The 72,089-nt window shown below is 40.3% G+C and overlaps 2 protein-coding genes across 2 annotated transcripts; both read left to right on the forward strand.

Annotated features, from left to right (window-relative positions):
- The first annotated feature begins 37,149 nt into the window (after window positions 1-37,149).
- Window positions 37,150-37,905, forward strand: LOC141641510 (uncharacterized). The gene is made up of 2 exons (XM_074450169.1): window positions 37,150-37,275; window positions 37,330-37,905. The coding sequence occupies exons 1-2, from the start codon at window positions 37,150-37,152 to the stop codon at window positions 37,903-37,905; spliced, it is 702 nt and encodes a 233-aa protein (XP_074306270.1).
- Window positions 37,906-50,288: 12,383 nt separating this feature from the next.
- On the forward strand, window positions 50,289-52,055 carry LOC141641511 (uncharacterized). The gene is made up of 3 exons (XM_074450170.1): window positions 50,289-50,550; window positions 50,821-51,363; window positions 51,499-52,055. Exons 1-3 carry the CDS (start codon window positions 50,289-50,291, stop codon window positions 52,053-52,055), a joined length of 1,362 nt encoding a protein of 453 aa, XP_074306271.1.
- The last annotated feature ends 20,034 nt before the right edge of the window (window positions 52,056-72,089 follow it).

Consider the following 72,089-nt stretch of genomic DNA (forward strand, 5'->3'; position numbering starts at 1 on the left):
ACGCAAAACTACACCAAGAGGTGTTCTTCTATATAATTTTCACTGCATGAGGAGGTATTGAGAGGCTACTAGGCATATGGCGCATTGTCCTCTCTTATCCATATCTGGTGGGTATGTACCATTGAGTTTGTAGTTTAGAATCGCTTGAAACCATGGTTCCCCTGGGCTTTCGTCTTCATTTGTAATTTGGTGTACATAGGCTGGTTCTGACCGCCGTTCGATGCATAAAGGCATTTCTACCATGTTGTTTGGCATATTAATAAAAAATGCATGTTTTACAAGAGCGTCTGCAAATTGATTCTCTTCGCGAGGTAGGTGTAGATAAGTGACCTGATCGAAGAATTGCGCAACTTGATCTATTCTAGCTTGATATGGTGCTAGACTTTCACATCGAATTTTCCAAGATCCCGTGATTTGATTGATGATCAAGGATGAGTCTCCGTGGACTCTAAGGTTCTTGATGCCTAAACTTACTGTCGCTTGTAGACCAATGAGACAGGCTTCATATTCTACCGCATTATTTGTCACCTCGAAGTCGAGTTTGACAGAAAGTGGTGTATGCTCACCTTCAGGAGAAATAATCAATACTCCTATCCCAAATCCTCTGAGATTTGATGCTCCATCAAAATAAAGATCCTAGGAGTCTACGCTAGTTTGCAAGATGTCCTCGTCTGGAAACAACCACATGTATATTGCTTGGGTATCGTTGATAGGATTATCTACAAAGAACTCGGCAACGGCGCGCCCCTTTATAACTTTCAGAGGTACATATTTGAGATCGAACTCCGAGAGCATTAAGGTTCATCTTGCCAGTCGACTATTGAGAACGGGTTTCTCGAAGAGGTATTTGACAAGATCCATTTTGGAGTACACTTTGACAGAGTAGCTAAGCATGTAATGACGTAGCTTCTTTGTTGTCCACACAAGAGCGAGGCATGTCTTTTTGAGAGGTGTGTACTGAAGGAAATGTAGATTCATATACATACTAACATACTCTTATATGTCTAAATAATTTGTCATAAAATTAATTACGGATTTTATGCATGCAAACAAAATAACAAGGAGAAGAAATCATGTTCTTACAATGGGTATTTCGGATTTATAGGGCACAAAAGAAATCTCCTTTTCTTTTGTTCTTGAGCTTTCCTTATGGATGAACAAGATCTAAGTGTAAGATCTCTCCCTAAGCTTTATACCCAAGGCTTTCTCTTAATCTAATTAATATTATTTGATCTAGTATAATATTAATCTTATGAAAATTGAACTAAAATAGTTGGTATTTTAGCTCCTAAAACCGGGTAGAGGAGAAGAGATTTTGGAGTAAATAAACTCTCTAATTTATCATAAAATGTAGAGAGGTAATTATCTTTCTAACACTAGAAAATTATCAATGTTATTGAATGAATAATTTTTTAGAGAAGAAAACTCTCTAAATTATCAAGGAAAACCGGTGGGGAGGGGCTTTTAGGGGAGCCAATGCATGCCCACATTTGTCTTCACAAGGTGAGTAGGCTTGCATGGCTACTATTAGCTTTTCATCATTATGTTTTCTATTTAAAATATAAACACAATTTAACCCTAAATCTCCTCTAATATTTCGGCACTTATAGCTAATATGGAGTCCATATTATCTTTGTCAATTGTCAATATGTCATATGTCACATGTCACATAAATTTGTTGTGTATTTTTAACACATTAAAAATCAACGTATTAATAAAAATACGTCACATACAAAAATCGACTTAGTAATTTCATAATTACTTGTGCCAAAATATTTTACAATTTATAAATCACAAGAGATTGTATTTATAACAATTCATTCAAATTTAATTGTTACATTAAACAATTTATTTCATCCGAGTAATTATACAACTTAATTACTCAGACCGTATCTCATTTAATCACATTTCAATTTGATACGCAAATTTTACTTCCAAAATCGTCCGTCAATTTTCAAGTAATTTAATTAACTCGCAACATTATACGATTAATTAAATAATCAATTAAGAGTATTGCCCTTTAGGTATGACCTAGGGGGTCAACTGATCACCACCGTCACACGACAGTAATGTCAAACTCTAGTCAGCCAATCATTACCGATATATGTTGACCGGTTGTGATAACAATATTACTTCCCAATTGTATTCATTTTAATGAGACTTAAACATGTGATCATCATGATCAACAGTCGTGATCGCATTATTGTCGGAGGACACTTATTCCAACAATCTCCCACTTGTCCTCGACAAGTGTGCGTCACCAATTCTCTTGTCCTATTACTATCTCCCACTCAATGCAAGGTGTCTTTCAGGTCGTACTTGCAAGTGATCATATCGAGAGTGGTTTCCTCGATCTGGAGAATAACTGATTGACCGGATTTATCCACTCTGGATACCTTCCGAGCGTGGCCACGCATTTCCGATTCATTATCCTCGAGTGGCCCCGAGATATTGTTATAACCCACGACTAGGGGTGGACAATTCCTATCGCACTCATTCCCTTCGACTAGCCACGACCATCATAACCCAAAATATGCCCATTTGACCCCATTTACGAAGGTCGTAGTAACACAAATCAAAGTTAATCGAAAACTGTGCCATCTTAGGTGAACAGTCTTTAGTCAAAAGAATCGACTCATTTGAATACTATAGTAGCTCTCGCCACGACCAGGCTATATAAATTTGCGAGAACTCTATAAGCGGTCATTAGGCCCGACAAAATGTTCCTGTGATCTGCCTATGTGATCGACTAGTCATCTCACATGACTCTATGGCACTTGAACTTGCCATCAATCGCTTCACACTCTAGTCACTTCGAGACGTCACCTCATATAAGTGACTATGGGCAAATACAATGTTAATCCATGTTCACTTTAACAGGGTTCAATTGTCTCTACAACCCGTTTGGATGCAACAATGTATAAATTAAAGATAAAAGACAAATGTGATTATGAACATGAACAAAAACAACACTTTTATTTCATTTCAAAATCTAACAAAAAATTTGGTACACGTTTAAGTCCCATGGACGTAACATGTCCATCATGCTTAGCTTGCGATAAAGGCTTGGTGAGCGGATCGGCTATGTTTGTAACACCCCGATATTCAGAGGAGCCTTAACTAGGCCTTCCTTAGTATATAAGGGCGTTACCATCTCGGTTGCCCGAGGGAAGTAATTATCAAACGTCAATAAAAGAACTATTAAGTTATGTTACAAGTGATTTAAACCAAAATACAATACAATGTTACAACTCAAGGACCACTCGCTATAATCATCATAACTCGTGAAGACTCATCCCTGCCCGGAAACCAGCTATCAACATCATCAACACTGCTAAGACCGATTTGCTCACCATAAGGGATCACGGCAGACACATAACAAACAAACAACCACACAAGGTCAGTACTGAGACAAGGCAAGGCAAAGACAACTACAAACAACAATACAACCAACGCTACCAACTCCAATCACAGTCACCACAACCCAACCAACTCATCACCGATCGTCCTTTGGACCGGACCACCGCTAGTGGGGGACCGCAGCCGTTCCCACCTAAGCCCCGTTCATCGTACGAGCGATAACCCTGTCCATTAATGTGCACATCCCCTCCCGTGGCGGGTTCCACGAAGGACGAAACTAGGGCGTGAAGCCACTCCCGCAAGTGACCCCACTCAGCCGAGAACGCATCTCGAGAACCATCAACAACGATCACCACCACAGTCACAACACAAACAAATACTATACCAAACAAGCACAACACTACCACAACGACCGACACACTAGACCGTCGTAAACCGAGTAGGCGAACCTACCTTTATGCAACCGCAACCAATCCACGCTGACAGACAACATATCCAGCGACCAAGCAACGCCTATTACCAACATACAAACATCTATCACTAACAAGCAAACCCTAGCTATAGAGACAAAGGCACGGAGGATGATTGTGACATACCTATAGGGAGAGACAAGGCCAAAGACCGCTACCCGACTCAAGAGGGCTCTCCTAAAGCACAAGGATCTTCACAAAGGCTTCCATGGAGGTTTTGAGGTGAAGGGAAGGGAAAGAGGCGACTGAAGGATAGGAGGAAAGTGGCGGAAGTGATTTGCGGATTTAACAAAACGCGATATATAACCCTCGCTGGAAACTGGGCACTCGATCGAGTACCCAACCTACTCGATCGAGTAACACCCTACTCGATCGAGTAACCTAGCTACTCGATCGAGTAGCCTCTACTCTATCGAGTACCACTCTTTCAACTCAACTCTAGATGACCTCGGCACTTAACTCTAAGACCATTCCCGCTCCCAAGGTCAGTCAACGATGGTCAAAGGGTCCCTAGAAAGGGCGGGTATTACAGTCTTCCCCCCTTAAAAAGAACTTCGTCCCCGAAGTTCAACTCACCTCTCCCGCTCACGACTCAGAACCAACATAATCTCACCAATCTTCCCGGCTAAACCACTACACCTTGTAAAACACCATCCCCCCCATGTCATCATCATCACCGTTATTTTATATATATATAAAGCATCCAACCCGCAATGCGAATCGTCACTCACGATCTCCCAACATACAATAATTACTATCCACCCGTCAATCCAACACATGTCTCACATTAATTACCATATGGTACAACCAATGCCACCATGTTACTTGGCAACGTAACTCGAGTACGATTTATCACACTATAACTATTTTTATTACTATTTTTTTTTTTGTGTCCGTCTCTTGGAACATACAGCCCCCTTCACCTTAAATGACTAAAGCAATTCGTTATATCTTATCTCAGAATTTTTTTTTTTTTTTTTTTTTTTTTTTTTTTTTTTTTTTGTTTTGTTTTGTAGTTAAAGCAAAACATAATACCGACAACATTATAAACAAGCAAAGCATTATTCAAAAACAGCCTTTTTGTTTCGCGACATTACTCTTCCCCTCTAAAAGGAACTTCGTCCTCGAAGTTCACCACCCAAATATCGACACGTATTACTTATTATGGGCATCAAAACATGACAGAAGACCACATTATTATGGACATTACTCACTAATTGCACACTCGTTAGATTAAAATCATACACACGCCACCGGAATAACTAGTCACCGTTGGTAACATATATTAACATGGTATGTACAAATGTACGAGAAGCTACAACTCCGATAAATAGATCGTAATGAGGCGTATGCAAAATAAAAGTAACAAGAAATTATTACCGCCTTACTAATTGTGACAAATACGCTCATAAAACTTCAATCATGACTTGTAACATATGAAATTAACGGTTCAAAGGTGTTACTACACACTAATAACCACATTCAACAGTAAACTTCCAATTATAAAACAATTGAACATTTTTAATTTTCAAAAACCCCCTGTAACAGTGTTACTCGATCGAGTAACTAGCAGTACTCGATCGAGTGCCATGCTACTCGATCGAGTGTCCTGGCTACTCGATCGAGTAGCCCGAGATCAGAATGTCTCTTTACTTCCCTTCCTGCAGCTACTCGATAGAGTGTGGGGTACTCTGTCGAGTACCTGCAGGTCAAGTACATTTCATAACCGTCGTAAACCGACATCTAACACAAGACTGTCACATAAATTGAGTCGGGGTGATGCCCCGACTCTCAATAATCCTGCAAAAGGTTAGTGTAGCAATTCCGGCCTTATGGCCAATCATACAAATCCAACTAAACCTCAACAATAAAAGGAAACAACTACTAAAGTCTAACACCAATATCATCATCCAACATCAACTACTATCAACAAGGATAAGAAAACAAGGAGGATCACTCCTGCTGCTGCTGCTGCTCAAACATCACCTCATCATCACCACCACCACCTCCAGATGAACCTACTCCCGCATCACCTCCTGCTCCTGCTCCCGGGGCCACGTACCATGGAGTCAAGCCTCCATAGGGAAAGGACTGAGGGGCTCTCCATGTCGACTGATCCACCCCGTAGGAATGGAAAACCCCCGCGTAGTTCCCAACTCCACTCCACCAAACTGGATGCGGTCCCTCGGTCCCTATCCCCTGAGTGTACGCCATCTCGTGCATGTTCCGGAGTGTCAAGGTAGATGACACTCTCTCAGCCAGGTAACTGGATCGCGTCTCCGGGGTGTCGAGGTAAGGGTAGCATGGGAAGGACTGCTGCTGCTGCGGTGCTACTGGCTGTGGCCTAGGCTCCGAGGCCCTCTCTCTCACTCGACGGGGTCCCCTCACCACTCTAGGTCTCTCTGCCACCTGAACTCCCGCATTCTCGCCTTTCGTCGGCTCCGGCATCTCCTGGAGGATGGTGCCATCAATGAGATAGGTCTGCAGCTGGCGGGGTCCGTCATCATCCTCCTCCTCCTAGTCATCTGAGTCCATTGTCACCACTGTCGGCTCCAAGGGCTCCGTGGCTGGGAGGTGCTCAGGAGCTGGAACCTTCATCCAACTCATGCCATACACCCTCCATGCTAGGCTACCATCAGCCAAGGTCCTCAACCATTTCAGGTCGAGATAGTATTCACGATCCATGGTAGGCACAGGGGTAACTAGAGGCACGTATGCCGAAGATGCCTCAAAAGAGGTTAGCTTTTCAGCTAACCGAGTGGCAATAGCACCACAGCTCAAGTATCGAGAAGAAGAAGAAGCCATCAAGGCAAGAGCAAAGACAAACTATGGAAGGAGCATTGAAGACCACTTTCTTGGTCCGCTCCGGGTTCAGGTACGACATCAGAAGTAAGACCTCATGGTTGTTCAACTTACTGATATCCTTTCTATCATAGAGGAGGTTTGAAAGAGAACGGAGGAAGATTCTCAAGGTGATGTGCTGAACGTCATTAATCAGCATATTGCTCGAAGTGGGAGCTTGCTTCCCAGTCAAGCAAGTCATTAGGCGGCAGACGCCGCACTCAGCTGGAATGTCGGTAAAGGAGTCCTTGGGAGGCTTGGCCAACCCAAGGTGAGAGGCAAACAAATCCATGGTCAACAGAAAACTGGTATTCATCAATCTAAACTCAACAGTCTGACCCGCTGGGTCATAGTCGAAGGAACTCATGAATTCTAGGGTAAGGAAGGGGTAAGTGTGCTTCCTCAGCCGGTACAAACCCGTAAACCCCAAGGTCTCGAATATGTGACGGACATCCGTCTCTATTTCCAACTCCTCTAACACAGCGGTGTCAATACATTTTGTAGGTCTCATCTTGCGTTTTTGTAAAGCTACAAAACGCTCCCTTTGCTTGAAGTCAACAAACACAACTGTAGGGTATTCGGGGACCGCGGGTGCCACGGGCCCGCTCCCCTCCCCTGTCTCAGGTGGGTTACCCCTCCCCCGCTTACTTTGGCGAAGCCCAAGGTTCAGTCTCGGCATCTGTTTTAGGCATAAGTCCAAACAACTTGTATAAACATTCAAGCACTTGTTTCATGTAATTTAAATTCACATACCCAGCTAAGCACACAATTTTCCAACAAATTTTTGACATGTGAAGCACATAACTCATGCTATTAACCTTGAATATTAAGATAACTACTCATGTTTATCAACAGTTTCTAAAATTTTAACATACCAGGTCAAATTACTACTACTTCACAAGCCACGGTGGTGAAGGAAATTATCATGGCGGTTACGTATGTTCGACAAATTTGAGTATCCTAGCATGATTCTAAAGTTATTCCAAACCCATTTCCAATCACATATTACTAAATTAAGAGAAATAGTAAGAAATTTCATAGCATATCACCATCACTTCCATATCATGTTTAATAACCCAAATAAACTTTTCAGACGGTCTTTACAGCTGAGACAATTTTGGCATAATTTTCATCATCAATCGTTCCTGCTATCATACTGAGGTTCAACTTATACTTATAATGTGAATGGCAACATAAATTTTCAATTATAAATCACGAATTTCCATTTGGGGCACTTTTAAGACGGAGTTTTAAGGCGAATTTTTAAGGGTAAAATCATCAAAACCTATCCTCCAACATAATATAAACAATGATTAAGGCTCAATTCTACCATCTAACCATTGCAAAACAATCAAAATCAACTTCAATTTTGGTAACCCTAGAAATTTCGATTCCAACTATGTATGTTTCTAATCTAATCTACAGCAATTAGTCACCAACAAGCATGAATAGGAGGCATGAGAATCATGTTTCAACCATCAAAACAACATCTTACTCGTGTGAATCGAAATTTTCAGATTATTTCACTATTTTAACACATTCAAAGTAACAAATCACATAAATTAAGAAGAATAACATACCTTGATTGATTAGTAAAGTAAAGAAACGAATTAAACGAGAAAATCGACCCCAAGAATCACTACTAACCCAAGAGAAAGAGAGGATTTGTGAGGAAAAAGGAATTTGAGAGTGTTTTAAGATGGGTGTGTCGAAATATAGAAGAATAAGAAGAAGAATTAGAAAGATGAAGGGTTTTAAGAAAACCCGTAGGAATGCTGCACAGTAACCTACTCGATCGAGTGCCTGGGGTACTCGATCGAGTACCACCCTACTCGATCGAGTAGGTGCTAAATCGTCGAGTGACTGCAGGAATTTTCCCACATCCCGACATCATAGCTTCCTAATTAGATCGAGTGAGGTCTACTCGATCAAGTAAGCACTTGGACTCGGTCAAGTGTAGTTAAGTACTCGATCATAAGTACGAAGTAAGTCGAGAATACCTGCAAAACAACACCACGTGTCGCGTCCAACTAAGTTCGGAATTCGACACTAATTATCGCATTCAATCATGTTTTATAACCATTGTCACACAAAATACAACTCTTCAACAACTAAGAGACATATCACGTTACGTTACACAAATTACTCAACTCGGTCTACCTGTCACAGAGTTATGTATAAACTTAGCCGTGCCATTTTATTACATTTACTTGCTTTACATGCTTTCACTAAACTCGTGTTTACATCAAATTGAAACGTATAATTATCATTAATTCCCCATATTTACTTATCACACAATTATATACTTTGCAAATCACTTAATCAATTATGTCTTATATGTTATTCTAAGCAATCTATTTTGTATAATTCAAATATTTCGCAGCGGAAAAATTTCAACTAGCTAATAAAGCATATACACATTACCATATACCGTGATTCGAATTATTACCCATCCATACTAAAATTATCATTATAGTCATCGCGGTAGGATCTACAAGTTCACTTACAACTTTTGTCATCATAAATTTTATAACAAACACTTACGTGTTCGCTATTCATATTACACATTCAAATTCACACTTTCACGCATCTCCATGACGAGTAATCTCGTCACATAACCCCTAGCTATCCTATAAGCTCACTAATCATCCAACGAGCTTCAATAATCTCGTCAATAATTACCATACTCGGCCCAAACATTACTATCACACCTCTATTAATTCTAACAAAACTTAACCGGAGGTAGCTCCGGCACAATTAACATACATAGCACACATAGACACACGGACTCCACGTTTCCATCCCATGTGACTGGCTTAAGTATCATGGGGCCAAGATTTTGAAATGAGGGCGCCTACTCACCCAAAATCTAGCATCAGCCGGGGCTCCCATTACACATACACCAGGTTCATTTTATTAGACTCTCTACATTCATTGTGTTCATTTGTTTACAGGTTCCAAAATCGTCGCTCTGATACCACTTTGTAACACCCCGATATTCAGAGGAGCCTTAACTAGGCCTTCCTTAGTATATAAGGGCGTTACCATCTCGGTTGCCCGAGGGAAGTAATTATCAAACGTCAATAAAAGAACTATTAAGTTGTGTTACAAGTGATTTAAACCAAAATACAATACAATGTTACAACTCAAGGACCACTCGCTATAATCATCATAACTCGTGAAGACTCATCCCTGCCCGGAAACCAGCTATCAACATCATCAACACCTGCTAAGACCGACTGCTCACCATAAGGGATCACGGCAGACACATAACAAACAAACAACCACACAAGGTCAGTACTGAGACAAGGCAAGGCAAAGACAACTACAAACAACAATACAACCAACGCTACCAACTCCAATCACAGTCACCACAACCCAACCAACTCTGTCACCGACTGTCCACTGGACCAGCCCTGCTAGTGGGGGACCGCAGCCGTTCCCACCTAAGCCCCGCTCATCGTACGAGCGATAACCCTGTCCATTAATGTGCACATCCCCTCCCGTGGCGGGTTCCACGAAGGGCGAAACTAGGGCGTGAAGCCACTCCCGCAAGTGACCCCACTCAGCCGAGAACGCATCTCGAGAACCATCAACAACGATCACCACCACAGTCACAACACAAACAAATACTATACCAAACAAGCACAACACTACCACAACGACCGACACACTAGACCGTCAACAGAAACTGAGTAGGCGAACCTACCTTTATGCAACCGCAACCAATCCACGCTGACAGACAACATATCCAGCGACCAAGCAACGCCTATTACCAACATACAAACATCTATCACTAACAAGCAAACCCTAGCTATAGAGACAAAGGCACGGAGGATGATTGTGACATACCTATAGGGAGAGACAAGGCCAAAGATCGCTACCCGACTCAAGAGGGCTCTCCTAAAGCACAAGGATCTTCACAAAGGCTTCCATGGAGGTTTTGAGGTGAAGGGAAGGGAAAGAGGCGACTGAAGGATAGGAGGAAAGTGGCGGAAGTGATTTGCGGATTTAACAAAACGCGATATATAACCCTCGGCTGAAGGCGGGCACTCGATCGAGTACCCAACCTACTCGATCGAGTAACCCCCTACTCGATCGAGTAACCTAGCTACTCGATCGAGTAGCCTCTACTCTATCGAGTACCACTCTTTCAACTCAACTCTAGATGACCTCGGCACTTAACTCTAAGACCATTCCCGCTCCCAAGGTCAGTCAACGATGGTCAAAGGGTCCCTAGAAAGGGCGGGTATTACAATGTTGTCATCCGTCCCAACCTTACATAACGCAATTTCCTTTCTATCAATAAAATCTCTTATTACATGATACTTTCTAAGTACGTGTCTAGATCTATTACTAGACTTTGGCTCTTTAGCTTGGAAGATCGTCCCACTATTATCACAATAGAGAGTGATAGGATCATCGGCGGTAGGTACTACTTTTAGACCTTCCGTGAATTGTTTGATCCACATAGCTTCCTTGGCAGCTTCTGATGCTGCTATGTACTCGGCCTCCGTTGTAGAATCCGCGATTATAGCTTCCTTGAAGCTTCTCCAGCTTATGGCACCACCATTGAGCATAAACACGAAACCAGCTTGTGATTTCATGTCATCTCTATCTGTTTGAAAACTTGAGTCCGTGTATCCAGTAACACGCAACTCATTGTCTCCTCCAAACACAAGGATAGAGTCCTTAGTTCTTCTCAAGTACTTAAGGATGTTCTTGACAGCAATCCAGTGACTCTCACCTGGATTTCCTTGATATCTACTCGTCATGCTCAAGGCATACGAGACATCAGGGCGTGTGCATATCATGGCATACATGATTGATCCGACAACGGAAGCGTAAGGGATCTCACTCATGCGTTCAACATCATGGAGTTCGGAGGGAGATTGAGTCTTGCTCAATATTGTCCCGGTTACCATAGGTACCAAACCCCTTTTGGATTTCTCCATGCTGAACCGTCGAAGAATCTTATCAACATAAGACTCTTGACTTAGTGCCAATATCCTCTTGGATCTATCTCTATAGATCCGGATACCTAATATGCGTTGTGCCTCTCCTAAATCCTTCATTTGGAAGTGGTTACCTAACCACTTCTTAACAGAAGACAACATTGGAATATTATTTCCAATGAGTAGTATGTCATCGACATACAAGATTAGGAACACAACATTGCTCCCACTGAATTTCATGTATAAACATGGTTCCTCAACATTTCGAGTGAAACCATTTTCCTTTATAACATGATTGAATCGATGATTCCAACTTCTAGATGCTTGCTTAAGACCATAAATGGATCTCTTAAGCTTGCACACTTTGTTAGGATTTTCAGAATCAACAAAACCTTCGGGTTGTATCATGTACACCTCCTCTTCTAAATGCCCATTTAGAAAAACGGTTTTGACATCCATTTGCCATATTTCATAATCATGAAATGCGGCGATCGCTAACAAAATCCGTATGGATCTTAGCATGGCTACGGGGGCAAAAGTCTCATCATAATGTAGACCTTGGACTTGGGTAAATCCTTTTGCCACTAGCCTAGCTTTGTAGACATCATCATGTCCTTCTATGCCATTCTTGACTTTGAATATCCATTTGCATTGAAGGGGGTCTTGCCCCTTTAGGCAAATCTACCAAGTCCCAAACTTGGTTTTCAAGCATAGAATCCATTTCGGACTTCATGGCTTCAATCCATAAGGTGGAACTAGGACTAGAGATTGCGGCCTTGTAGGTGGCGGGCTCGTCACTTTTCATAAGCAACACATCGAGTGTTCCATCTTCCTCGATAAGTCCCACATATCGATCGGGATGGCGAATAACTCGTCCCGTCCTTCTTAGTGGAGGAGGTACAACCACGTTAGACGATGAAGGAACATCTTCTTGCGTCTCTACCTCGGTTTGTGGCTCTTGAACTTCGTCAAGTTCAAAATTTCTCCCACTCTGTCGATTAGAAATGAATTGACTTTCTAAGAAGACAGCCTCATTAGACACAAACACTTTGTTTTCTTGAGGTTTGTAGAAGTAGTATCCTCGACAATGCGAGGGGTAACCCACAAAAGTGCATTTTTCGGATCTTGGGGCAAGCTTATTGTCGGGCTTAGTCTTGACGTAAGCATCACATCCCCAAATCCTCATGTAGGATATATTGGGAACCTTTCCCGTCCACATCTCATATGGAGTCTTTTCGGTGGATTTAGTGGGACTATTGTTCAAAGATCTAATTGCGGTTTGAAGCGCAAATCCCCAAAACGAGTTCGGTAACTCGGTTTGGCTCATCATGGATCGAACCATATCAAGTAGGGTTCGATTCCTCCTTTCGGCAACACCATTGAGTTGTGGTGTTCCGGGTGGAGAAAGTTGTGATATAATACCACAACCTTTCAAGTGTGAATCAAATTCAAGGCTTAGGTATTCACCACCACGATCGGAACGTAGTGCTTTTACCTTTTTGTTCAATTGGTTCTCTACTTTGTTTTGAAATTCCTTGAATTTCTCAAACGCTTCACTCTTATGTTTCATTAAATAGACATACCCATGTCTACTTAAATCGTCGGTGAAGGTTATAAAGTAGTCATAATTACCACGAGCGGTGATACTCATTGGTCCACATACATCGGTGTGTATGAGTCCTAATGACTCACTAGCTCGTGTCCCTTTACCACTAAAAGGATTACGAGTCATTTTGCCAAGTAGGCAATATTCGCATGTACCAAATGATTGATAATCAAATGGTGTAATCACATTAGTAGAAATTAATCTTTTGATGCGATTCTCGTTTATGTGACCTAATCGACAATGCCAAATGAACGCTTCACTTGGGTCACTTGTTTTGAGTTTCTTTGATTGAATGTTATAAATATCATTAGTCGGATTTGAGGTCTCTAAAATGTAAATGCCATTTATGGAAGAAGCTTGGCCAATAACCAAATCATTCCTAGAAATAGAGCAACGATTGTTCTTAATGACAAAACAAAAACCGTCCATGTCTAGCATGGCGATTAAAATAATGTTTTTAGAGAGCGTAGGAACATAAAAACAATTATGCAAATACAACTCAAAACCGTTTGGCAAAGCTAGAACATAAGTTCCTTTGGATTCGGCCGCTACCCGAGCTCCATTTCCAAGTCGAAGATCCACATCTCCCTTGCTAAGCTTCTCCACATCTCTTAAACCCTGTAAATGATTACAAAGGTGAGAACCACAACCGGTATCTAGTACCCATGTCGTAGTGGAAGTATAATTTATATCAATAACATAAATTTCTTTAGGAATTGTACCTTTCGGAGTGATGATTCCTTCCCTTATATTTCGCAAATACACGGGACAATTCCTAAGCCAATGTCCCATGCCATAGCAATAATGGCATTCATCATTAACTTGCTTGAAGTTCTTGATTTTCTTTCCCTTCTTCTTAAACCTCTTGCCCTTTGTAGCAAGAACTTGATTGCTAGAGCTCCCACTAGCTTTGGCATCTTTATCTTCCAGAGACAAAGACCCTAAAGATTGCATGAGGTAGTCTTCCTGAGACGGACTCACACGAGGTCTAGTAGTAGTGGGTGGTATAGAAGAGGTGATGAAGTTAAGGTTTCAATCCGAACCTATCCCGAAATGAAGTTCTCTAGTTGTATCGAAATCGTTGTTGGTGCAAATGTCATCAAGAACATTGTGGTAAGAATCAATAGTAATTGGTGCGGTAGCATTTGATGGATTCATTGTTTGGAACTACAAATATGGAGGAAAAGGAAATATTAACATTTGTCTTTTTAAATCATACTTGCAAATTAACAAGATATGAGCATTTATATAGTGACCTCTACCCAACTATAATAAATGATTCCAAGACCCAAATTCATATCGACTTAGGCACGGTATGGCCGATGAAACCCTTATCAATATAACTCGGTGGATTAACTCTTTAATCGATTCTACTTTTAGAACTCTTGGTCGATAAAATTACTTTAATAATTATCTATAGCCCGGAACACATGCAACTACGGTCGCGAATACTTCCGTTGAGCTCAATCCAAATTTCGAATAAATGTGTCCATGATGCAAATCCACATCAACTTGGGCACGGTATGGCCGATGAAACCCTCATCAACATGAACTCGGTGGATTAACACTCATCACCCACTTCCCCTACGTAACAAGGTTTGTACCCCGGTAGGGCCGAGTGCACTCCCTCGCGAAATAGGTTTTCATGGTTTCTACTATTTGGTAAGGCTATGTCTCAATTAATTGTTTTAGCGAGAGGTCATGTCAATTTATTATCTATCACGTTTTAAGTGAACTAAAGCGGCGAACTACGATAATTCTAATTGACACGCTCGATAAAAGAAGATGCATGTTTAGTTATGGCGATTTAGCGATGCATGTGACATAAAATAAAATGCAAGCATAAAGGTAAATAAATCCTAGTATGGCCTTTCCTAAAATAGAAAAACTATTTAACTATTACATATTCGGAAACCAACTCCATTGGTCCCTTGAACTTCGGTTGTGGCACGCATCTCGAGGTAACACCGTCTTGAAGAAATCCGTCTTTAGGAACTCCGGAATGAATAAAATTACATAATAAAATACATAATTTCCTATTATACATTTGTAATTAAAATAAAATAAATCTATTAAATTACAAAACGGTGATACGAGATCACAATAAAAATTACAACCGAATCGATATTCCCATACATTTCGGGAAATACCAATTAAAATCTAAGGCCATACTAAGTAAAATTACATAATTCAAAATTACATAAATTAAAATTATGACAATCATAAACGAAAAATGCAGCATTATAATATGTATGAACATGCTCAATTTTTATGCTAAATCGCCTTTAATAGCCAATATCATATATTACTCGGTTTTTACGGATTTGCGTGATTTCAACATTTTATAATCACAAAAATGCATAAACTCATGTTTATGCATAAGTTAATTACCCTAACCTCTTAGGACTCAAAATTTAGTCTTCACTAATTATTTGACCATAATTAACCTTTATTTACAAAATTGTTCATAAATGGACCAAAAATTACAAAAATAAGCTATTAAACTTCAAATAAATCCAAAAATTCCAAATAAATTCAAAATTTGAAATTTAAATTTATGAACATTCTGGAAAAATTCCATGACACTCATAATGTTCAAAATCTTAGGTTAAACTTTCGAAATTTTTCCGGAAAAACAATGTTGCGGTTTATCGATTTTTTTAATAAAATAATCATAAAAACATGGAATAATTATTTTCATTAACTTTTCAATTTTAGATCTGAAAAATATAATAAAATACAACATTAGACGTTTTTCCTAAGTCATAGATTATGATTTATTAATTTTCACTAATAATGTCACTATTTATGCTATTTTTCTTCAAAAATCCATAAATCATGCATAAAGACTTCTTTATGGCCAATTATTTTACACACATCTTGTAAAATTGCATGTGACAACATATAAAATTTCTATGACCAGATTCGAAACTTAACTCATATTAACCTATTTTTCACTTTAAATCCGAATTAAAAATGAAAAATCCATTTTTCGAGCATAACAAGTCCAAAAATTATGAAAATTTACAGGTTATCTCAAAATAATATATGTGACAACATATCCAAAAACCAAGTGAAAATTCGAAGTATAGCTATTTTTAGACCAAAAATGACATTTTTACTCATAAAATCACATTTAAATGCCATTATTGTAAATTATGAACAATAAAAATCCGAAAAATTAACCAAAATATCCTAAAACATTTTAGGACCAGAAATATTAACATGCATGTAATAAATTCGTGATATATCATAATAACACAAATTTTACAAGTTTTATTTGTTATTCTTATAACTCGGAAAAACTTTTAACCAATTTGCATGCAAACAACCGTGGCTCTGATACCGATTGAAGGAAATGTAGATTCATATACATACTAACATACTCTTATATGTCTAAATAATTTGTCATAAAATTAATTACGGATTTTATGCATGCAAACAAAATAACAAGGAGAAGAAATCATGTTCTTACAATGGGTATTTCGGATTTATAGGGCACAAAAGAAATCTCCTTTTCATTTGTTCTTGAGTTTTCCTTATGGATGAACAAGATCTAAGTGTAAGATCTCTTCCTAAGCTTTATACCCAAGGCTTTCTCTTAATCTAATTAATATTATTTGATCTAGTATAATATTAATCTTATGAAAATTGAACCAAAATAGTTGGTATTTTAGCTCCTAAAACCGGGTAGAGGAGAAGAGATTTTGGAGTAAATAAACTCTCTAATTTATCATAAAATGTAGAGAGGTAATTATCTTTCTAACACTAGAAAATTATCAATGTTATTGAATGAATAATTTTTTAGAGAAGAAAACTCTCTAAATTATCAAGGAAAACCGGTGGGGAGGGGCTTTTAGGGGAGCCAATGCATGCCCACATTTGTCTTCACAAGGTGAGTAGGCTTGCATGGCTACTATTAGCTTTTCATCATTATGTTTTCTATTTAAAATATAAACACAATTTAACCCTAAATCTCCTCTAATATTTCGGCACTTATAGCTAATATGGAGTCCATATTATCTTTGTCAATTGTCAATATGTCACATGTCACATGTCACATAAATTTGTTGTGTATTTTTAACACATTAAAAATCAACGTATTAATAAAAATACGTCACATACAAAAATCGACTTAGTAATTTCATAATTACTTGTGCCAAAATATTTTACCATTTATAAATCACAACAGATTGTATTTATAACAATTCATTCAAATTTAATTGTTACATTAAACAATTTATTTCATCCGAGTAATTATACAACTTAATTACTCAGACCGTATCTCATTTAATCACATTTCAATTTGATACGCAAATTTTACTTCCAAAATCGTCCGTCAATTTTCAAGTAATTTAATTAACTCGCAACATTATACGATTAATTAAATAATCAATTAAGAGTATTGCCCTTTAGGTATGACCTAGGGGTCAATCGATCACCACCGTCACACGACAAGTAATGTCAAACTCTAGTCACCAATCATTACGGATATATGTTGACCGATTTGATAACAATATTACTTCCCAATTGTATTCATTTTAATGAGACTTAAACATGTGATCATCATGATCAACAGTCGTGATCGCATTATTGTCGGAGGACACTTATTCCAACATGTACTTGCACTCATATTCTATGAACTTCTTACTAAGGTAGTAGATAGCTCTTTCTTCTTTCCCAACAGTTTGTGCAAGCATATCCCCCATGGCTGTCTCAGTAACTGTGAGATATAAACCAAGAGGTTGATCTCGTTGAGGAGGCATTAGCACTGGTGGTTTGGCTAGTATCTCCTTAATCTTGTCAAATGCCTTTTGACAGTTGTCGTCCCATATGGTGGGATCTGTTTTCTTGAGTTTTTTGATAATGGGTTCGCAGATCATAGTAAGCTTCGATATGAATCGTCTTATATACTGTACCTTGCGCTGAAATCCCCTAACCTCCTTCTCTGTCTGGGGTTGTGGCATTTCGATTAAAGCCTTGATCTTGGATGGATCAATTTCTATTCCTCTTTGACTGACGATGTATCCTAGGAGTTTGCCTGATGTTACCCCGAATGCATATTTTTGAGGATTGAGCCTCATGTTGTATTTGCGCAATCTTAGGAAGAATTTGCGAAAGTTATCAATATGTCCTTTCCTGTCCTTGGACTTAACGATCATATCATCGACGTATACTTCTACTTCTTTATGCATCATGTCATGTAGCAGAGTGGTCGCGGTGCATTGATATGTAGCTCCAGCATTGATGAGCCCAAATGGCATAACAGTATAGCAATAGGTGCCCCATTGAGTGACGAAGGCTGTCTTATGCATGTCTTCTATGGTTATTTTGATCTGATTATACCCTGCATATCCGTCTATAAAGGATAACAACCCGTGATCTGCTGTATTATCTACCAGTATGTCGATGTGCGGTAGAGGGAAGTCGTCCTTGGGACTTGCCTTGTTCAAGTCTCTGAAATCAACACAAACTCGGATTTGCCTATCCTTTTAGGGTACGGGGAATATGTTAGCCATCCAGTCTGAATACTCGAAAACTTTGATGAACCCGTCTTTGAATTGCTTATCGACTTCTTCTTTTATTTTAAGAGCCCATTCGGTCCTCATTCGACGAAGCTTCTGTTTCACGGGTTTGAAACCTAGTTTGATTGAAATTCGATGTTCTGCAATATCCCTGTCGATTCCTGGCATGTCTTTGTAGGACCAAGCGAAAACGTCCTTGAACTCGTGTAGGATATCGATGAAATTGGCCCTTTCAGTTAGGTTTACGGTCGTCCTTATCCTAAGTTCTTGGGTTCTAGTTCGGTTCCTACATTGATGGGTTCGGTGTTCTCTATAACTGGTGCCCTTTCCCCCTCTTGTAATATTTCTTTAACTATATGGGGAGGTAAGTCAATTGAGTCCGGGTGATGATCATCCTCGTTATCATCATAAGTAGAATTGCATTAAGAATAACACAAAGAGTAAGCAGAATTTGATTTATTCATATTAAATTTTGAAAAGAGTTGAAACAAAGAAGCCATCTGTTCAGTAGTCAGTGGCGGTAAAGGGACAGCTGCTAGGACATTTCCCAAGCTACTGTTACTACTTGATGCTATGCTAAGAGAAACAAGGGGATTGGGAGTGACGACAGGAGGAGACACTCTAGGGACTTCTCTAGACTCAGACTCTGATTCTGACTCCGACTTTGACTCGAATTCTTTGTCTTCAGGTTCTCCCTTGAACATCTCTCCTTCTCCAGTGGTGACTTTGAAGAGCTTTCCTTGGTTATTAGTCCACTTGATTGATTTTCTCCATCCTTTCTGCTGATTTCAATTGGCTTCGGTGATCAATGCTGTGGGTTTGAATTGGTCATCTTAAAGTATCATGGTAATGATCTCATCCTGTGACGCTCTAACGAATCGGTCCTCTCCAAACAGAAGCCTAACAACTTGTTCCTCTAAACAAGGTCTTTGACGAGTTTTGACGGCAGGAACCGTTTCTGGAGGAATGAAGTAGAAATCGTGGAAGACCTCGATTCCAGCTAGTTGCATTCCCTTGTAGTGCCAAAGTTCGGGAAACCCGTGAAAGTACTCTTGACTCCCTTCTCTAAAGAAATATCCATTTAGGGTAGGGAGGTAAGATCGCATTTGGATTCCCTTGTTCTTACGGTTCTGAAACTGGATGAGCATTTCTAAAGCTTCTTCTTTCGTGGGTTTGTACCCCAATCCTAGTGGTATTCTTTGAGAGTTTCCTTCTTTGTAAGGTACAAAGGTATTCTTCTTGGCAGGATTCAATGGCATTCCCGGGAATTATCCCTGAGACTTGAGTATGTGGTTGACCACTAAATTGGAGTATGGGTTGAAGTATAGAGGTGCCAATTCGCTATCTACGAGGTTTATGCTCTGAAAGCCCCCAAGCTCATATACTGGATCTGTGACTACTTGGTTGCTCGACAGTTTCTCTATTACAGCCTTGATGGGTGACGAAGTGATTGTCACTATTTTGCCATCTAGTGGAATCTTAATCTTCTGGTGTAGGGTGGATGTTACTGCTTTGGAAGCGTGAATCCAATGCCTTCCTAGAAGTATGTTGAATGATGCTTCGATATCCACTATTTGAAAATTAACCTTTCGCTCAATTGGCCCAGTGGCTATTGTGAGGTTGATCAGCCCTACTACTTTACGTCATGTTCCATCGTATGCTCGAACACCTTGGTTGGTAGGAGTCCAATCTGATTCTTTCATGCCCAGTTGATATGCTATCTTTAGTGGTATGACATTGACTGTAGAGCCATCATCCACCAAAGTCATTGGTACATTTTTCTTTAAGCATGTGACGGTAATGTATAGAGCGAGGTTATGAGTGGCGCCGAAAGGAGGCAAATCCTCATCTGAAAAAGTAATTGGGTTACTTAATTTAACTGAATCTTGGAAGACCAAGTTGACTATGTCATCAGGTGTAGAGTTGTGCGCTACATTCAATTTAGCCAAGGCTTGCAACAAAGCTTGGCGACGAGAAAATGAACTCGCAACTAGTTGCCAGATTGAAAGATCAGCCTTTGTCTTCTGCAGTTATTTTAGCAAGTGATCTGTAGATGTATCTTCGCCATCATTTGGTGTGATGACATTGGTGTTAGTAACTGGACCATTAGCTATAGGACCGTTCTGAGAAACATTTTGATATGGACGCCCTGAATGGGTAAGGTGGATTATATTTTGATCTTTGCTAGCTTTGACTATATCCTCACTAATCTTGACTAGATAGTGTTCGGTGAGGTATTCATCTTCATCGTCATCGGCCCATATTCTGTTGACGATAGTAAGTTCTCTCAATCTGATGATCTCGGCTTCTAAACTAATTATTTGATTGACTAGACCATGGCGACTACCTCTTGCATTGTAGCATCTCGAGATAGATTTAGTGGCACGCTTTCCTTGGGTATGGTGCTTGGATCGCGGAGGGATGCTACTACTTCTTCCAGTTCTAAAACTTGCCTATGCACGCTATTTGCCCATGCAATAAAGTCGGCGTTGGTAGGAGAAATGGTGGAATAACTCCCCCTCATCTTCTAATGCATGAATCTCATCTTCGATTGGAGAAATGAGGTGAGAACAATCCAAGGTGGATTCTTCATCTGTAATCATCAGAACTCCAAGAGGATTCTGAGTATTGTTAGGCTTGCCTCCAGGAGGTATAGGTAAACGACCATCTTCGATCATATCTTGAAGGACATGTTTTAGCTTGAAACATTTCTCTGTGTCGTGTCCTTTGCCTCTATGATATTCGCAGTACGCATTCTCATCCCAGAACTTGGACTTCTTTTCTGGGTCAGGTGTAGGTCCTATGGGTTGGATCTTACCTTGTTTCATCAACCTTTTCAGAGCATTGGAGTATGTATCGCCAATGTTTGTGAACTTCCTTTGTGGATTATTCTTCTTTGATGATTCGACAAGGTTAACCTCATCAGTCTTGCTAGTAGAGCCATAAGAACGACTTGTTGAGCCTTGATATTCACGACCTACCGTTTTGGACAAGAATCCTTTACGGATGTCATCTTCAATTCTCGTCCCTAGCATAGTTAGATCTTTGAAGGTCTTTATATTTTTGTACCTCAAGTGGTTTGCATAAATGGGTCTCAAATTATCCACGAACTTTTCTACAAGGGTAGCTTCTTCTGGACGCTCAACCAGTTACGTGCTAGTCTTCCTCCACTTACTTAGGAAGTCGGTGAAGCCTTCTTTTTTATTTTGGGTAAGAACCTCTAAAGTATGCATATTGACTTGGATCTCGGCATTATCCACGTATTGCTTAGTGAACTCAATTGCGGCATCATCCCAAGTGGGAATCTTCTTGTGTTCCAAAAAGTAGAACCATTGCGTAGGAATGGTGTCGAGAGATGAATGAAAGATCCTTAAGAACATCTCAGGCTTGATGCCTTTGATAGACATATAGTCTTTGAAATCACGAATGTGGTTCAAAGGGTTTTCATGCCCCTTAAACTTTGGGATGTCAGTCATGATGAAGTTGGTTGGCAATTGAGCGTTTACGGCCTCATACTTGCGATTATTCTCCGTGTAGATGTCATCTCCCTTAAGGTACATTAGTTACTCCTCCAAGTATTGGAGTCGCCTTTCAGCTTCAGTGGGACCTATTAGAGGGTTGATTTCTTGTGAACCAACAAAGGGTGGAAGGTTATCATGCACGACCTCGCTATGAATATCGCTTTCTGCAGGAGGGAGTCTAGTTTCCACAACAACAATTCGGCCTTCAATGGCGTTGAGGTGATCATAAGCTTGGTCTTGGCTTGCTTGGAGACGTGTGAGCGCAGCTAGGATTTGATGATTACAATTTTGGGGCTGACCACTGGCATCTGTGGTACTAGTTTCAGGCATCTTGGAAACTGGATAAGAGATTGACGACGAATCAAAACACGATAGACCATTCTAGCACACTTACTCAAAGAAAAGACTCGACTTGTGAAGTGGGAGTGTGCCACTTGTGTTAAGTGAGGTTTGAAAATGACAAAGTTTTAAAATGTTTGTCCTAGGCAACTATAGTGTAATTGTAGGAGTGCTGAATCGAAGTGAGGTTTTGAAATGGGTTTGAGGCCCGAATTTTGACTAGAGATTTGGACAGAGTTTTGACTCATTTTGCGCTAATTTCATCCATTTTCGAAAAAATGTTTACATTTTAAAATGTTTTTGATTTTACAGAAATTTGTCATGGTTTTGTTTATAAAATGGCGATCACATATGATACAAGCATTCATACAGGCATTATAACGGTATGCTGAGTGCATTTAGAAGGGTTTTGGCTTAAAAGGTAGGTTGCCATACCAAGCAATCAAACCCTTGTCTATGGAGAGGTCCGTGCCAAACAAGAGTAAGGTCGGTTCCTAGTCCATTCCCTCGAGTAGTGAAAGCCCTTGATACAAACATGAGTATATACCACGGTATGGTTGACGTCAATCTCTATCCATCCTTAGGCCCAGATATAAATTTGGACCATCCAGACGGGACGATTGGTCGAATGGGTTGGGTTGGGCCTAGGAAGGCCGAATAAAACGACCTAAGAAGGTCGAGTAATGAAAACCGACAACTGTCTCGTATAAAATATTCCTTAACCTTGTTCAAGTTTCACCCTTGGCAACACATAAATGTATACTACTCAGCGGAGTCGCCAAACTGTGGACACGGGCCCACGGGGGCGCTTGGGAACAAGCGTTTGCATTTGTGGAGTCGCCACCAATTTTTATGGGAAATTGGAACCGTTCGAATACATCGTGTCATGTCAAGACAGAAAGTAGTGACATGAACACTAAGAACTCGTTACTCTTAGCATTGTATGTTTAGAATGACTCTCGTGGATGCCAATGAATACGGATGTTCACAGAGATCTGGAGTAAGGGGTGAGGGTACGTATTAGGAAGTCGTTTTACTGAACACCTAATCCTGCCCGCCTCGATAGCGGCCTCTACTAATGATTAGGGAAATCGTTCATATTTGATATGTCGTCGATTATATGCATGCAATGCAACATCCAACGTTTTTATCCTAACATGTGAGAATTAACTAAGTCGGTGAACACGTAATTTAGCACTCATTAATGTCGAGTTAGGGTTTAGATTTAATTACATGTGAAAACAAGTAAATAAATCATATGGGAATAAATACGATAAGTAAATAAATTGCGATAATTAAAATTACAATAAATTACAATTGGTTACATGATTTACGTCAAAAATATACTTAAGACGGATAATTTGAGAAAAGAAAAGGAAAATAAATAAAGCCAAAAAATAAATAGATTAGAGGTGATAATACGATTAATAATTGATTAATTACGTAAATAAGAGGTTAGGATCAAAGCAAGAACGAAGTTCAGGGACAGAAGTCACCCCAGAACAGGCGCAGCAATGCTGCGTCTCTTGGAAGAGGTGCAGTGGTCACTGGATCTGTTCCTGGGTTGAGTTCTGGCTGTGAAGTTAGAACTGCGGGTTGGTTACGTTCGTTGGTAATTTTAATGATTGATTATCGATATTTGACTCGGGTGAAAGTGATTTAGCATGTTATTAACATATGAAAGTGTCATAAAAGCAGTAAACACAAGTTAAAACGGGTTTTAAAACGGATTAAACTAATTAAATTAATTATGTCAAATTATGTTAATTACGAAGACGGAAACGAGTTGAAAGACACGACAAACTAGAAATGAGCGGTGAAAATATGTACAAAGGCGAATCTCAGAAACTTGATATGAACGAATCGAGTCCCTAAAACACGGGTTTAATTTTAATGGCGAAAACCCGCAAATATCGATTATATGGGATTTAAACCGTAAATAAAACGTGATAATTGTTAATAGCGAAATAGAACTCGTATTAGAATTATTATGTACGAAATAAAAGAAGAAAACGAGAAAAGACGAAATTAACAACGAACAGAAGAAGAAGAAGAAAAGCAGCAACTGTGGCAGCCTTAGGAAGAGGCGCATCAGATGCTGCAACTCTTCGAAGAGGCGCAACAGTTGCTGCATTTCTTCTCGACGTCTGGTCACTATTAATCCGTAAAAAGGTTTAATAAAGAGATTTTAGAAATCGGTTTAAAATATGCTTTTGACGTAAATCTTACAATGATGGATACAAAAATAAAATACAATAATAAAGATGGGATTTACACCCTCAAACTTACATGTTTGACGAAACGAGATTAACTAAGTTAACGTTTTAGTGATTGCTCGACTCGAATGTATGAAGAAAGTGCCCTCGTGAGAGGATTTAGATTAAATTGATTGATGTGTAGGGGTCAAATTGGCCGGTCATGCAACGTGACTGGTACTCAGAATGATCTGAGCTTACGTGGTCGATTGATCAAGCACGTAGACGTCAAAAGCTTGGAGCACGGTCTTAGAATGCAAAGGGAGAAGAGAAGGGCGGACACTCGCGTGAAAAATATGTGGAACGAAGCTCCCTATTTATACTAGAAAATATGAAGGGTTACGGAATGACTCAAACTGTAACACCCCCATACTCCAAGTGCCTTATAAGGACCACTTAAGGCATGAAAGTGCTACCATCTCGGTTACACGAGGCAATGATAATCAAAAGACAATAAATAAAAAACGTTTAAATAGTATAAAGTTTAAAGTGAGTACAAAACAAAACCAACTGTAAAGTAAAATACAACTGTTCTCAAACTATAAACCAACTGAATGAAATTGTCTTAACAAACACAGCGGAAGACTAAAGACTCTGATATGTGATGACTCCATCCCCAGCTAGATCCCTCGCGTATCCAAGATATACCTGTCAAACAACTGCTCACCACCCCCGAATGGATCACCACATTTTTTTTAACATTTAAATGGGGTCAGTACTAATTACACGATACAAACCAACATCAAGCAAATACCAAGCAGCTTAATCAACACATCAATCCCCAATCTCCATCATCAATCTCCACACAACTGAATACACACTAAAGTGTGTGGCCCTGCCAGAGTACCCATCGCAACAGATACCGCACACCGCCAGTGGGGGACCGCAGTCGTTCCCACCTAAGCCCCGTTCATCTCATCCGAGCGATAAACCCATGTTCCTTAATGTGCACATCCCTTCTGTGGTGGGTTCCACATAAGGCGAATCAAGGGCGTGAAGCCACTCCCGCAAGTGACTCCACTCAGCCAGGGACGCACCCCGAAGATCAAAGACAGTTAAACAGTAATCACAACACAACCTCAACAACCGTCTGAAACATTCAACAATACAATATCACAACCGTCTGAAACAATCAACAATAAAATATCACAACCGTCAGAAACAATCAACAATTACTATCTACATCACAATTACCACACGCATCATGTAACTAATACTGAGTAGGGAAACCCTACCTGGAAAAGCAATCACCACAGACGGTCTAGCAGCTAATCAAAATCGTTCTTCAATACAATCACCTCCTATCAAACACACAATCATACAATCAACATCTAATAAACACAATACTCCCAAAACCCCCAAATTACCCAATTAGGGTTTCAACTAAAATCAATGAAACAACATAAAAATTGTACAAGGATCTTACCCTCTTCACGACGAACTCAACGGTGTAAGGAACGTAACGATCCGACAACCTTAGCCCTTGGGATCTGATGGTAACGTGACAACGTAGACAACGTAACTTCTTTTCTCTTTGAAAGGTTTTTATAAAAAGTAAAAATGATGAAGAAAGTGACAGAAAGCTTAATATATCTATCACGCGTTACTAACAAAACCCGACTAAAACAACCCGTAAAAGTAACTTACTCGATCGAGTAAGTAACTTACTCGATCGAGTAAGTAACTTACTCGATCGAATGCCCCTTACTCGATCGAGTGCCATACATACTCGATCGAGTACCCAACAGACAGACTACTGTTTCGTATAAAAACATACTTACTCGACAGAGTAAGCCCCGCTCGATAGAGTACCTAAAGACTCGTAAAACCGTAGTATTACACAAACTTTGGAAACAAATCACGGAAAAATGTAAAAATACGCAAAAACGAGCCGGGGAAGAGGCGCAACAGCTGCTGTTATCCTTCGAAGAGGAGGAGCAGGTGCTGCATCCTTTCCCCAGAGGTTTCCTCCTGCGGAAGAAAGATTTCTGCGTTTCTTTTATGGAATTGCGGTAGATCTCAACTTCCTTATTCTTTAAAGTAAGATTTTCGGGATATATTTTGCCAAAAGATACAAAATTAAATTATGGAATGAAAATATCCGGAATATTCTAGGACATTCCGACTTGGCATTTTAAACGGTTTATTAGAAAATGAAGCGGTTTTTGACCCGGACTCCAAATGAACTCTAATTACTATCAAAACGACCGTATCGGCGCGTAGATGACGACCAAGGGGTAGACACAAGTATTTGAGCTATCAGTTGACGATAAACTTACGAACTGTCATAAATCATTCCGTGTACCAAACATGCAGCCCAATCATCACCGGGTGGCTGGCGGGAGGTGCAGAAATGAGGTATCTACACAACAACAACAACAATCACCAAAAATACTATGTTACCAATACTGAGTAGGGAAACCCTACCTGGAACAACAATCACCAAGATCATCACAATCAGCTAATCAAAATCGTTCTTCAATGAAATCACTTCCTATCAAACATACAATCATACAATCACAATCTAACATCAACAATATTCCCAAAACTCCCAAATTGCCCAATTAGGGTTTAAACCAAAGTTAACGGATCAACATAAAAATGGTATAAGGATCTTACCTACAATATGACGGTCTCAACAGTAAAAAGAACTCAGGATTCTGATGACACAAGCCTTGGGATTTGATAGTAATGCGACGAACGAAGACAACCTAACTTCTTTTCTCTCTTGAGAGGTTTTTAGAACAGATACAAATGATGAAGAAAGTGACGGAAAGCTTAATATATCAATCACGCGTTACTAATAAAACCCGACTAAAAATAACCCACAAAAGTAACTTACTCGATCGAGTAAGTAACTTACTCGATCGAGTCCCCAACTTACTCGATCGAGTACCCTTCAGCAGAACACTGTTTCGTAACCCAAACTTACTTACTCGACAGAGTAACCCCTACTCGATAGAGTACCCATAGACATAGAAAACCGTAGTATTACACTTACCCCTTGGTTATAGGTGAACTCGTGCATATCTCTTAGGACCAAGTAATTGTTCACTCTCTCAATTAGGTCCGCCATGGGATATTGTTGACCATAAACCGGCGGTGGTTGGTTATATCCTCCGGTGAAAGATGGCATGTGCATGGAGTGTCCGGGGGGGGGGGGGGGGAGGGGTGTCATGGTGTGGCGAAGGTTCGCGCATGAAGGAAGAGGACGGGGCATAACTGGAGTGTCTAGGGCGATCAAAGGGCGGCGAGGGCATGAGCACATAGAAGGACGATGGGACAAGTGGAGAAGTCCTTGGAGGGTCGCAAAGGAGTTGCGGGATTGTTTCCCCTTGTACCGTTTCACCATCATGAGAGTAAGTAAGATTTTCGAGAACGAGGTAGGATCGGGCCGGAGGGCGAGGTGGGGCCAGTTCAGGTAAGTGGGAGGTTTTGGGTAACCTTCTGTTTGCAGGAAGCTTTATGTATAGGTCCGTGTTCACCCTCCACGAGTATCCCTTTTTGTCTTTCCTGTCCACAACCCAAAATATGCCCCTCAAGTAGGCAAGGTCGAAGTGAGGCATTTCTGTACTCATGGGTCTATCAATAGCCCCCGGTTCATATCTCAAGAGGTTCTTGGCTAGTCTAGTCACTAGGGCGCCACAATCAAATGAGCATTTTTCAGACTTGGTCATCCTCTCAAATGCTAAGCATACCATGGTCACGGGACTAAAGTAAAATTTCCTCTCACAGTATGGATTGAGGTAAGAGCTCAGGAGTAGTACTTCTGAAGAGTTGAGTTTACTAGGTGTAACACCCCGCTTTTAAAAATAGCCATTATAAATACAAAAGGGGTGTACAAACTGTACCATTACAAATTATATAGTGGAAACTTAGAAAGTGATATGAAAAGGAACATATTTTACAGAGACGTTACTACCGTATTTTCTAAATAGAAAACACAAGGCTAATATACAAAATAGAGAAAATTTGTCTTAGTACAGGTACTAAATGTCATTCATTTTATTCCTCTCGAAAAGTTACAAACTGTCATCACCATTAAAACTCACCCTTTCTTATTCCTAGCATATAAACCTGAAAAAAAATATAAACATAACGGGATCAGCCAACCACCGGCTGAGTACGACTCCGGTTACCTCCACCGGCCTTATGCTATATTCTTTATTCATTAAGAATTAAATTTCCCCTAGTAATACACAATATTATAACTTACCAGTTGTTAGGCCTGGAAATCCGCAGAAGCCCCTGATCAATATCTTATCTCAACCTGACCATCAGGCTGTCAGGCTATCAGGGCACACGAAGATAGGCGCCAAGCCATGGAGAGGACAACGGTCAAAATATCAGGACGATATTAGACCATAAACGCGTATTATAAAAGGATTATATACGCAGTATTGAATGAGAAGATCTCGCAGTAAATGCAATAATTAAGGGAGGAATATTTAGCAATTATTACAGGCAATAATGGAGAATAATCCGCATTCAATACAGCATCAGGCAGCCGTTCAAGATCAGAGCCCATATAAGGAACACTTTGAAGATATTGGAATCATCTCATTCTGGCACAAGAAGAAGCATACATTTACATACGCAATACTTAGAGAAATATAAACATTGTCATTGTCATACAATTATTCTCCCAAAATCACATAGTGAAATCCTCTCCTGGCTTGGTGCCCGTGGTTTTTTCTTATTCAAGGGTTTTCCACGTACAAAATTCTTTGTCTCATTATTGTTATTATTATTATTATTATTATTATTATTATTATTATTATTATTATTATTATTATTATTATTATTATTATTATTATTATTATTATTATTATTATTATTATTATTATTATTATTATTATTATTATTATATTTTCAGCTTTATATTTGACCCTGACGACCTGACCAACAGACCGATTAGAGCTAGTTAACCCTACTTTAATCTACCCTGACCTGATTTCGCTTTGCGCAAAATCCACACAAAACAATTGACGCCCACCGTGGGGCATCTAGCTCTTTAAATCCTTTTTTCTTATCTTACAAAAATTCAAAAATCCTACAAAAATGGCCCAACCTACCGTAGAAGAACAATTGAATGCAGCTCTCCAGAAAATCGCTGAGTTGGAAAGCTTGAAAGAAAAAGTAGCCCAAACTGAGGCAGAACTCCTGCAATTAAGAGAATCCGAGTCAGCCCTGAAATAGAAATTAGAAAAAACTCAAGGAGCGGGCTCTATATTCCAACCAGGAACCCCATTTGAATCAATCATCAAATATATCGATTTTTCCAGTTTTAAAAGCCCAAGTGTTTCTAAATCTATTGATGTTGATGGTGATGGTGAACCAAAGAACGATAAGGAGAAACCTGATGAATCTGCAGCAGCCATCATGATGGCAGTAGTTCAGGAGATCAAGAAACTCAATGAAAAATTCGATAAGATACCCGGAGTACCTGCCAGCATGGAAGAAGCTGCCCCTGACAGCTATGCTGATTCACCTTTCATAGACGAAATAACAAAAGTTGACCTACCAAAGAAGTTCTAGTTCCATCCATGAGGGTCTATGATGGAACCACGGATCCACAAAAACACGTGGCTCTTTATAAACAAAAAATGTTGGCTGCATCTATCCCCAACGAATTTAGACAAGTCTGCATGTGTAAGGGATTTGGAACAACCCTGACTGGCCCTGCCCTGCAGTGGTACATCAACCTGCTAACTGGGAGCATCCATTCCTTTGCCAACCTGATCAACAGTTTCAACCAGCAGTTCGCAAGTAGCAGGGAGTTGGAGAAACGATCCAGTGACCTTTACCGAGTTACACAAAAGCCTGATGAAACTCTCAGGACATTCCTCGCAATATTCAACAAGGAAAAAGTATCCATACCCAGGTATGACGTTGGAACAGCAGTGGCGCCATTCAGGCAGGGGTTACTACCATATAGTGACTTATACAGCGAGCTCACTAAGTATCCCTGTCACACCTTCAAGGACGTTCAGGCCAAGAATCTTGCCTTCATCAGGCTAGAGGAAGATAAAAGCTATAAACTTGAATCACCCAATAGACCAATGGATCATAAAAGGAGCAATAGGAAGAGCAACAAAGGAAACAACTATAGGCCTACTCCAAATTCCAGGCCAGATCAGTCAGAAGTTAACCTAGCTCATGAGTATCAAGGTAAGGTTAAAGTTTATCCACCTATTTCCGAACATAACTTCAGTATTGATATTGCAGGATTGATCCAGAGACTTGACAACATGGGATCAGCTGTCAGATGGCCCAGGAAGTCAGAGAATCCAAATCCCAGAAGAGACAATTCTAAATGGTGTGAATTTCACATGGATATTCGACACACCACGGATGATTGTTTCACCCTGAGGAAAGAAGTGTCCTACTTGCTAAAATCTGGATACTTGAAAGACCTGATCAAGACAAAAGGCAGGAACGCAAACCAGGGTAAAGAGAATCAGGAGCATAAGCAGGATCGTAGTCTCCCTCTACCACCACCAATTTATGAAGTAAAATTCATATCTGGCGGTTCAGAGATTTGCGGCTTGACAAGTTCAGCAGCAAAGAAGATAGCCAGGACGCCAATAACCGTGTCACCCTGCAAGCCGGATCATATCCCAACAACCACTTTCAATGATTGTGACATGGTGGGCATCCCTGATGTTCATCATGATGGCCTGGTAATTTCTACGCAGATTGGAACCGCCACAGTAAGAAGGATCCTGGTAGATGGAGCCAGCTTGGTGAACTTGATCATGCTTGACGTACTGAAAGCCATGAAGATCAACGAGGACCAAATCATCAAGAAATCCAACATCCTAGTGGGATTCAGTGTTGAAACCAGGAGCACCCTAGGAGAAATCCACCTCCCAAACTACGTGGAAGGAGTCTCATCTTATGAGAAATTTGGAGTCCTTGACTGCCTGTCATCCTACAACGCGATCTTGGGTAGGCCTTGGATTCATAATGTCAAGGCCGTACCGTCAACCTATCACCAGTGTATCAAGATACCAACAGACTGGAGCAATACCCACAATCAAAGGGGATCACAAGATAGCCCAGGAATGCTACACAGCAGCCTTGAAGCCTTGCAAGGCAGGTAAGTCCCTTGCATAGCAATTACAGTACCCTGTCAGGAGCACTTATGTGGCACCTCCCAGAATGGAAACAGATCAGGTAATCCTAGACCCTGAGTACCCTGACAAGTATGTTTTAGTAGGATCTGACGCACCAGATAGTGTCAGGCCTGAACTAGTAAAGTTCCTTAAAAATAATTCATCTTGGTTTGCTTGGTCACATTTTGATATGACTGGAATTAGCGCTGATATAATTACACATAAACTCAATGTTGACCCATCTTTTAAGCCTGTACAACAGAAAAGACGGAAATTTGCAGCTGAAAGAAATACCATTATTAACGAGGAAGTAGAAAAACTCTCGATACGGGAATGATCAGGGAAGTAATGTATCCTGAGTGGCTGGCTAACGTAGTTGTTGTGCAGAAAAAGAATGGAAAGTGGAGAGTCTGTGTAGACTACACTGACCTGAACAAAGCTTGTCCTAAAGATCCATTTCCCTTGCCACATATTGATGTCATGGTAGACGCCACAACAGGCCATGAGATGCTGACATTCATGGATGGTTCCAGCTGATTCAATCAAATAAAGATGCACCCTGCTGACTAGGAGAGTGCTGTATTCATTACAGACCGAGGCATATACAGTTACACTGCCATGCCTTTCGGCCTGAATAATACAGGGGCAACGTACCAGTACCTGGTCAACATGATGTTTAAAGACCAAATAGGTGACATCATGGAAGTATACATAGACGACGTGGTGGTGAAATCCAAAAATGTAGAAGATCATGTGAAACACCTAGAAATAGCATTCGAGATATTGGAAAAATACAACATGAAGCTAAACCCTGCAAAATGCCACTTTGGAGTCTCTGCAGGCAAATTCCTTGGATACATGGTCACAAAAAGGGGCATAGAAGCCAGCCCTGAACAGATAAAGGCTATCCTGGAACTACAATCACCTAAGTCTGTCAAGGATATCCAGAAATTGACAGGCCGGGTGGCTGCCCTGAATCGTTTCATATCAAGATCCTCTGAGAGATGCAAGACATTCTATAACCTCCTCAGGAAGAATAAACAGTTCCAATGGACGGATGAACACGAGACAGCTTTTCAGGATCTAAAATCCTACCTATCATCTCCACCCTTACTGGATAAGCCGGAGAAGGGAGAGCTTTTTGTCAAGATACCTATCATCACATCGACAAAGAAGATCGTGTGATCCTAGTGAAAGAACAGGATGGTCAGCAACATCCAGTCTACTATGTAAGTGAAAGCCTTCTAGATGCTGAGTTGAGGTATGGATTGCTTGAAAAATATGTCTTAGCTTTAATTATGTCATGTACTAAATTGCGACCTTATTTTGAAAGTCACCCCATTATAGTCAGGACTAATTTACCCATAAAATCTGTCCTACGTAAGCCTGATCTTTCAGCGGGGATGGCCAAATGGTCGACAGATTAGCACATACGACATCTCCTTTGAACCCGGGCGCGATTAAATCGCAGGCCCAGCGGTTTTTGTGGTCGACTTTAGCCCTAACCTGGAACCAGACCTGATAAAAGAGGTCAACCAACTAGAAAATAAAACCCCAGACCAAGAATGGAGCCTATTCATAGATGGGGCATCCAACGCCACGGGGACAGGGTTAGGATTAGTTCTTAAATCACCACAGGGAGACGTGATAGCTCGGGCTATAAGCTGTGAGTTTTTTTTTTTGGTGAACTGTGAAAATATATTAATAATAATCAAAATTGTTCCTTACAAAACACCATCACCAATCAAAAAATACAGTTGCATTAGCACCCAACTAACAAGACTAGTCATAACTTGGCTCCCACGGAAACTTCTGAACTTTGAGCGCCCAAGCCCTGTCCCTGCATCTAGCTTGAATGTCACATTTCACCTTCTGAATTATCCATCTAGGACACGGGACCTTAGCTTCAATCCTGCATACATTCCTAGCATTCCAAATATAGTACCATAGTGCTACAATGGCAGCACAAACAATCTGTTTCTTCATCAAGGAGGAGCATCTCCATTGCAACCACCACTCTACCACTCTGTCCCTGGGTACAGTGATACCAAGCCAACCAGATAACATCACCCAGCACTGTTTGCTAAATGCACACTCATACAATAAATGCCTATGATCTTCCAACTGGTCCTGGCAGAATTCACACAGTCCATCATTGAAAACACCAAACTTAAGGAGTCTTTCCTTAGTGAGCAACCTTTCTTGAACTATCAGCCACCCAATGAATGCATGCTTAGGAATGATAGTCTTGCTCCAGATCAACGGGTACCAAGGAACAGGCTGTTGCTGACCCATCAACCATTTATACCCACTAGCCACATTATACTCACCATGAGTGCAATTCCAAATCCCATTAGAGAAACCCAGCTTCACTTGGTCCTTAACCTGACAGATTTTACGCCATGTCCAACTAGTATTGGCTGTGGGACAATAGTCAAACCATCCTCTACCTTTCATATAAATATGATCTACCCACCTGATCCAGAGGTGGTCAGATTTAGTAGCTAACCAACCAGTATACTTAGCTATCATGGCAGTGTTCCAATGTCTAGAGTTCACAATGCCCAGCCCCCCCTCCTTCTTTTCTCTGCAAATCTTTTCCCAAGCAACAGTGGGGGTTCTAAGGTATTGTTCAGATCCAGACCACAAATAATTCCTACAAATCCCCTCAATTCGATCTATGACAGTGACTGGAACAATAAAAATCCGAGTCCAATAGGTATGCAATTGTGTTAAGACAGCCTTAATGAGTACCAATCTACCTGCATAACTCAGTTTTTTGGCTCCCCATCCTCTAATTCTAGCAACCACCTTTTCCACAAGTCTGGTACAGTCACCTATACCCATTCTTTTGCAAGAAATTGGGATGCCAAGGTACCTGAATGGCAAAACCCCAGGACTGAATCCAGAAATATTCAGAATATGCTCAATCTCACCATTCTGCATACCATTAAAGTATATGTCAGATTTCTCACCATTCTGCATACCATAAGCTGTGAGTTCAAAGCTACTAACAATGAAGCGGAATATGAAGCTCTGATAGCAGGCTTAAAGGTATGTCTAAACCTCGGTGTTCAACACCTAAAGGTAAAAACTGATTCACTCCTAATTGCTAATCAAATAAAGGGAATTTATACGGCTAAGGATGCAAAAATGATTTCGTATTTAGCATATGCAAAAAACCTTACCGCTAAATTTCCTTTATTTGACATAGATCAAATATCAAGAGACCTGAACACCCAGGCTGATGCGCTGGCCAGCCTAGGTTCAAACTTTACCCCCACTGTTTTCGACAAAATACCAATTGTGCATTTACTAGAGCCAGCCATCAGCAAACCTGAACAAGTCAATCTTGTCAATCAGGACAATAACTCTTGGACTAAACCCTATTATGATTGGTTTCTCCGAGGAATACTGCCTCAGGGCAGACATGAGGCAAGGGCCTTTAAAATCAGAGCTTCAACTTATGCTATCATCAATAACACTTTGTTCAAGAGATCGCAGGCTGGACCCTACTTGAGATGCTTGGAGCCTGACGAAGCCAAACTAGTACTTCAAGAAATACACGATGGACACCGTGGCAACCACAAAGGCGGTAAGAGCCTGGCAAGTAAAATTCTCAGGATAGGCTACTACTGGCCTACACTGAGGGCTGACTGCCTGGAATACTCGTCAAAATGCGAAGCTTGTCAAATTCATGCACCAATCATACATCAACCATCTGAACTCCTACATTCAATTTCCGCCTGGCCGTTCATAAAATGGGGCATGGATATTGTGGGAAAACTGCCCGTAGCTCTAGGACAAAAAGTATTCATGTTGGCTTTGACTGATTACTTCTCCAAATGGATTGAGGCTGACTCTTTCAGGCAAGTAACTGAAAAAGAAGTAATATCCTTCATCAAGACGAACATCATTTGCAGGTATGGAGTCCCATTAGAAATAGTATGTGATAATGGAACTCAATTTGTGGGGAAAAGGACCCAAGCATTTTGCCAAGAATGGAATATCAACCTGGTAACATCAACCCATAGATATCCAAAAGCCAATGGCCAGGCCGAATCAAGCAATAAAGTAGTCATAAGCTGCCTAAAAAAGAAGCTAAAAAGAAGACGAGGCAGATGGGCTGAAGAACTTCCATTAGTACTATGGGCAGACAAGACAACTCCAAAAACTGCAACAGGCCAAACACCTTAATCTCTGGTATATGGTTGTGAAGCTGTCATTCCTGCGGAAGTACGAGTACCAACATCCAGATACAGCCTGAACAATGTTGAAGCGAATAGAGACCTAATAAAAGATAACTTAGTTCTAACAGAAGAGCTAAGAGACGCTGCCAAAATCAGGATGGCATCATATCAACAAGCAATCACCAGGACTTACAACAAAAACGTCAGGATCGGAGTCTTTAAAGAAGGAGACCTTGTCCTACGCAAGTTATTTCCAAATAAGAAAGAAAAATCAGCAGGCAAACTGGCTCCCACATGGGAAGGCCCTTACTTAATTAATTCAATTGTTGGACAAGGAGCATACAGGCTCCAAACGCTAGAAGGGGAAATGATCCCAAGATCCTGGAATGTAACTCATTTAAAATTATTCCATATGTAAAGATCAGATCAGGCTACAATCAGGTTTAAATTCAATCACTACTCAACCTGACGTGCTACCTGATGAACTACATGTTTTACATGCCTTGTCTGCAATTTATATCTGTTCAACTAACCTACTTATTTACTTCTTGAATCCTGAACAATTATACATGATAAATAGTTATATGCATAAATATTCAGGATTGAGGGCTACTCTACCATATACTTCTGAAACAAAAATTTTGCACTTAACTGTGCCTGACGAGTTGGTAACCACCACCGGATACAGTAAATGTCAGGACCAATCAGGCATGAAATAATTGCCTGACCTGACTAGGTTTACTGCCACGGATTACAACCGGCTGGACGCAGCAAGACTGGTGCAAGGGTGTTCTCTCCCAAACACTTAGTCTAAATGCCCTCCTGACAGGCCGAATACCAAGCCCTCCAGCTAGGCCGGGGACATAAGCCCTCCTGACATGCGGTTTTCCCACCCCTTCAACCATTGTAGCAAAAAACTATACTTGGTTGAATTACTCATGAATAATAAGATAGAACAAGAATATAGCTATGGTTGGAAGACTTGTGGATTGGGTAGCTACAAACAAGGAGTCCTTATGGGTGAAATGGGTGAATGCTAACTATCTGAAGGGGAGGGAATGGCAGGAATATGCTCCAACAAGTAACTCCAGTTGGGTGTGAAGGAGGATTTGCAGAGTGAAGCAGAGGCTTGCAGCTGGGTATTTGCAGGGGATATGGCAGGTGCAACCCTCTGGGTACACTCCTGCTGGCTGTTATGAGTGGCTCAGAGGGACACAACCCACAGTGGAGTGGTCTAAAGCTATTTGGGATAACTGGAGCTTGCCTAAGCACAGGTTCCTGGGATGGCTCATTGCTCACAACTCGTTGCATACAAATAGCAGACTTATGAGATTTGGGATGGATGTTGATGGACAGTGTGTCCTATGTGGGTTAGCAGAAGAGACGCAACAGCATTTATTTTTTTCGTGTGCCTATACTAGGAGAGTTCTAAAGGCTGTGATGGACTGTACTAGTTTAAAGCTCCCTGAGGGTGACATTTTGCATTGGTGTGTCCATAATCCTGGCTTGAAAATTCAGCGAGGGGTGAAGGTTGCTTTGGTTATGAGCATTCTGTATCAAGTATGGCAGCAAAGGAACAAATGTAGAGTTGAGCAAGTTCTGATGAGGCCTATGTGCCTGGCTCAACGGATCAGTGAGGACATGAGGAAGAGAATAAGGGAAAGAGACAAGTGTAGGATGACTACACATGAGCTAGATTGGTTAGGAAGTTTAAAATTTACTTGAAGTTTTGAAGTGCTTAGCCTTTCTAGTATGTAATTGACTCCATATTTTTATATATAATATACTCTCACATTTTACCAAAAAAAAAAAACAAGATAGAACAAAAATGATGTGCAGGTTATTCAAAGAAAATGTTTGACAAGCCCAATAAGATGAAACTCACAAATTCAAGCAAAATCAGCCAAAAAAGGCCACCATACCTACATTAATAAAACCCTTACCCCCTGGGGAAAATGCGCCAAAATATTCATAAAGGCCAGGGATAGTCTCCCTGACCAAGACAAAGACAGAAAAAGAAAAGAAAATATTGTTTGTTCAGGGACATCCCCCCTGAATGGGTCAAATACCAACTGAAAAAACAAATTACTGCTTCTCCTCAGAAACAGTACCACTACTTCCACCCTTGGCCGGACCAGCATCAACATCCCGCTTACCTGGAGAGTCCACCTCTTGTTCATTTCCCATATTGTGCAGGTCAGGATACTTTGAAGCAGCAAAAGCCATCTCAGCTTCAGGGTTCCATTGTGCCCTGGCCTCGACAGGCTCCGACATAGCAGCAGCCCTTCCCTTAATATAGAAATAGAGGGAAGCATCATCTAACTTGAACTCCAGGTCATCCCTTTCCTGGGTGAGCTCCTCATTTCTGTCCAAAGCCTCCTGCAATAGCCGCTTGCTTGAATCTGCCTCAGCCTTAGCAGCACCTCTCTCAGCCCGCACCCTCACCAAGTCAGCAGCTTTAACAGCCAGGTCAGCTCGTGCAAAATCCAGCTCAGACCTCAGCCTATCATAATCTGATCTTATCAGATCAATCCTAGCTACCAAAGAAGTAGCCTAATAGTCGTTATGGAGACAGGTCGCAGCACCCTGACCGAAAACAGGAAGAAAAGTATGAGTAATATACCCCAATAATAGAAACTACCCAAACAAAACACACATAAAAATTATTCCAGCCTACCTCCCTCATAGCAGCCAAGGCATCCGCCAAGAGGCTGACTGAATGATTCACCGAAGCAACTATCTGAGTAGCAGTCTCAACAGGGTCAAGCGTGAGCATGACATCTGATCTAGAAGCAGCGTCGTCCCTGATCTTCACCCTAGCAGCCTCCATATTGTCCACCATGGCCTTCACTTCCCTGACCGGGGCAGAGATGTCAATATCTTCAATTTTCCTTTTTTGGGCTGCTGAACTTATTTCAGTAGGGGCAGCAGGTACAGCAGTGACCTTGGCAGCATCAGACTGTTCAGTCAAATCAATAACAGGTTCAGCATCCCCGCTTCCCTGGGAACCTTCCTCCTTGATCTTAGTCAGCCTGGCTGAAAGATCAGCCATACCGAACCTGGTAAGGTGAGTAGATGACCTGGTGGCTACAACACGAAACACTATATTAGCAATATAAACCAAAAATTATCAGGAAGCCGAAATAAAATTAAAAGATAGAGTAAGATAGACTTACTGCCTGAGGTAGTAGCACTAACAGCCCCAGAAGGTTTAGCGCCACAGCGGCAAGACCGTCGACTTTCAAGCAGCGAGGAAGGTGACCAACCCCATAACAGAGAGGCCAAGACCTCTCCAAAGGAGGAATAGCAAGGAAAGCAGAAATATTGGCAGTGGGATACTCAGTTTCAGTAACCCAATCATCAACTAAACACATGAGAGGTATGAATTATTATAAACTTCATTTTATTTTTCACTAACAAGTAAAACATGCAAGGCAAAGAGAAAAACTAAAAGACTCACCTGCAACGCAAGCCTCATGATTTAAATATGCCAGGTCGGGACCCAGAGTATTGGTCCTGACAAACATGTATCCAGCAGCCCAGCCCTTGTCATGGCCGCTGTCCAGGTTGCTCAAAAGAGGAGTAGTAGAAGCCCTGACCTTAAAACTTATACGGCCAGGACTATTGGTTTTAACGGCATAACAAGCCTTCAAATTGTCAAGAGAAAATGAAATATTGTGCTTTTTACAGAGATTCTCAATGGAACACACAACCTTCCACGCCATAGGCATCAACTGATAATATGGAACATTAATCTCCTTGATAACCTCAACCATAAGAGGGGAAAAGGGAAGCTTATAACCTGCCCTGAAAGCCCAGTCATGAATACAGAACCAACCAGGACAAGCCTAGTCGGCCATGATAGGAGAGTTCTCAGGGATCCAGACTTCAGTATCAGCAGGGATGATTCCCTTATCCTTCAGCACCTTCTCAAACTCAGGCTTCAAGCGGTTTGCAAGAGACTGATCCTCATTTAAAGCCTTCGTAGGCTTGAATTGAAAGTCACCATGGAATATTGAGATCATCTCCAATGGAGAATCACTCGGATTATTGATAGTGGAAGGTTGTGCAGCAGAAGAAGTAGGTAAATTCTCAGAAGAAGTCCCTTCAGGATTCTGAGAAGGAGGGGTTGCAGGAGTCGCTGCCCTGGTGGACTTCCTTTTTGCGGCCATTGTTGAAAAATTATGAAGAATTGATCGAAGATTGAAGAAACTGGTAATTAAGGGAACTAGAGAGAAAGATTAATAAGAGAGAAATAAGAAGAATTATTTTGGTGGAGTTCTTAATGAAGCACGAAGGTATTTATAGTGGAGAAGATTAGGGTTTCAACCGCAAAGGAAGTGGATAATCATTAAGGAAGTTGCAGTAAATCTCACACGCGTCATAAACTGCAGTAAGATAGCCGTTACAGGAAACTGACTGAGCATAACTTAACCGTTGGGTAATCTTCCTAAAAATAAAGTTATCTCCTCATTTTTTCGTCCTGGTACACTGAAAATAAGGAGATAAGGGGCAATTGTTAGGCCTGGAAATCCGCAGAAGCCCCTGATCAATATCTCATCTCATCGACGACCATCGGTGTCGGTGTCAGGCTATCGGGCACACGAAGATAGGCGCCAGGCCATGGAGAGGACAACGGTCAAAATATCAGGACGATATTAGACCATAAACGCGTATTATAAAAGGATTATATACGCAACATTGAATGAGAAGATCTCGCAGTAAATGCAGTAATTAAGGGAGGAATATTTAGCAATTATTACAGGCAATAATGGAGAATAATCCGCATTCAATACAACATCAGGCAGTCGTTCAAGATTAGAGCCTATATAAGGAACACTTTGAAGACATTGGAATCATCTCATTCTGGCACAAGAAGAAGCATACATTTACATACGCAATACTTAGAGAAATATAAACATTGTCATTGTCATACAATTAGTCTCCCAAAATCACATTGTGAAATCCTCTCCTGGCTTGGTGCCCGTGGTTTTTTTCCATTCAAGGGTTTTCCACGTACAAAATTCTTTGTCTCATTATTGTTATTATTATTATATTTACAGCTTTATATTTGACCATGACGACCTGACCAACAGACCGATTAGAGCTAGTTAACCCTACTTAAATCTACCCTGACCTGATTTCGCTTTGCGCAAAATCCACACAAAACACCAGTCTACAAAAACTGTGTACAAAAATTTATCATTTTCACAAAAACACATGCACAACGTACTAATGACTGTATACCATTACTGAAGAGAATAGACAGGAGCCAACACTCCTTTACTTTATATGGAGCCAACGCTCCTTTACTTTATATGGAACAAACGCTCGTGGAGCCAACGTCTCGGGTGACAACGCTGCCCCTTTAATTCATATGGAGCCAACGCCCCTACCGTAAACAGAGTTTCGAGTTTCTAAAAAATGTCATCTCAAATCAGTAATCGTATCCCGAATGCTACAATTGGCCAATTATGCAATATGACAACAACCACTTTATCACAGTCATATATTTATAAGACGGTAACTAATATAACATATGAGCAAGATCACAATCACAATATACAATTAACAATAAAAACTAATGTAACCGATTATTTTTAATCTCTTATTTCAAGGTAAATAAAGGTAAACAATTCTTTATATCGACGAAGGGTCCCGGAATCATACCTTATTAGGTTAAGACGGAATACAAGGAGAAATGTGGACACAAGTTATCTGTATAACTAACCCGATGAAGCCCTGCTTCCTTCCTTTTCTCTCGTGTTTGCGTAAAATTTGTGTTATTTTCTTAAATTATATATATATATATAGAATTGGGATCCTATGAGAACCATCAAGATAATGAGAACCGTGAGAACTCCATCTTACGGAATTTTTTTAAAAAAAATAATGATATATTTGGATTCGGCATTGAATTTTATGGCTAGAAAACATATTTCTTGGTCCAAACATTAAAATTTATTGACGCAAATCGAGGCGAAATACATTTTATTAATTTTCATACACCGCCTACCTATTTTCTCGTATCTAACAATTTTCATGCACCTAGAACTCGTTTCCGTGCATGTAGAACCCGTTATTTTCATGCACCTAATAATCATTTTCATGCATGTAAAAATTTTCATGCACCCAGTATTCGTTTTGGTGCATCTATAGTCGTTTTAGTATACCTAATTGTATTTTTGTACATTATGTTTATATTTTGTTAATAAAATCAATAAATTTTGTTTAGTTATACCAAATAATGTGTTTGAACAAACTAAGTTAAGGCTAAATGATTCACCTAAACTTTCAAATCGAGATTTGGTAGAGATTTAATGATGGTTCTCACGATTCTCATTATCTTAGTGGTTCTCACCGGATCCTGACCCTATATATATATATATATATATATATATATATATATATATATATGGGATCATGTGAAGATACACTATCTTTTTGAGGATTGAGGATTGCGTTACAATATCAGAGGTTCTTCAATACAATATCACAGGTTATTCGATAAAATATCACGAAAAAAACACCTGTGCAAATTTTTTTTTTTTTTTCAAAAATTTTTTTTTTTTGACAAAGGTCTAATTTTTCGTGATTTTGTATTCACAAATCCTCAATCCTCTAATATTTAGGAGTTCTCACCGGATCTTGACTTATATATATATATATATATATATATATATATATATATATATATATATATATATATATATATATATATATATATATATATAGAGAGAGAGAGAGAGAGGGGGAGAGAGAGAGATTGGATTTGGTGATTTTGGTTCTTATGGTGAGTTGTGAGTTGGGGGAATCTCAACCATTAGATTAAATTAGAGATGAGTGGCCAAGATTAATCTTAGTTGTCATATAAAAGCATTGTTATTTAGTTTATTTTCTTTTTTTTTTCTAGTGCTACTTTTTTTTTTTACTTTAATTTTTTTATCTCTTTTTTTTTTTTTTTTACTTCGTGTTATTATGCTTTTTTTTACAACTTTGATTTTTTTTTTTCTCTAATTTTCTCATTATGTTACCTTTTTTTTCTTTTTGTACCAAATTTTTTTTTGCTTGAATTTTTTTTCACTCTTATTTTTTTTACCTCGTGTTATTATGCTGTTATTGTGCTTTTTTTTAACTTGATTTTTTAATGACTTTGATTTTTTTTTCTCTTTTTTTTTACCACATGTTATTGTCTTTGTTATTGTTATTCATTGTTATTGTGATGTTATTTATTAACATTACTTTGATTTTTTTTACGACTTTGATTTTTTTTTTCTTTTTTCACCACGTGTTATTGTGATGTTATTCTACTGTTATTCTCCTGTTATTGTGATGTTATTGCGGTCTCACTTTGATTTTTTTACCACTTTGATTTTTTACTCTTTTTTTACCGCATGTTATTGTGCTGTTATTCTGGTGTTATTGTGATGTTATTCCGGTGCCACTTTGATTTTTTTTACGTCTTTGATTTTTCCCCCCTTTTTTTTTACCACATGTTATTGTGCTGTTATTCTACTGTTATTCTGCTGTTATTGTGATGTTATTCCGCTGTCACTTTGATTTTTTTTACTACTTTGATTTTTTTTAATCTTATTTTACCGCATGTTATTGTGTGTTATTCTGGTATTATTGTGATGTTATTCCGGTCTCACTTTGATTTTTTTTACTAGTTTGATTTTTTTTTACTTTTTTTTTTCCTTTGTTATTGTGCTGTTATTATAGTGTTATTTTAGTGTTATTGTAGTGTTACTCTGATGTTATTGTAGTGTATTTTGGTGTTATTCTCATGTTTCTCTAATTTTCGCAAAAGGCAAATATAAGAGAAAGTATACATACAGGTTGTTCAGTAATTTCTTCATACAAACATTACAAAAGAAGTACCCAAAATGATAACATGAAAAATAAAAGACAGAGCTTGGGTTACAATGTTATGAAACCTCATCTCTTGAAGCCTCCACCGAATGCAAACCAAGTTACACACCCCATCTACTACCCCAAACAACCTACCCATCGACATATCAACTTCGTTTATTATATATATTCTCTTCCACAATTATCGCCTTTGTGATCCTACCCGACTCTTGCATTCCCAACAAGACATTTCGGGAACGGAATACAGCAGGAGTAGTAATTTATACAAAGAACACATACAGTTGAGGATTCGAAAGTGAAAGTTAGTATAGCATGAAGAAGCTTTAGTTAAATTAGCAATAAAGCCAAAATGAAAGCAATTGTTGTGAGGCTTCTAGGATGGTTCCTTGGTTATGTAAGTGGGACCTTATATATTGCAGACAGATTAATTTAATAAGGTGGGTTTGGTTGCATTCTTTTCGGTTTTTCGATGATGTTATAAATGTGGATTAATTTGTCAAGTGACACTTTTGTAATTTTACCATTCAGGTGTCAACTTACATTTAATTTTTCGCCCAAATTCTTGAGATAGAGGAGACTCTTGATAGAATGTCGGTGACTCTTGAGGAGATATTAGAGACTCTTGCAGAGATATTAGAGAATCCTGATCGGATAATGAAGACCCTTTATTGGCTTCTTTCCAAGCATCAGTCACATCGCATTGGCATCTTGGGTGGTCACAATGAACAACTATTGAGCTTGTGCCAATATTATTACTCGAGTCTAATTCTCACTTTGCCAAACCCGTCACTGCATCACTCGGGTGAGACCACCATAGGGCTACTCCCCTGCTCCTCCGAATTAACATCACCCACTCCTTCTCATCCCAGCTCATAACGACAACCACCATCGAGTAACCCATCACTCGACCACAACCATACTCGTCTCCCCTGCTCATTTTCGCCAGAGCACGTAGATCGAATCCGAAACCGAGTGCGAAATAGACCCGCATCCACCAGCAGCGGCGGCACCAACATCCCTCACTCACCTCCACAGCCACCACTTTCGTCCTCCTCATCCACTCGTTCTTCGCCCGCCATCAACAAATTCATCACCAATCCACAACCACCTTCATCCTCCTTTATCAATTCCTCACCAATCCACAACCATCGAGTAACCCAAATTGCTGAACTTTTTTTCGAAAATTAAACAATTATAGATCAAATCTTGCTTTAATGGCGAAAATACTCCTTTTAATTACTGAAAATCCGACAAAAATCCCAAATTGACGCCTAAAATCGAATAGAAATCGGTTCTAACTCGGAACTAGAACCCTAATTCGCAATTGGTGGGTGGTATCGCGTGTTAGCTTGACGGCCTGACGAGGGGAAAGCAGCAGCGGTGGTCGGCGATAGATGATGAATGCGAAATTTTATCTGAGAATGAAGATTATTAGAGAGTACAGTGAAAAATAAAGGACGAAATGAAGGTAAGAGAGAGAGAGAGTGTTATTAGGGAATGGAGAACAGGGAAGAACGCGATTTTTTTGTATTTTCCTTTTTTTTTTTTACGTGTCATTTGATCTCAGCCATTTGGTTTCTTTTGATCTAGTGGCTGAGATTTTCCAAACTCACAACTCACCGTAAGAATCAAACTCACGAGATCCCGCCTCTATATATATAGTCGGGATCCGGTGAGAACTCCTAAATATTTGAGGATTGAGAAACGAATACAATATCGCACATTATACTATACAATATCACTTCCAAAATAGGGTAACAAAAACAAGAAACACGCTTGTTCAAAATTCATAAAGGCGCGACAATTTTTTTGACTATTCACTTTCTCTCTCTAAAACTGAAAAAAACATAGAAATTGTCGATTATTTTCGAGAATCACTAACAATTTACGAAGAAATACTAATCATTGTTCAATTCAATTGCGTTTTGACTTGAAATCAGGTACAATTTCTGTCTTAATTCTCTCGATTACTTGAATTTTAGTGAAATAATTGTTAAAATCGAGTATTTATGAAGTTGTTAGTTTAAGTATGAAAGTTATTGCTAAACTTTGTTAATTTCCAATAATTTCCATATAATTGTACAAATTTGCAGTTGTTAATTGCATGTTTTTCTGTTGAAGTTGTTAATTACATATTTTTCTGTTTAAATCTCCTAAATTAGGGTTCATAATTGTTCGATTGGAAAATTTAGGGTTCGACATTTTTCAAAATGGAAAATTAGGATTTCGTATTGCTCTAATCCAGTAAAATAGTTTAACCTATTCAATTGCGAAATTTAGGTTTCAACATTGTTCGATTGTGATATTGAATGTTCAACATTGTTTATTTGTGAAAATTTAGGGTTAAAACTCGTTAAAAACTGTTTAATCTAGTAAACTGTTTAATTGTTCGTTTCAACACTATTCGATTGTGAAATTGAAAGTTCAAAATTGTGTATTTGTTAAAACTACGATTTTAAAATTGTTTGAATCGCAAAAATTAGGATTAAACGTTTTGTTAAATGTGAACAATTACAGTTTCATATTACCAACTACATCTACAAAATCTGGTGCAAAGGTAGATGGTGCTGAAGATGTTGATCCTAAGGAACATGCTGCTGCTGAAGAAGAGGTTGAGAATCCTAAAATAGTACAACAAAGACTCAAACGCTGCCTTTCATGAAAGATCTTGGATATCATAACTTGATTGACATGTTGATAGCGAGGTCATATGAATTAGAGAAAGCAAAACAAGGGCTACCATCATTTGATGTTTGGACTGAAATGTTGAAAGTGCAGTACAAAGAATTGCACAAAAAATATGGTGGATGTACGGATAAAGATCTTCAGAACAGTGATGATGAGTTGGGATGCAATGACAAACAACAAGATGATGATAATAATGATGTTACTAACTTGGATAGTGGTGATGATACAGACCAAGAGGATGGGCTGGATAATGACATGAATTCAAATTTGAACGATGTAATATCCAATATTGGTGTAGGAGTAGGAAGTGCCGTTGCGGAGGAATTCAATGAAGAGTTGAATCGTGATACACTTAATCAAAAGGGCATTGAAAAAGAGAATGAAAAAAATAAATGAGGAGGCAGATGTGGTGTCCTAGCTTGATGAAGGTGTATTCAATGTTGGTTTAGGAGGAACCAAGACTGTTGAGGAGGTTAACACTGATAAACCAAATGAGGGCATTGAAAAAGAGGTTCAGGCAATGAATGAAGAGGCTGGAAAAAGGGATGAGGATACAACAAATGTTGAGAACGTAACAAATATTGAGGAGGGAATTGGAAAAGATGTTGAGAAAAATGTTGACAATGTACCAAATGATGAGGACTTGGATACTAAGAACCCACGCACAGAAGGCAGTGGAAAAGAGGCTGGGGAGAAGAATGATGATAAAAGTGTGGGGACTCATATGAAGGAGGTTGTTCCAAATGTTCAGTTGGAAACAACGGGAATGAGGAGCATCAATGAATATTTGTTGCACACAGACAGCATGAAGAAAATACCTGAATCAGCAGATATGGTACCTCATAATTTGGAGTGTACTTTGGACTGTGGTTTGCCAGACAAGGATGCTCAACTTGTCTCAGATTCCATGTTCAGACAAGATTGTCTTGAAGCGTCGGAAGGATGTTATGGATTATGACTTCCTTACAGATCATACGATTAAGAAGACGTAAGTTTATTTTTTCAATGTAAGACATTAATTAATCTACTCCATAATAATAATAATTTAAAATTAATATGCACATTTTTTTTGAAAAATGGTACAGAGAGATTGTCTGCGACTTCGGTATTTACTATGCCATACCAAAGAGCAATATTGAGTCTTTGTTGCCTAACACTAAAATAGAAGCAATGGTTCTTGAGTCATGGGCAACAGTTCCAAATGGCACAAAAGGACAGCAACAGACCGACAAGGATTTTCTATGGCCTTGCCCACTCGGTATGGAAAACATAAACTTCATGCGTTCCTCGTGTTTTAAATTATGTAGTGTAAAAATGTGTGTCAATAAGACTAATCAATTCTCTTATAAACAATAGGGTGCTATGGAGAAAATCTTAGTTGTAGATGAAGAAGATGTTGATGAACTGGCAATGTAACAACCCCGTACACCAAGATACCTTACCAAGGCCATCCCAGTGTATGAAGGTGTTACCATCTCGGTTTCTCGAAGTAGTAGATCAAATAAACAATCGAAGAACAATTATGTTATAATACTTTAAGCTTTTACAACCCAAAGCAACGTAACGAGATACAAAGTGATAACTATAACAACGCTTAAGCTCATGCGTCGGGACATCTACTCTGGTAGCGTGGTGACTCGATTCCCCTCCAAGCCCAACGGCACACAGACCAACGAAATCTGCTAAACCAACTGCTCACCATCCCCGAATGGATCACCACAGTTTTGCAAACACAACACGAGATTAGTTACTGAATAACCAAAGCAAGACATGTACAAAAGATACTCAATGATCATCATCCTCCTCCGGACTCCCGATCTCATACAGTAACCGACTACACACCAAAGTGTGTAGCCCTGCCAGATTACTCATCGCAACAGGTAATCCTCGCTGCCAGTGGGGGACCGTAGCCAATCCCCACCTAAGCCTCGCTCATCAACGAGCGATATCCCTGTCCCTTAATGTGCACATCCCCTCCCGTGGCAGGTTCCACGGAGGGCGAACTAGGGTGTGAAGCCACTCCCGCAGGTGACTCCACCACAATAATCACAACACCAACACCACACCAACACCAACACTCCCACAAAGATCAGAAGACAATGAATCGTACACAATAGAATACAATATCAAATCAATTAAACAGGAACTGAGTAGGGAACCCTACCTTATCGCCAAACTATGAAAATGTATCTATAATTAGCCAAGCAAGACTCCGAGATGCATCCTAGTGACGCGGACCGACAGCGACAATGACGACATCCTCACACGCATCCTTCATATGTAATCTCGTCCCCTTCCATGGTTAATGTTTAGGCTATATTGAGAGTCTAGGGAAAAAGTGGGTGATAGGTGAGAGAGGAATAATTAGGGTGAGGGTGACATGGAACCGTCGAAAATGAAATAAGACTTGTGAACTTGCGTTTTATATTAACGCATCAATAACGGCTATACTCGATCGAGTACTCTCATATTCGGCCAAGTAAGCCCTACTCGGTCGAGTGTTCCCACTACTCGACCGAGTAGTCTCTAGTAGGTCGAGCAACCAACCGCATAAGTCACTTGTCTTCACTTATCCTCTCACTTATTCCCTCTTAGCGTCTTCCGAGGTCAAAGCGTCGGTCAAAGGGTCCTTTAACATAGTGGGTATTACAGTCTTCCCCTCTTACAAAGGAACTTCGTCCTCGAACTTCAACCCATACCTCCCAACCGCCAAGACAGCAATATAAGGAAACCTCCCATTACTTAGCACGACACATAGGATTCACAAGACTCCGACCACTACAAAACACATAAGATGCACATGAATCCAAGCACTACAAAACACATAAGATGCACATGGCTCCAACCACTACAAGGTTCGTGACAACATTACCCAGGTATAGCGTCCAATTCTAACGTCGGTTATAAACATTAAGTTCGTGACAACATAGAAGGGAAAAGATGAACATATAAAAGAAGGTGAAGCACAAAGGGACTTTTGTTTATATGAACTTTTTATATCGCGATGTTCTCTAGCCCTCTAAAAAGGAACTTCGTCCCCGAAGTTCGTTCCACCCAAATAACCATGGTCCACCGAAAGCAGAACAACAATTATGCAACATATACCATGGTACAAATCAAACAAACACCTCTACACGTAATTGAACAATCACTTTATGAATGCCAGACAAGGAAATGATACACACAACACACTTAATAAACTACAAGAAGTATGAAACGTCATTATCCTTGATTAAAGAGGGCTACTACTACTACTACTACTACGAACACAATCACACCACGTATTACCTTTACCATCACACTTTAAACTCCCCATATGTCATGATTACATGTGTAAGGTACCCTACGATAAGGTTCGGGGGTGGTCACAATTTTGATTTGGTGCAATCATGGCTAAGAAATCAACTATTACTAATAATACTAAACATCTTACAAGTACAAAACAATGAGTTTCATCAAGTGCTATTCGATCTGGAAAAAACAAAAAGTTGAAGGGACCATATGTTGAAGTCATAGATAAGGGCCGAAGCATTCATGAGATTACTGGAATGCCTGAATATCATTTGGATGATGGTCTGGTAGAAGATGTGGAGGAGGAGTCTGATACTGAACAGGAACCTGTGGACCAAAACAAGGAAGATGATATTTGGTATCAACGACATGGTAGGAAAATTATGCAAATTGTTGAGGAGAATGATCAAGACTTACTAGAATTATCTGATGATGATGTCCAAAGTGAATTAGAGTATTGGCAACAGGCTGTATTTGGCTTTATTGTGGGAGCCAATCCCTCATGGCAGATCCTGGAGGGTTTCTTGAAGAGAATATGAAACAAATATACTGTTGACAAGATCTCCTTCCTACCTAATGGGGTGTTCTTGGCCAAGTTTCAAACTGAAGAGATGAAACAAGCAGTCTTGAATAGTGGCCATTACCTTTTTGATAATAAACCATTAATCCTGAAACCGTGGTCTCCAGATGTTGCCCTAGAAAAAGCGGAGATTAAGTCAGTGCTAGCATGGATTAGATTGCAGCAATTGCCTCTAAAATTTTAGGGCAATAGCCTAAATAAAATTGCAGGGCTTATAGGGTTATACATCAAGAGTGATACTGCCACTGAGCATAATACTAGATTAGGGTTTGCTCGGGTCATAGTGGAATTAAAGTTGGTTCAATCTTTTCCCAATAAAGTGAAGTTTCTAGATGAGAAGAAGAACCTGATTGAAGTAGGCATTGAATATGAATGGAAGCCAAGCATCTGTACCAAATACAAACAAATTGGTCATGAGCAGCAAAACTGTAGAAAGGGCAAACCTAAACTCGTTCAGAAAGCTTCCAAACAAGTGTGGAGACCTGTTAAAAAGAACCCAGTACCTGTTGCTATCCCCCAACAGGAGCATTCTAGAACTACTATCCAGAAAATTGTGATTCAGCAGCCTGCCGCGGAAATGACTCCACCTGCAACAAAGATACCTGATGCTATGCAATATATTGTATCCCCAGTTAAGCAACTGAGGACTAAGCAGGGACTTGAAAATGTAAGCAAGAATGGTCCACACTCTCCAAACTATATGGAGGTGCTGAGTCCTTCCAACTCCCCTAGGCAAGGTATTGGCATATCTGGTAATGCCTCCCCCCCTTCACCCCACTATAATAAATTTTGGATTTTGGAATGTGAGGGGGATGAATAGGGAGGGTAAGCAGAAGGTTGTGCATAATTTTTTGAATGCTAATAATATTGGCTATTTGGTTTGCTAGAAACTAAAGTTAAGCCTAATAATTTGAATAAAGCTATGCGTAATGTGTTTCATGAGCTGAGTATTTCCACTAATACTACTTACCACAAGGGAGGGAGAATATGGATTCTTTGGAAACCTCACTTGTATGATATTCAGTTTATGGAGTATAATGCTCAATATATACACATGTATATAGTTAATAAAAGCTCTCAAGCTCATTTTTTCCACACCATTATTTATGCTTTCAATGGTATCACTGAGAGAGAGTCTCTCTGGTTAAATATTAAAAGGCTGGCTGGTTCCATTCAGGAGCCTTGGTCAGTAGGGGGAGACTTCAATTGTGTTCTACAAGCTAATGAAAGGCTAAGGGGCCAGGTTTCTATTGCTGAATCAGCAGCTTTTCAAGTTTGCCTAGATTGGTGTCAACTCATGGATATTAAAGCTTCAGGAGCCTTTTTTACGTGGAATAATAAACAACCATCTGAGGCTAGAAAATATAGCAGGTTGGACATGTTCTTTGTGAATCAGGATTGGATGGATCAGATGCCAGAATTTTTTTGCCAATTTCCTTCCTGAGGGTTTATTTGACCACACTCCTTGTTTGGTGAGTAAGAATACTAGTGGTGGTCATAAAAATAGGCCTTTTAAGTACTTTAATATGTGGAGTAAAGCACCTGGTTTCCTAAATTGTATAGCTCATGTTTGGAGTAAGAATGTGGCAGGGACCTAAATGTACAAGGTTGTAAAGAAATTAAAATTCCTCAAACCCGACCTCAAGCAACTCAATAAAGACATTTACTCAGATATTGAAAATAAAGCAGATTTGGCACAAACTCACCTGCTACATATCCAGCAGTAACTTATGAGGAACCCTGGGGATGCAGAAGTAATTAAGCAGGAATATGATGCACACAAGGACTATCAGGGGTTACATCTTGCTACGATGGAATTGCTTAGGCAAAAAGCCAAAGCCCATTGGCTCAAAGAAGGGGATACTAACTCTGCCTATTTTCACAGTCTGATCAAAGCTCGAAGATCCAAGAATTTTATTCATCAGATAGCAGATCATAAAGGGGGTATGCAGAAAGAGGAAGCAGACATCCAACAAGCCTTTCTGGATTATTACCAAATTTTACTTGGCACATAGAATAGCACAAAAAAAGTAAAATATGCAATTGTGCAAAGGGGAAAGATCTGTACTGATCAGCAGAAACAAATTCTAATGGCTCCTATCACCCCTGAGGAAATCAAGAAAATTATCTTTTAAATTCCTAATGACAAAGCACCAAGTCCTGATGGCTACTCAAGCAAATTTTTTAAGGACTCATGGGATGTAATAGGTAATGAGATAACTGAGGCTGTTCTAGATTTTTTTCGGTCACGCTGCTTATTAAAACAGCTGAATGCAACTCTAGTTACTTTGATTCCTAAAGTGAATAGACCTGCCAATATCCTACAATATAGACCCATTGCTTGCTGCAATGTGATCTATAAATGCATATCTAAGTTACTTTGCTCTAGAATGGCTGCTGTCCTCTCTGATTTAATCTCTCCGAATCAGGGGGGGTTCATTAAAGGAAGGAGCATAATGGAAAATATTCTGATTTGCCAAGATATTGTTAGACTATATGAGAGGAATGCAGCATCTCCTAGATGTCTCTTCAAAATGGATCTTCAAAAGGCTTATGATACAATTGAATGGGTTTTTTTGGATGACATGTGCAAGCTTTAAATTTTCCAGAGCAATTCAGGAAGTGGATTATGCAGTGTGTAACAACTGCTACATATTCCCTTAATCTTAATGGTAATGTTTTTGGCTTCTTCAAAGGGCAGAGAGGATGGAGATCCCCTCTCCCCTTTGCTCTTTACTATTTGCATGGAGTACCTAACTAGACTAATGGCATACACTACTGAGGGGCCTGGGTTTAGGTATCATCCTCTCTATAAACCCCTCAAGCTTACTCATCTTATGTTTGATGATGACCTTTTGTTCTTTTGTAAAGGAGATGTTCAATCTATCATGACTATCCTAAGAACCTTCTCTACTTTTTCAAAGAGCTCTGGTTTAAACATGAGCAAAGGAAAATCCAATGCTTATTTTAATGGAGTGAATGAAGGTCTAAGGAAAGAAATTCTTCAAGTTTCAGGTCTTGTGCAAGGTAACCTCCCCTTTAGATACCTTGGGGTCCCTATAAAGACTACAAGGCTGAATACTTAGGACTGTGACCCTGTCATTGATAAGCTACTGAAAAAAATCAGGGGTGTGGGGGCTAGGAAGCTATCCTATGCAGGTAGGCTTGTCCTAGTGCAGTCAGTTTTTAAGACCCTTCATAATTATTGGGCTTCAATGTTTATCCTCCCTACTGGAATCATTTCAAAAGTGGAATCCATTTGCAGAAATTTTCTTTGGGATGAGGGTGTGGACTACATCAGAACACCCCTTGTCTCATGGGAAAAGTATTGCCAGTAAAAAAAATAGGGCGGTCTGGGCCTCAAAAATGATATCTTGTGGAATAAAGCAGCAGTTGGAAAATTGGTGTGGTGGATAGAATCCAAATCTGACCATCTTTGGGTCAAATGGATAAATCATACATACTTAAAGGGGCAAAATTGGCAAACTTATTCTCCCCCCACTAACTCAAGCTGGAGTTGGAGGAAGATCTGCCAAACTAAAGACGTCTTTAATGATGCTTATAATCAATAGGTATGGACATCTCAGAAGGGACATGAATACACCATTGTCAAGGGGTATGATTTTATTAAAAAAAAAAGCCTGAATTTCTATGGGTATCAAAAATTTGGAACAGATGGACTGTACCTAAACATAGCTTTCTGGCCTGGATTCAACAACACAATGGTTTAAACACGAAAGACAAGCTACATAAGATTGGGGTCAGTATGGAGTTTACCTATTGCATATGTGGCCAAGAGAGGATAACAATCATATGTTCTTTCATTTCCAATACAGTAGACAAATTATAGTTGAAGTTGGAAAATGGTTGCGGATGAATATTCCTTACCAGGATATGCAGATATGGAGGGATAGTAGAAGGGGATCCAAACTTAAACGTGGATTGATTAATGCCATTCTGAATTCTTGTATTTATAATATCTGGTTCCAGCGGAATCGATGTCGATTGGAGTTGTAGCTCCTTAGACCCACCATCGTTGCCAGACAAATCGTAGCTGATATGAGAGGTCGCTTGCGTAACTTGATTGTTCTCCCAGTGAAAGACAAAAATAGGTAATGGATTCACAGCCTCCTTGACCTGGATTGAAAACATGAAGATGTTGATGAGTGATGGAGGATATCTCAGTGATGATAAAGGAACCCCCTGAGGATTGTTGTCTGATTTAGGGTTCTGATCTATTTGATTTTGTTTTCCCCTTTTGTTCTTGTTGGTGTTCGATTTTTTCAATTTGGGCTGGGTTGATGTCTCAGCTTGTATTCGGTTTTGTTTTGAGTCGGGATCCGACTTTTTTTGGGGCGGTCTCCTCTCAATGTATGGTGACGCTTTTTGATATAAATATATTCTTACATTTTATAAAAAAAAAAGGTTCGGAGACACCAGCAAAAAGGTTGAAGCATACACAATACCAAAGAGTTAACCATTTAAGGCTATAACGATTTTAAACAACGTAGGGTGCATAAATCGGGTACTCGGCCGAGTATACTAGTATACTCGGTTGAGTAAGCGCTACTCGGCCGAATATGATGTTACACTCAGTCGAATTTTCGTGGGCAGTGGGCAAATTCTCGACATTAGGCACAAGGTTGCCAATGATCATACCTGCACAAAGTCACATACTCCATTTCGAACTAAAAGTTTATAACTACGAGGTCCCAAACATAGTATGCGAAAACAAGTAGCGGCCTTATGGCCAATTACAATCATCCGAAAGTAAAGAGTACGATAAAGAACGATAAATATCCATCAACAAACCGAAAACAAATCCAACAAAATAACAAAATCACACATCCGAACCTTCCTCCATCTCCTCACTACCACCTGCACCGGATGTACCAGCTGCTCCTGATGTACCTACTCCTTGAAAAGCTCCAACTAAGTAGCCTCCACCGCCTAGCTAACTGCCGTAGTTGGCTCCCCACGGTCTCGCGAGGCAGCTAAACTCGGTCTCCACTGGTGGCCTCCAAAAGCCGGGATCGACTCCATAGCTGTGGAAGACGCCTGTGTCTACTCCTGTCCCCTCCATCAGATGGGCTGTGCCAACACGGTCCCTATAACCTGGTTATAGGTCAGCTCATGCATATTGCGGAGCACCAAAGTAGTAGAGATCTGCTCAGTCAAGTCACTAACCTACATACTAGGACATGGACGGTGGGGTAGGGTAAGTACCGCTGATGCGTGTCTATTATATGATGTTTTACACCTCATTCTACACGCATTTCAGAGCTCAATTGAGTAGTTTATGCTACTATTTCCCTTGTTTCGTGTATTTCTTCCTTTTCGTGTGAATTTGTAGGAATGTGAAGAATAAGGCGGAAGATGGACCGAATCTGTCCCGGAGTGTTTAGCATAGGATTGACATGAAGTATTGACTCTAGGAATAAGCTTGGTGCGCATTTCAAGGCCTAAAGATAGCAAAAGCAAGGGTGCATACGAGTTTAACAAGCAAAGAAACACTTCACGATATTGCGGCCTGCTTCAGATGGCAATATCTCGAGTTCTAGACCTGATAATCGAGTGATTCCAATTGGAGGTAAAATCTTATCCTCTTAGCTTTCCAACACCATGTAGAACGCCTGATTTTACCAAGTAACGAAGAAATGGAAGCTGTTTTAAGATCAGTGCGCGCTGTAGAATTCGTCAGAATGCATTACTGTACAGCGCTCTTGGTCGATCGACTGGTCCAAGTGGTCGATCGACCACCCCACGAGCATATGCGCAAGTTAAAAGATCGAGAATTCCAAAGCCCATTGTGATTAGGTTTAGGAATAAAGGTTACGCAGGATTATTCCTATATAACGTAACCTTAGTTTTCAGAATAAGCATCCAGTTTTTATCATCAAGTTCTTAATATACAATTCGATAGTCATTAGTTTAGATTATTTTTCGTCAATAAAGCTTTCTTTACATTCGGTTTCGATCTTTCCGCTTCAATTCTCCCTTCGGTATTTTCTGTTCCTTCGTTTGATACTCGCTGTTTTAATTCATTTGTAGTATAGAATTGTTAGGTTAGAATTCCCAAAGCCAATTATCGTTTTATGTTAATTGTTCATCTAATTAATCTAAGCATGAATTCGTTAGCTTTATTTGATAATATTATTGCTGTTTTTATCACAAGTATGAGTGGCTAAATCACCATTGCTAGGATGTAGGCGAGTTATAGCGTAGATGGCATTAGAATAGGTTGCCCTCGGACTAGGGCTTGGTCGACCGACTGGCTTATCTGGTCGGTCGACTGAGTCGGTTGGTCGATCGACTGGGGTAACTGGTCGATCGACTGACTTCGTGTTTGATTTGCTTCGTTTGAATCGTTAAGTGCAATATCTATCAATGAGACCTAGCGGAGATTTGTTAGATGCTTGGTTTTGACCAACTCGTAGATCGAAAGATAGGGAAGGACTTAAATTAACGAATTAAGACGGCTAAAATGCTAGATCGAAAGATAATGTAATTTAGGCATTAGGATCACTAGCCAAGAACGAAAGTTAGTATTAGTGACACCTAGGGACTAATAGCATAGACCGAGAGGGGCTATTAGTTGACTTGGACCGAGAGGACTTGTCATACCCATCACTCACGACTGTATTTCAAGACCTACCTAGACTTATGTGCCATCGTAGCTATAGTGACCCGATCATCCTAGCTCCTTTTCATTATTTGTTCACATCTTTATTTTTATTGCTTATTTTTATTGTCTTATTTATTTTTATTTGCATTTAGTTTAGTTATTAATCAATCCAAACCCCCACAACTGTTACCCTTAGACTAAAATTGAAAGCAACTATAAACTCCCTACCTCCCTGTGGTTCGACCCTGTTACCACTAACTTCTGTTAGTTTTAATAGGTATTATAAATATTATTTTTGTTGCACACAACGACAGGCATCAGATTTTGGCGCCGTTGCCGGGGAGGTAGCGCTAGTTTTAGTTGTTTTTATTTTGGTCTGTCTTTAGCCTCAAGGGAAGACTGAGTACCTTGAGGCAGTTCTTATCTTCTTCTTTAGTGTTGTTTCGATAGGTCCTATAGGTCCTATTAGTTGTACTTCAGGAGGACTCACAATGTTCCATTCTTGGGAGCAGCAGGTGGAATTTTGTGGGAGATGTGGTGCTGAGGGGCATGACTCTGCTATATGCCGAGAAGATATGGACCAAGTCTATGCTTACCGGCAATATAAACAAGGTCATTATACGCCGCCACATCCGTACTATCCACAATTATTTCAAGAGCCTTCATATTCTTTTGCACCACCTCCGCAAAACCCTCTTCCCTCTAACGAGATGGCGGATCTCAAAGCTATGATACAAGAGCTTGCGACCGAAACTGCCAAACATCATGAAGAACATGCAGCATGGTCTAAATCTTTTCAGTCCCGAATGGCCGACCTTTCTTCTCCTCAACACATAGAGACTGTGCATGCTATGCGCGTCCGTAGTGGGTCAACCCCTGAAGGGCCTGCTATGAAAAGGGTAAGCTCGGAAATTAATAAAGATGAATCGGGAAGAGAAGAGGCTGAATTGTCAGAACAGAAGAATAACATTAGGAGTAGAATTGTAGAATTTGAAAGTCGATCGACCAACCACTCTGGTCGATCGACCAAGCCCTCTGTTAATGCTTCTCCTTCTGACAATCAGAAGCTTTTGAAACCCAGCTCTCATGGTCGATCAACCTCGCCTACTGCTGATATTGTTGATAATTCGACCCGAATTATTGACGGGTCGTTCATTTCAAGAGCCATGAAGTTATTTCCAGGTGTTGATAAGGACAAGGTCCTTAATTCAAAGGATGTTTCAAGGAAGGAAGTAGAAGAGCAAGCCAAGTTGTCGAAAAAGCTTTCATATCCTGAGCGGCTCCAGAAATCGAAAGACGAGACTGAGCGAAAAGAGACTTTGAATGCCATAACACTGAGAAGCGGGTCTACTACTGCCGGGCCCACTGTGGCGAAAGATGGGTCTGAAAAAAAGGAAGAAAGGGCGTCTGTGACTAGTGGCAAAATAAAGACAACTAGCAGCATAGGCAGTCGATCGACTGCCTATCATGGTCGATTGACCAGTCCCCAATATTCCAGTGCTACTATACCTGAATACCTCAGTCGATCGACTGACCAACCTAGTCGATCGACCGAGGAAGCTGTTGAAAGTGCACAGTTCCGTCCTCTAATACCTGATGACCTGAGAGACCATTTGTTTCGGGGTTCGACAACTCCGAAGATACTGAGGCAAGACCCAAATGCTGATGGGTCAGTTCTAGTGCCCACGTATGACAACACTACAGTCAATGGTTCGTTCCTGCGACGGACTGAAAAAGGTTCTAGCTACAACAAAGAGAAGATGGTCGATTTTCAGTCCAAGTTTTCAGATCCAGAAAGACTAGTGCCGACAAAGGATGAGGTATCTTTCGAGAAATTTAAATCTGTTATTCATAGTTTAAATGTTCAAATACCTTTTATTGAGTTGGTAAATCAAGTTCCTGCTTATATGAAATTTATGAAGCAACTTTTGACTAAAAAGCGGAAACTAGAAAGAGTTGAGTCTGTTGCATTAACTGCTGAGTCTAGTTCTTACTTAATTCATACTGCTCCACATAAATTAGCTGACCCTAGTAGTTTCTCTATCCCGTGTCAAATAGGCACCTTTAGTCTCGATTAAGCTTTATGTGATTTAGGCGCTAGCGTGAGTGTTATTCCATTAAGTCTAGCTAAACGAGTTGGTTTAACTGAGTTTGCTTGTACGAGTATGACAGTTCAGATGGCCGACCGTTCTGCGATCCAGGCCATCGGAGTGTTAGAGGATATACCTGTGCAAATCGAGAAATTCTTCTTTCCTGTAGATTTTGTTGTCCTAGATATACCTGAGGATCGTCACACCCCGATTATTTTGGGTAGACCATTTCTGCACACTGCTGGTGCAGTTATTGATGTTGGCCTTAGGACACTGACTTTTAAGGTGGGGAAGGAAAGAATTTCATTTGCTCAATCTCCCATTCGTAGGGATTCTATGATGGTTCAGTGCAATACTAAGACAGCTAATACTTATGTGATTATTGATGATGTCTCGCCTTTTATTCCTACCCCTATTCCTACTTTAACACCTCCGCCCCAAATTGGGAGCGAATTGGAGGAAAAATCTCGTGTTTTACTTGTTGCAGGGTCTGGTTTGGGGAAGGAACTACCGCATATTGCTCCAGCTGTGAAGAAACCGATTGTTCAGAGAGGCGGTCTAGGATGTCTTAGCTATGGCACTGACGAGGATCCAGATGAGGAGCCGGAGAAAGAGCCACCTGATTTTATAGCTTTGAAGAAGTCAGAGCGAGGCATGGAGTATGATTTGGAGTTCGATGAGCCAGACGATATTAGAGCATGGGAGGCCAGAGCTGATGATGATCCATTGAGTTGCCTAGATGACGGAGATGGGTGGTCTCCATCTACTGAGATTAGTATTGCTGAGGCGACTGCATCTAGCCAAAGGACATGGTCGGAGTTATCCTGCAGTTTCCGCGGATAAACACTTTCACATTTTATTGCTTGAGTTTTAAGACAATTCTTTTTATTGCATTTTTTAGACTATTTCCCGCTTTAAGTTTGCGAGACCACGTATTCTATTTATTTTGCTTAGGATTTATTTAGGCTTGAGACTGTTACTTTGGGTTTTGCGCAATTTTGGGCGCGTTATTATGTGTATTTGCAGGTTTATAGACCATGTTGGCTCAATTTATTGAGCTAATTCGAAGAAAATCAGAACTTACAAAGAGGTTTTCAGTCGATCGATCGCCCCTATGGTCGATCGATCGAGCTGCAAATTCAGGAGCTTTGTTCTGTTCACTCTGGTCGATCGACTGGGTGATGTGGTCGATCGACCACCCAACGCTGCTGTACCTGTTTCCGATCACCCCCCTGCTGTGTTTGGTCGATTTGCGGAGATAAGGGAGTCTTTCCTCCACTTTATTCTCCGATTAATTTCTGTTTTCTTCTGTTTTCTTATTTTACACATAATTTAGCGTTTAATAAATTGTTTTCTGGGAATTACGCACGGTATTGTTTGTCTTTTCAGGTACCTTAGGGTAGCACTGCTGGCAACTGAAACCTCCTAGCTCACGCTGGTTTGGGGAGGTTTCCTTTTTTCTGCGCTTAATGTCTTGTGAGTTTCCGAGTTTAATTTCATGTCTTATTTAGTTATAATAACGCAAATTCCCGTTTCCCTTTTATTTCACTATATGATTTTGCACAATGGGGACATTGTGTGATTTGGTTTGGGGAAGGGTTCTGCATTGCATTTCTGTTTCACATTTATTGCATTTCAGTTTGCATTTGTTAATTTATTTCTTATATATACAAAATTCAAAAAATTTCAAAAATTCAAAATTTTCACGTTTATTTTATCATATAGGTTGAGTCGGAACGGTAGTATTTCAATGATGACATTGCATTTTCATCTGTTTATGCCTAAGCCTTGCTAAATTGACATGTTATTAGTAGAATCACATATGCATAGTCTACGAGTTTTCGTTAAATATCTTGCTGAATCTTGAGACTTGACTTAAAATTTTGGCAAACTACATCATTTTCTGAGGTTTAGAGCTTATAACTGGTGTCATTCATGACCAGTTTATCTAGGATTGTGAGTAGTTATTCCTTATGAGACATGTTATATAAATTTGCATAAATATGAACTTAATCTGCTTAATACCTGTATGCATTCGGTTTGTGGTTAGTTGACACATGTGGAAGAGGTCACCCCTTTATTCATTTTGCCCATAAGCTCCACATGGCCAAAAATAGCTTTTTGTCCCTTTAACTACATCCTATATTTAGCCTACCCTTGTCAAGCTAGTAGTATTAGTCTTTGGGAATGTTCTTATTATTTTTGGTTGCATATGCTCTTATTGAGATGATGTTGGATGAAAGAATGAAGGAAGGAAAAGAATTTAAAAAGTTGAAAGAAACAGAATACGGAAGAGAAAAGAAAAAAGAGTTCAAAAAAGAGATTTCCGTCTATTGACCGGCTACATTAGTCGATCGACTAAGTACTGCGGCAGAAAAAGAAAATTCGAAAATCACATGCTACAATTGTTATGAGTTGGTGATTTACACTCCTGTGTTGTGTTTATATCATTTGGGGAGTTGACTTATCATGGAGATTGCGAGATTTGTGCTTCTAATTAGCACTGGTTTTATTGAAAATCTTGAGCAAGAAGTTGGATGTTGTTTTGCCTCTTCTTACCCATTACCTCACATATCCATATTTACCCCGGCATGTGTCATGGTCATTTGTTTGGTTGGAATGCATATGTACGGTTGTAGAGATTATTTTCATATTAGACTGCAGGCATGTTCTTATAGGTCGTAGTTAGGTGAGTGTCATTACAAAATTATTTCTTCCTATCTTTTACATATATTCACCTGTGCTTATGTGTGATTTGAGCGACCCGTGAGAGTCCATAATGATAAGTCTCTACAGTTGACGGTTCAGCAGTTTTTAACGACTTCATAACTCGTTTGCATGATTCATATTGCTAATTGATTGTTGATTTGTAGCATTAAAATGGTTTAGGCTTTACTTGTTGCATTTCGCTCTGAGATTGAACTCGTTCCATTAGATCCTAAGATCGAGTCTAGTTCTTGCTTGGGGACAAGCAAGGGTTTGGTTTGGGGAAGTTTGATGTGTGTCTATTATATGATGTTTTACACCTCATTCTACACGCATTTCAGAGCTCAATTGAGTAGTTTATGCTACTATTTCCCTTGTTTCGTGTATTTCTTCCTTTTCGAGTGATTTTGTAGGAATGTGAAGAATATGGCGGAAGATGGACCGAATTTGTCCCGGAGTGTTTAGTATAGGATTTTACATGATGTATTGACTCGAGGAATAAGCTTGGTGCGCGTTTCAAGGCCTAAAGATAGCAAAAGCATGGGTGCATACGAGTTTAACAAGCAAAGAAGAACTTCACGATATTGCAGCCTGCTTCAGATGGCAATATCTCGAGTTCTATATCTGATAATCCAGTGATTCTAATTGGAGGTGAAATCTTATCCTCTTAGCTTTCCAACTCCGTGTAGAACGCCTGATTTGACCAACTAACGAAGAAATGGCAGCTATTTTAAGATCGGTGCGCGCTGCAGAATTCGTCAGAATGCATTACTGTATAGCACTCTTGGTCGATCGACTGGTCCAAGTGGTCGATCGACCACCTCACGAGCTGATGAGCAAGTTAAAAGATCGAGAATTCCAAAGACCAATGTGATTAGGTTTAGGAATAAAGGTTACGCAGGATTATTCCTATATAACGTAACCTTAGTTTTCAGAATAAGCATCCAGTTTTTATCATCAAGTGCTTAATATACAATTCGATAGTCATTAGTTTAGATTATTTTCCGTCAATAAAGCTTTCTTTACATTCGGTTTCGATCTTTCCTCTTCAATTCTCCCTACGGTATTTTCTGTTCCTTCGTCTGATACTCGCTGTTTTAATTCATTCGTAGTATAGAATTGTTAGGTTAGAATTCCCAAAGCCAATTATCGTTTTATGTTAATTGTTCATCTAATTAATCTAAGCATGAATTCGTTAGCTTTATTTGATAATATTATTGTTGTTTTTATCACAAGTATGAGTGGCTAAATCACCATTGCTAGGATGTAGGCGAGTTATAGCATAGATGGCATTAGAATAGGTTACCCTCGGACTAGGGCTTGGTCGACCGACTGGCTTATCTGGTCGGTCGACTGAGTCGGTTGGTCGATCGATTGGGGTAACTGGTCGATCGACTGACTTCGTGTTTGATTTGCTTCGTTTGAATCGTTAAGTGCAATATCTATCAATGAGACGTAGCGGAGATTTGTTAGATGCTTGGTTTTGACCAACCCGTAGATCAAAAGATAGGGAAGGACTTAAATTAACGAATTAAGACGACTAAATTGCTAGATCGAAAGATAATGTAATTTAGGCATTAGGATCACTAGCCAAGAACGAAAGTTAGTATTAGTGACACCTAGGGACTAATAGCATAGACCGAGAGGGGCTATTAGTTTACTTGGACCGAGAGGACTTATCATACCCATCACTCACGACTGTATTTCAAGACCTACCTAGACTTATGTTCCATCGTAGCTATAGTGACCCGATCATCCTAGCTCATTTTCATTATTTGTTCACATCTTTATTTTTATTGTCTTATTTATTTTTATTTGCATTTAGTTTAGTGATTAATCAATCCAAACCCCCACAACTGTTACCCTTAGACTAAAATTGAAAGCAACTATAAAGTCCCTACCTCCCTGTGGTTCGACCCTGTTACCACTAACTTCTGTTAGTTTTAATAGGTATTATAAATATTATTTTTGGTGCACACAACGACAGGCATCAACCGGGGTCGGTAGAAACTCGGCGTGGGATAGGAGGGCTCAGTCTCAACCTCGTCCACCTTAGGCTGTCTCACTCTACGACACTCACGAGGTTGGGGAGGAGCCTGCTGTCTCTCAGACGCCGAGGTAGGTTCGCGTAAGTCTAAGAGGTTGGTGGGGTCTATCAAGTAATACTGAGGCCCGGGTTTGGGTACACCAATCCCTGGATCATACTCAGCCAAATGGTCAACCACGGGTAAGTGCGCGGGGTCAAGAAGTACCATCCATCAGGATCCTCTCACTCTCCATGCAAATGACCCATCCTCCAAAGTCCTAAGCCATCTGTTGTTACTCCAATACTTGGCGTTCATGGTAGGTACGGTGTCAAACACCTCATCCCTCGATGGAGGTGGAGCCTCAAAGTCAGTCAGTCGCTGGGTTAAACGAGTCACTATGGCCCCACATGAAATGTGGCGGTTCGGAGACAGTGCCATAAGCTCTAAACTGGAGCACACAACCCTAGGAGCACTATAGTAAAACAACTTCCCCCGATGCAGATTAAGGTAAGTAATCAACAACATAACCTTATGAGAACTCAGCTTACTCACATCGTCCCTCGCGTACAGAAGACGGGTTATCATCCTAAGAAACATGCGGAGGGATACATGCTGCACATCATTAATCAGCATGACACTAGCACTATGAGCAGGTCAGTGTAGATACCCAGTATCTGTTGAGACTCCAACAACCACCCGATGATTATCGGACTACAACATGCTTAGGAATCGCAGCGTTTGATCGACAGTTTGTGTATAACTTTACGTCGGAAAACTTAAAACGATTTCGAAAATAAAACATTTCAAAACTTTTCAAAAGTACCTGGAGTGTTTAATGCATGACGACGGGGTCACAATGACACTAACTAGAGTCAAAACCGACACCGGATCAAAAACCGACTCAAAAGTCAAATCCCGACTCCAACAACGAGTCAAACCGAGTGAAACACAAAAATCAAACTATTCAAATGCTTCTATGTTAAGATTTCCCGGAATCTTACATAGTCAAGTACCAAACATGTTCATCCAAATCCTAGGATAGAACAAATAATGATTTCTTCGTGTGATAGTGACAAGACACCTCGAAGACGTGCGACATGGCTCGCGCCTCTTTGAGCAGCCCAAGTGGCCACGTCACTCAAAACTCACACAACCACTAATTTTCCTATAAATACCCCTCAAATGCCACCATTTGAAGGTTACACGAGTGTCCGCCCCCTCTTTTCTCCCTTAAAATTATCGACTCGACTTCCTAACTCACAATCCAACACGTGTTTACGACCTACCGATCGTAAACACAAGCCTTACACATTGTTTGGTACCGTCATCGTGCATTAAATCACTTGACCAACCATCTCGACCACTACACCATCACTAAACTTAACAAACACTCTTTTTACTTACCAACACGGTTTAAATCGAGTTTTTCCGACCAAACGAGTTGATACACTTACGTCGGTTTCTCGCCATAAGCCAAGCATGTAAGTATGAGGGTGTAAAAATCTTCTTTTATCATGTTTTCATATGTTTCATGACTATAACATGCTAAATCATGCATAACATGGTCCAAAAGGACCCTGCCCAGCCCTAAGTCCAAACCGTGTTTGGTCTCTTCATCTCCTTCATTTTCAAATTTATAATCGGTTTTTATAATTTCATGTATTTTCAAGTCATTTTTACAAGTTTTTAACCATAAAACATTTTTCACCCTTGGTTCTTAATACCATGACGGTTTAATCCGTGTTTCGGTGATAATATTTGATTAATTACATTTTAAAAGGTATTTTAAAGCCTTTTATTTCATTTCTTTACCTTTTGGGGGAAGGTATTTTAAAGCCTTTCATCATTTCTTTACATTTTGAAAATAAATGTATTAGTCAACAATACAAAGTCATCCTTGGTTCTACATACCATGTCGGATTTTAACCCGAGTACGATAATGAATATTGACTAATTATATTCAAATGAACTTAAAATAATAAGTTCATAATCATCTTCAAAACTATTCATGTCAAGCTTGCAAAACCGAACCTGACATCGAATATTGTCAAAACAATGACGATTATTTAAATCTCGTTCTTCAAATCAATACAAAAGCGGTCTAAACGGCCTTTTCAAAACAAAACGGGTTAAAATACCCATTTTTCAACATGTTTTATAAACGTTTTTCAATGGCCAGAACGCTTCTTCCATCATTGACTGACCCGCGCCTAAACAGGCCACTCCTTTTTCTATTTTTCAAACCAGGGGAGACCCTCTTGCATCGCCAATAGGCTCGCGCCTCTTCTGGCTGCCTGATGCAGGGTCTGTCCCCTTTCCAGCACTAGTGTAGGACGATCCCGACTTCGGTTAACCCGAATACAGGATGGATCAGATGACTAATTTGCTCTTTCAAACACCGTATTTGCAAAACGCCTTACTAAGACAAATGGATCACGTTATGCACCATAAACCTAATTTGGTAAATGGATGTTTAATTTCCGTCTTGCATGAAACTCAACATTAAATCCAACTCGACATCTTATACTTGATACTTGGATTAAATCCACCGACTTAGAAAGCTCTCATATGTTAGGTTTAAACCAATGGATGCGCATTCATGCATTTAAACCGTTTTATCAACTTTTGCATTCAACCAACCAAGATCGATCAGTAGAGGCCGCTACCGCGGGCGGGATTGGGTGCCTGATTAAAGGGCTTCCCAATATGTACCTTCAGATCTTACTCAGAAACTTTGGATAGTGAATGACCTTATCTAGGGCGTACGAGAGTCATTCTAGAGATAGGATGCTAAAGAAGGACGATTCCTTATCTTTAGTACCTATGTCAAACCCTGCTTTATGCTTCGTTTGACCGAGGTATAAAGTGGATTCGAACGGGTTCTATGCATCCCACAAATGCTTGGTGGCGATTCCGAACATCTCCAATCGTTTCGAGACCCTTGCCGAGACGAAACCAACCGATCTAAAACGATCCGGTCGAAAGCATTCTTACGCCGCCGAGCGTGGCTTTCAAAAGACCGCTACACGTCCAACAGATCGGCTTGGCGTGTAGGTGGCCCGTGACTACAGACCGGTAGGTGGCCTCTCACATCAACGGACCGGCCTGTGGCCCATGTCCACAGATTGGCGACTCCGCTGGGGATAACTACGACACTTTTGTCTTTGTGATCCCTAGATGGTGAGACTCGAACGAGGTCTTGGTTGAAATGCATTAATTGATATTACGGTCACAATCAGGTTCCTTGTCCGGGCCCATAACCTAACCCTTTTCGACCAATTGGCTCGTCTCGTCGGCGTGAGTTTTCTCATCCCCGTGTTTTGAATCCCGATTATGTTAAGCATGCCATTGACGTTACACATTTCTGTTTCGTCAAAGAGCTTTCATCACCTTCGAGCACGAGGCTAGGGAACCCTCATTACACATTTTGTTTGGATTGGTATCCCTCTCTCAAATTGGGGTTTGATTGCTTGGTGTGTAACCGATCCTTTTAAGCCAAAACCCGTGTCAGCATTATGCATAATATAATGAAACTTTGAGTGCTTATGTGCTATGTGATCATAAGTCCTTCCAGGTCATTTTCAAACTTTCAAAAACACCTTTTCGCACCATTATAATGGCCTTTTCAAACCTCGGTCTTTCGCCGACCGTTGCTTTTCAACACGCCTTCCTAGGACTTCGTAATGACGATTTTCATACCCGGTTTTCTACAACAAGTTCAACACCCCTTTCTAGGCCGTCGTAATGACGATTTTCAAACTCGGTTTTCTACAACCATTTCAAAACACGCATTCCTAGGCTGTCTTAATGACGATTTTCAAACCCGGTTTTCTACAACCATTTCAACACACCTTTCTAGGCCCTCGTAATGACGATTTTCAAACTCGGTTTTTTACAACCATTTCAAAACACCTTTTTTACACCGTTATAATCGCCGCGTCAGAACACAGATTTAAACCCGTATCGCGCCGACAATGGCTCTTTCAAAACCCGAGAGAAGCACACACCCTTTTCTCTAGACACTTTCGAGATCCCGAGGACCATGCACCATCCCCGAGACCTTTTCAAACATTTCAAAACCCGATTTTCAAAACATACAATTTTGAATTTTAAAAACCGTCTCTGGGAACAGTACATTGTTTTCCTAGCCGACTCAAACTCAAACCGCCTTTTGCAAACTAACATAAGATAAACCTTTCAACTGACCGACTTGCGGAGATCCCTATATATTCTTCGGAAGCTGTCCATAAAGCGACAAACGAATCTTTTTGAAAATCTCTATTTTCGAAAACTTCAGTCCACCATTCCAATTCTGCCTCGTGTCTATCGAGTCAGAGCAAACGTACTTATGGGTCTTTACTTATGATTCGTCTCACCACGAGACTCGTCCAACAGCGTCACGCCACTACGTTGGACGCGAGTCAAAGTTCGGTCAAAACCGTCACGTTATAAATCGAGTCAGCACCAAGGTACCACACATGGTCATCCTCGTCTTGTTGAGTCTGATCTTTGTCCCGTCCTTCGTGTTGTCTGCGTTAAGTCTTTGAACCATGTCGGATTGAGTTGTAATGTGAGCCGTTTTTCTGCCTCAGAACCATGGCCCCGACTTCAACTTCGTCCATCAACAACAATTATAACAACTGGGATGTCACGACTGCTCAGCTAGCCAGCCTGCTCACTGCTCTTAAGGTCACCCAGGACCGTGTCGAAACCCGTATCGACACCCTGGAAAACAAGGAAGCTGGAGAACACAACACTTCGCCCTTGACTGAAACTGAGAAAAGGCTCAAGCTCCTGGAAGAACAACTCCTAGCCCGGGGTAACAACATCCACCTTGAGAATAATCGAAGATTCGAACCCGTTGGGGATCAACTACCCGACAACTTCACCTTGACTGATGTGCCCAAATTCAAGGGAGTGGAAGACCCACTCAACCACATTCGAGCCTTCAAAGACTACATGGCCATAAAAGGGGTCAAACAGGAACTTTTCACCCGAATCTTTCCATCATCCTTGGAATCGATCCCTCGCCAATGGTACTACTCCCTTGACCCGAAGAATCTCACTACCTGGGATGAGGTTGCAGTTGAATTTGCTAAGCAGCATGCCGACAATGTCGAAATCCAGGCCAATACCCGTACTCTTTAGGTCCTAAATCAAAATGATAAGGAGGGACTAACCGAGTTCTTAACCCGTTGAAGGAGGGTAAGCACTCAGTTGGTCAGCAAGCCGAGTGAGTAAACTTTGGTGGAAAAGTTTGTCAACAATCTCTGCCCGGTATATGCCAACTTACTAAGATACCAAAACATCAAGACATTCCAAGATGTGCAAATCCTTGGAACCCGCATCGAAGACGACCTCCGAAAGGGTGTCCTGGGCAAAACCACCGGTAGAGGCTACCGGGGATCTACATCAATCGGATCTCGCCCCTATGGTCAGACAAACAAAATTGACGAGGTCAACCTCCTTGAGCCAACCACCAAGAGAGCTGAGCGCCCTCAAAGAGTGTTCACCAACCTAGGGTCAACTTATGCAAGCGCCCTAAAAAGGCTTATGGTCAAGGGAAATTACAACCAATCGGACCCACACCCCGGATCCGTCTGATGCTAAGAAATCCTACTTCTGGAACCCTAATGCCTACTGCCAATACCACCAAGGGAAAGGTCATGACACGGAAACCTGTTTCAAACTCAAACACGTTATTCAGGACATGATCGAGAAAGGGGAATTACCTTTGCCCCCACCAACTAAACCAAATAACAAGACAAACTGTTTTGACAGGGATTTCACTGGTTAAAAAGATCCTGCCAGGGATTTATATGTAGGGTGATTTAACTCAAACAATTTTGCCTGACTAATATTGTTAAGTGAAAAGGTAAATAATAAATGAAGGCACAAAGATTTTATAGGTGGAAAAACCCTGGAAATAAGGGAAAAAACCACGGGCACCAATCCAGGAGTGATTGTTATTATGATTTTAGATAGCCTGACAGAGTATTGGTATATCAGGCGTGACAGGCGAAATTATATTGCTTAAGAATACAAAAATGTAAGTAAGACAGAGAGTGTGTGGAATGATCCCTCTGATTTTATCTTCTCTTGTATTTATACTCTGTTTTCCAGTTTCCCTTTCCGCCGTTTAGGGTTTCCTGGTAAATAGGGCTTGTGCCCTATTTACCCGGAGGTGGTTGCTACTTATTCTGCCGTTGCTTTTGACTATTCTTCATATCTTTTCCTCTTGAATTGGCCTTCCTTGTTTGTAGGGAGCATATATTAATTGCCGGGTTTTTGCCTGTTGTGCCTGACTTATTTTCCTTCCAGGTTGCTTGGTTGATTATTTGCCTGTTTTGCATCAACTCCTGCTTGGTGCCTATTCGTATTTAATAAATGTCTGGTTTCAGGTGTCTTTTGCTTGGAACTTGGTTTTGGTTGTTGCCTGGCCTATGTCAGGTCAGGCAGGATAACTCTGGGCCCAACAATTGCCCCTTATCTGCTTATTCCATTATTGGGTCTGGCCAGGAATAAGGAGATAAAAATTTGGGCCAGGTTAAGAATTGTGCAGGGATATTTTATCGGATCAGAATTTGTGTTTGATTCAGCTTCTTATAATGGCTCTTTGTCATAAATAGGGTAGGTTCACAAAACCCTAGGAGAGTTATGATTAAACTCATCCACTTGCTTTCCTAGCCGTTTTAGTTTTGCGGCTATAAATATCTTGCCTGCCGTGTTTTGTCTTCACATTTCAATCTCTAAATTTCTTCTCTCTTTCTAAAAATTCCCTCTTTGCAAAAAATCATTTTCCAGGAAAAAAATAAAGTATGGCTGGTGGTAGGAGAAAGACGGCAGCTTCCAAGGCTTCTGCCGAGGCTGAGAAAGTTCCTGTTGAGGTAGAAACGGTTCCTGCTGAGGTGGAAATGGTTCCTGCTGAGGCTGAAAAAGTTCCAGATATTATTCCCGAGGATGATGTGGTGGAAATTGTTGCTGCCCCAGAGATTCTGTCCATGTCATATAAGGGGGTTGAATATACTCCTGTTAAGGCATTGGCAGCCTCTTTCCATGAAACCAATCAGCTAAAACCGGCCTTTGAGCATTACATAAAGGGTAGGGGCCTCATTCCTAGTGGGGCTGAGGTTTGGATCCCTGAGAGTGGTCTAGTCAGGGCTAATTGGGGTAGTCCTGGCTGGTTCTTTATTTTTGAATGGGCATTCATGGGTGGTTGCCGGCTTCCCTTTTCTCCTTTCATGAGTGAGGTGATCAGGGCTATCAGGGTTCCCCCGTTTCAACTTATGCCAATGGTCTGGAAGATTGTCCCTTCAGTTGAGCATTTGTGTTCTAAGCACAAGTTGGTTATTACCCTGGATGACTTCAAGAACGTCTATCATTTGAAGAGTAATTCTACTGGAAGGTTTAACTTTTGAGTCAGGTCGAAGATTGCTCACCTGATTACTAACTTTGATTCAGGGGATGACAAGGGATGGCCTCAAACTTATATGTTTATCAAGGCTGATTCAATTGCCCCTAATCTGGACTATCTCAATTATCCAGCTGTTGAAGGAGGTAACTTTCTTTCCTGTATTATTTTGGTTTGGCAGTAACATATTTTGGAGAATTTACTTACTTTGTCTATGTTTCTTTGTAGTAAATGATTGGGTGAATAATCCTGATGCTGAGGGGTCGGCTGACCGGATAACAGCATTCATGGCATTGCCTGAGGAGGAGAGGGCATGGACTGCCTGTCTGGGGCAAGCTTCCATGCCTCGTTTTAAGAAGGCCAAGTTGAGTACATATAAGCCAGTGAAGAGCACTAAGGTTTCAGAGGTTTCTTCATCAGGAAGTAAGTTTTTGCTTCCTTCTATCATTCTGTTTCTTGTATTGGACATGTGTTTATATTGCTGATTTAGAACCTCGTCGTGCAGCTACCAGGGCTTCTGCCAGGATTGCTAGCTTTGGTTTATCCCTGGTGAAGGGAGGGGTTTCACAGATTACAGGGGAGAAATCTAAGAGTAGTGAGGCCACGGGGAGTGATAGTG

This window comes from Silene latifolia, chromosome 2 (assembly GCF_048544455.1).
Source record: "Silene latifolia isolate original U9 population chromosome 2, ASM4854445v1, whole genome shotgun sequence".
Classification (NCBI taxonomy): Eukaryota; Viridiplantae; Streptophyta; class Magnoliopsida; order Caryophyllales; family Caryophyllaceae; genus Silene; species Silene latifolia.

Excerpts from the sequence above, each read along its gene's own strand:
- LOC141641510 (XM_074450169.1), top strand. The coding sequence starts at position 37,150 with ATGGTTGGAAGACTTGTGGATTGGGTAGCTACAAACAAGGAGTCCTTA. Across the intron at positions 37,276-37,329 it reads CAACAAGTAACTCCAGTTGG|GGGATATGGCAGGTGCAACC; the intron begins GTGTGAAGGAGG and ends GGGTATTTGCAG.
- LOC141641511 (XM_074450170.1), top strand. The coding sequence starts at position 50,289 with ATGCCTGAATATCATTTGGATGATGGTCTGGTAGAAGATGTGGAGGAG. Across the intron at positions 50,551-50,820 it reads CTCATGGCAGATCCTGGAGG|GGCTTATAGGGTTATACATC; the intron begins GTTTCTTGAAGA and ends ATAAAATTGCAG. Across the intron at positions 51,364-51,498 it reads GCAAGGTATTGGCATATCTG|AAACTAAAGTTAAGCCTAAT; the intron begins GTAATGCCTCCC and ends TTGGTTTGCTAG.